The sequence below is a fragment of the Coffea eugenioides genome, chromosome 1, assembly GCF_003713205.1.
Source record: "Coffea eugenioides isolate CCC68of chromosome 1, Ceug_1.0, whole genome shotgun sequence".
Taxonomy (NCBI): domain Eukaryota; kingdom Viridiplantae; phylum Streptophyta; class Magnoliopsida; order Gentianales; family Rubiaceae; genus Coffea; species Coffea eugenioides.
Genome location: NC_040035.1, coordinates 42,991,784 through 43,055,924, shown reverse-complemented (window position 1 = coordinate 43,055,924; position 64,141 = coordinate 42,991,784). Strand labels below are relative to the sequence as shown.

General features: G+C 35.4%; 9 protein-coding genes across 12 annotated transcripts in view; 4 read left to right on the top strand and 5 right to left on the bottom strand.

The window, feature by feature from the left end:
* Window positions 1-2,932, top strand: part of LOC113782382 (superoxide dismutase [Cu-Zn], chloroplastic) — a 4,587-nt gene extending 1,655 nt beyond the window's left edge. The window contains exons 7-8 of one of the 2 annotated variants that reach the window (XM_027328276.1): window positions 2,161-2,240; window positions 2,634-2,932. In XM_027328276.1, the coding sequence (XP_027184077.1) occupies window positions 2,161-2,207 (47 nt within the window). In that variant the 3' untranslated portion in view covers window positions 2,208-2,240; window positions 2,634-2,932. The remainder of the gene's footprint in view (window positions 1-2,160; window positions 2,241-2,633) is intronic. The other variant, XM_027328280.1, reaches the window with a different exon arrangement.
* Window positions 2,933-10,990: 8,058 nt separating this feature from the next.
* Window positions 10,991-12,236, top strand: LOC113780755 (zinc finger protein ZAT5). The gene has a single exon (XM_027326532.1). The coding sequence runs from the start codon at window positions 11,090-11,092 to the stop codon at window positions 12,134-12,136; it is 1,047 nt and encodes a 348-aa protein (XP_027182333.1). The 5' UTR covers window positions 10,991-11,089; the 3' UTR covers window positions 12,137-12,236.
* Window positions 12,237-18,196: 5,960 nt separating this feature from the next.
* On the bottom strand, window positions 18,197-21,253 carry LOC113762624 (50S ribosomal protein L9, chloroplastic). Its single transcript, XM_027306161.1, has 6 exons — window positions 21,037-21,253; window positions 20,766-20,893; window positions 19,567-19,612; window positions 18,929-19,026; window positions 18,809-18,856; window positions 18,197-18,635 (listed from the first exon to the last, which is right to left on the bottom strand). The coding sequence occupies exons 1-6, from the start codon at window positions 21,190-21,192 to the stop codon at window positions 18,515-18,517; spliced, it is 597 nt and encodes a 198-aa protein (XP_027161962.1). The 5' UTR covers window positions 21,193-21,253; the 3' UTR covers window positions 18,197-18,514.
* A 7,116-nt stretch (window positions 21,254-28,369) lies between these two features.
* LOC113773131 (protein SENSITIVE TO PROTON RHIZOTOXICITY 2) lies at window positions 28,370-29,686 on the top strand. Its single transcript, XM_027317681.1, has 2 exons — window positions 28,370-28,832; window positions 28,911-29,686. The coding sequence occupies exons 1-2, from the start codon at window positions 28,370-28,372 to the stop codon at window positions 29,684-29,686; spliced, it is 1,239 nt and encodes a 412-aa protein (XP_027173482.1).
* A 6,651-nt stretch (window positions 29,687-36,337) lies between these two features.
* Window positions 36,338-36,993, top strand: LOC113764527 (histone H2B.3-like). Its single transcript, XM_027308451.1, has one exon. It carries the CDS (start codon window positions 36,370-36,372, stop codon window positions 36,808-36,810), a length of 441 nt encoding a protein of 146 aa, XP_027164252.1. The 5' UTR covers window positions 36,338-36,369; the 3' UTR covers window positions 36,811-36,993.
* Window positions 36,994-37,320: 327 nt separating this feature from the next.
* Window positions 37,321-42,576, bottom strand: LOC113759251 (pheophorbide a oxygenase, chloroplastic). Its single transcript, XM_027301820.1, has 7 exons — window positions 41,889-42,576; window positions 41,546-41,781; window positions 41,189-41,315; window positions 39,966-40,102; window positions 39,363-39,522; window positions 38,131-38,409; window positions 37,321-37,798 (listed from the first exon to the last, which is right to left on the bottom strand). Exons 1-7 carry the CDS (start codon window positions 42,327-42,329, stop codon window positions 37,544-37,546), a joined length of 1,635 nt encoding a protein of 544 aa, XP_027157621.1. The 5' UTR covers window positions 42,330-42,576; the 3' UTR covers window positions 37,321-37,543.
* A 2,276-nt stretch (window positions 42,577-44,852) lies between these two features.
* Window positions 44,853-47,194, bottom strand: LOC113777262. 3 transcript variants are annotated; one of them, XM_027322312.1, is made up of 4 exons: window positions 47,007-47,194; window positions 45,698-45,819; window positions 45,392-45,502; window positions 44,853-45,256 (listed from the first exon to the last, which is right to left on the bottom strand). In XM_027322312.1, the coding sequence occupies exons 3-4, from the start codon at window positions 45,472-45,474 to the stop codon at window positions 45,121-45,123; spliced, it is 219 nt and encodes a 72-aa protein (XP_027178113.1). In that variant the 5' UTR covers window positions 45,475-45,502; window positions 45,698-45,819; window positions 47,007-47,194; the 3' UTR covers window positions 44,853-45,120. The 3 variants fall into 3 exon arrangements, with proteins under 3 accessions (XP_027178113.1, XP_027178106.1, XP_027178100.1); XM_027322305.1 differs by lacking the exon at window positions 45,698-45,819 and having other exon boundaries at window positions 45,392-45,539; XM_027322299.1 differs by lacking the exon at window positions 45,698-45,819 and having other exon boundaries at window positions 47,007-47,190.
* Window positions 47,195-48,369: 1,175 nt separating this feature from the next.
* On the bottom strand, window positions 48,370-50,021 carry LOC113762320 (cyclin-dependent kinases regulatory subunit 1). Its single transcript, XM_027305717.1, has 4 exons — window positions 49,854-50,021; window positions 49,663-49,765; window positions 49,488-49,548; window positions 48,370-48,877 (listed from the first exon to the last, which is right to left on the bottom strand). The coding sequence occupies exons 2-4, from the start codon at window positions 49,713-49,715 to the stop codon at window positions 48,725-48,727; spliced, it is 267 nt and encodes an 88-aa protein (XP_027161518.1). The 5' UTR covers window positions 49,716-49,765; window positions 49,854-50,021; the 3' UTR covers window positions 48,370-48,724.
* Window positions 50,022-50,757: 736 nt separating this feature from the next.
* Window positions 50,758-58,995, bottom strand: LOC113779076. The gene is made up of 18 exons (XM_027324512.1): window positions 57,827-58,995; window positions 57,644-57,730; window positions 57,358-57,553; window positions 57,160-57,265; window positions 56,373-56,465; window positions 56,101-56,182; window positions 55,861-55,920; window positions 55,618-55,670; window positions 55,253-55,419; window positions 54,707-54,917; window positions 53,859-53,916; window positions 53,696-53,752; window positions 52,529-52,762; window positions 51,929-51,993; window positions 51,781-51,837; window positions 51,611-51,704; window positions 51,364-51,504; window positions 50,758-51,272 (listed from the first exon to the last, which is right to left on the bottom strand). The coding sequence occupies exons 1-18, from the start codon at window positions 58,772-58,774 to the stop codon at window positions 51,177-51,179; spliced, it is 2,805 nt and encodes a 934-aa protein (XP_027180313.1). The 5' UTR covers window positions 58,775-58,995; the 3' UTR covers window positions 50,758-51,176.
* Between the last annotated feature and the right edge of the window lie 5,146 nt (window positions 58,996-64,141).

Sequence of the window (64,141 nt, the reverse complement as noted above, 5' to 3'; positions counted from 1 at the left end):
CCACACTTCATTACTTTCTTATTTTAAGTTCCAGTACCTGCTTTCTTTTTTTCCTGGGGAAGCACAATGACTAAATCATGCACCTAATATTATGCCTAAGTTCCTTCCTTGACTGCCACCAGCTAGTTTATTGCTAGTTCCATTTGTGATGAATTACTTTTCAACTCTGGATAACAGTATGGAAAAAGTTTAGTTTATGGCTGTGGGGGAGGTCTTATTGCAATTCCACACTATCTATCTATGTTGCATAACCTTCACTGTTTGTTGAGGACCTTATGGAAAACATTGAAATAGTGTGGTTGTTGTTATTGTTCTTTCAGCTGAGATTCTTGTGACTTTCGTGTTGCATCATAATCTCACAGAAATTTTGCTGTTGATCCTTGTTTTTCTACATCATAACACTGCTAGTCCATTGAGTTGTAGGAGGTTGTTTTCATTTGAATTCATTTCCAATTGGTCTCTTTTGTTTTAACTGAAGTCAAATAATTAATCTGCTGGTCTTTTGTTAATGTCCTCTTTCCTTCTTCCTTTTTTTCTGTTCCCCTAAAAAAATTCTGGATAAGACATTCTGACTATGATCGTCAGTATGCCAAAGTGTTGAGTCAGTTATAGAACTCAACTTTTTGTGCCATCACGAGGTTGACCGAGTGTGTCCGTCTTTTGTGCTTCTCTTGCTTAGAAATCTTCTACAAACCCATTTTTGTTGGATGTTTTTCTCCAGCCCTGGTGGGGGGAAGGTTTGGTTGGTCCCCTTACTACATAAATTTTGGATGATGATTTACATGGTTAATGCACCATTGATCTCTTAAATCCTTAACGCATGCTTCCTTTCTGAACAAAGACATCTTGTGGAGGAGCATATTGTGGAGCATGGTTTTGGTTTTCTGCCACTAGAACCTTTGTCCTGCATCCGAGCAGTTATTCGGCCTTAGAAGTTAAGTCTTAGTTTTCTTCTCAAATAAATAGTCAAGTCTTAATTTTCTTCTCAAATAAATAGTAAAGTGATACGAAGCTTACATGCACAGTGCAAGCTAAGAAAGCATGGATTTTTTTGCATATCTACATCTTTTCATTATAAAACTTATAGAATATTTGACCAGATTGCTGTCTATGTCTCATTTTGCATAATATTATTTAGCTTTATTGCATTGCAGCTTTACTTCTCATTTCAACTGTCGTATACAGCCCATGTAGATTAATCTTTCTTGTCACATCTAGATGAATCGATTAAGGTTCTTGAGTTAGTGCAGTGTAAAAAGAATATCTAGAAAGTCCTAATGATGTACTCAGAAGTGTGTCTGAAAAGAATATTGCTAGAATTCAAGTTTTCCCCTTAATGTCCCCATTCCCGTCCAAACATTCAGCATAGCTGATATTCTGAAGTCTCACCTGTTAGGGACCTTCCCAGATGCCCTTAAAAAGATTGGGCAATAAAATTTCATTCTTGTCAGATGCCATTGGCCACAGATTGAGAGAGCAAGTAATCATCATTGCATTTCATTTATAACCACCTTTGCTTGGGGTCAAACCCAGAATATCATAAACAGAAAACATGCATAACCAAGGGTACAGGTGATGCATTTAGTAGGTGCACAAAAACAAATTATGAAGAATGGGATGATGCATTTCTTCCAGAAAGTTGTCAATTTATTAAGAATATATACACATGTTTCTGTTGCTACAATTATTGGATTTGCAAATGCGATCAGTGTATGGTTGATCAGTTGACCTTTGGTTCAAGGAATATTCAATGGCAACTTTTATCTAGATACATATTTTCTTTTCTTAAATTAAGTCATAGGACTGATGTAGAAATCAAAATCACGCCAGTGTACTTCCAAGACTTTGAATGTGCCTGTTTCCAGAGGCTTAGAGATTATAGCTTCCGTATGCCATGCTAATGTGTGGTTCTTGGGAAAAAACTTCTTACATCGCTCCATTCTGCATGTGGCTTTCTTGATCAAGTAATGCATTGTTCCAGAACTTGTTTATGTTAGTTTATTATCTTAGGACCCAAGCTGTTTAAGGGCAGTTTTTTTTTTGCATTTTTCGGGTATTAATAGTTCAACAGACACGTCATGAGCTCCTCTTTATGAAGGTTGAATCCTGGATGCTATCCTTTGTGTTTACTTTCTTTCTTCTTGTTGAAATTTTTTGAAGCAAGTTGGTTAATATGCCTCAAGGAGATCCTTCCAGTCTGTAAATAGCATTCATGAGGAAAAGGTCTAGTTCACACAGAGGTACATGTACAGTTCCTGTACAAACAACTTTGTTATTCCTCCGTATCTAGTGATGCCACAACTTTTTCCTCCTGTATGATGTTTTCAAGACTAGGCATGTACATATAGTAGATAAAATTCCACAGTGCATGATAACATGCCTCTGGTGTAATGATGCTTTAGAAACTACTAATAGTTCGATTAGGATGTGATTGGTTCTTGATCTCAACAAAGGGCTCTAGAAAAGGCTTCTCATGATGGGATGCAAAATATTGGTATACCTGGACGATCTAAATTCTTTCATATTTATGTGCCTTATCCATGATTTGTTGGTGGTTTCACTTTCACCTGCTATGCTTGATCCTGTTTTATTTAAGATAGCTGGCATACTTTATCATCTGATCTTGTCTGCAGGTGTTGTCGGTTTGACTCCCATATAAGTAGCTAGCTTGGACCTAAAGATCACATCGGTAAACACTTGTGGTGTTTAAAGTTTGATATGGAGTTGAATGGAGAGGATGTCCAATTGGAAGAGCAACTGATTGTTGTCTTGTGAAGATGCAGCTAAATGCTGTATGAACGAATTTGCATACTATTTGTTTATGCTTAAATGAAGTGAATAAATTTCAATGCTTGGACTTAGATTTGTGGATATTTTTCTAAACTCTCAGTATTGTTCTTCCTGAATGACTTCGGTTATCATTTTGGCTTTACTAGCGCATTAGCCTGATCTTGATGATTAACACCAGTGTTTGAATTCCTCCCCTCTCCCCTCTCACGGCTCCATGCTTGACAGCAAAAACCTTAACAATAAGAAGATCCACCTTCTTGCACTGCCTTCCTAGCTGTTTCTTTTACGGCCTTTGCTTGACCTCTGATGTTAAGGGCTTTTTCTCCAACCATAATACGATCCACTGCCTTGGTTAAAGCTTCTGCTTTGATGATTTCAGTCGTGATTCTGCTCCATTCCTGAGCCCCGACGCCAACAGACATCTGTCAACAATTTTTCATTGAAAAACTGCTCTGCAAACAAGGGCCATGCAACCATTGGCACACCACAACATACGCCCTCTAGAGTTGAATTCCATCCACAATGAGTCACGAATGCTTCCACAACTGCATGCTCAATAACGGTAGAATTTGAAGCAAAAGGCATTCAAAGAGATGCAACTGAAACTAATGCCCAGACATGAAACTGTTATTAACTTCTTCCACTAATGTTCTGGCAAACCACATGTTCTCCAAACCTTAATTGGAAACTAAGGAGTTTTAAGTAATTACACCAACAAAAGGCTATTATTAGCACTTGTACCAATTGCTTGAACGGTCACTACAACAAAATGACATTCCCAAAATACCCATCCCCAATTAATTCATGACACTAATTGTCAACAAACCACTCTCTCCTGAGTTTAATTACTAACTAAGAACGTTTACATAAATTCAGTGAAACAACTGTTGTTGTTACTTGTACCCACTGCTAAAAATACAATTAAAATAATGGTACATTCCTACAATACCCGTTTCTTTTGCAAACAACACTTTATGGGCATTCACCACACAGAAGACCATATATGCCAAAGCTAAAAACAAAAGTTGTACCAACAATTATACTCTGCGCTATAACAACACTCCAAACAACCTCACAATCCCAAAAAATGCCCCTACCCTTGCGGTTGAAATTCAAAAGTCATTTTGTCCTAAGTTCGTTCTTATACAGTATAAAGAAACGCATCGTTAGAGGTTGAAGATCTATCAGCTCCACGCGTTCTGCTGCCTCCACTTCAAAAGATTCCAAAAACACATTTAACATCACTACAATGCCGCCATCGGTTGGTGCAGTTTAGGTACAAAAGAAACATCATGTTTAGGACTTGGGATGTCGAGGAAATGCTAAATAAATAATAGATGCAAAAATTTGCATGACAACTGATAAATCTAATCAAGCTTTTTATAAGGTAAAGATACTTGATAGTAAAACCTTTAGTAAATCCAAAAGGCATCTTGGCAACTTTGTCTTCCTTTTCTTTAGTAAGAAAAAACTTTGCTGGTTTCAACTCCAGTCATTACAATGGTCAGGATAAGTTTTTGGGAAAATAAGTAGATTATCTACTAACATATATAATTTTTACATAAACTAGCAAAATTTAGGTGAAAAAGTTACCTATTCTTACTAATTGATCCTACATGTGTAACAATTGTGTCTACAAATGATGCTATAACCATACATACAGATCTTTATCTTCCCCCAACACTCCCCCGCCCCAACTAAAGTATGCGGATCAGCCAAAAAGGGTTCAAGGATTACTGAAATACATATTCCAAGATTGATGGGAAATTTACACTTGATCAAGACATGTCATTAGATTGTGATTTATCAGAGCAGTGGTGTCACCATATCGGGCCTCTAATTAACTCAAACCATCAGTCGCTGTTGTTCATATTTGATCCAAGAACCTACTAGTCAAGTGGAATAAAAGATTTCCGAGTAAAAGGACTTTTAGGGTGTTTCAGTCCACCAGTCACCAGATGAGCCAATTGCACCAATGAAATTTAGCAATTTTTTCTAACAATAAATGTTACATGATTACTCTACTGTTTCTCGATCTATTATTCTATTCATTGAATAGTAAATGATCAATATTTGGTACTGTGTGAGTGCGTGTGTTGTGAGGGAGTGGGATACCATGCAACCAAACCAGAGGGAACAGCGTAACAGTGGCGTTGTTGCACTGCGTCGCCTTACTACCATACGTGCTTCTCACACCAAGCCATCCCTTATTTATTTGTTACGCCAAGAATCTCCCCACCCCATCCAAATCTCATTCTTGACTTTTTCGCTTCTTAATTCCTTTAATCTTTTAAAATTTAATGGGCACCATGCCATCCATTTGAAGTTTCTCATCGCCGGTTTGGATTATTAAATCATCTCTCCCGAGGGTTAGTTTCTTTTATCTAATGGCCTCCATTTTCTTGCTGATTGCAGTTTTTTCCTACATTCTTCACGCATGTTGAACTCCATTTTTCTTGCTGATTGCAGTTTATCCTACATTCTTCATGCATGTTGGATTAGATGAAGCCTAAATCATGTCTAACTCATTCCTATTTCCCCGAGTCCGAGTGCAGTTCGTTCAACTCCTTCATTAGTTAATTCACTTTCTTAATATGTATAAATTTCTACTTGGCTCTAGCGATTGGCTTTTCCAGTTTAACAACCTCTCTATGATTTACTTCTTTCATTCATCTCTTGTTATGAAAGTTCGAAATTGAGATTAATCTCAATCACTATTTGTAAATGAATGAAAGAATATTTAATTAGCTGAGGTTTTATTGTGTTAATTTCCATCGACGCGTGGTTTTCTGAATTGATTTTCGCATCACATAATAGTCAGACATGGCTTTTCCTATGACTTGATGCCTCGCAGATCAAGTTATCAGGAAATTTTACTATACAATAATGTAAAATTAAATGTCATGCCTTCCTTCTCACTTTGTGATGCGGATTACTTGACATCAGTTGTTTGACTATGATATAAACTAGAGTTTCATCGTCTCTTGAGAACGTAAACCTAATTTTCGATAAGGTTAATTTTAGTGTTTTGGAGAAAAGCTAATTGGATTGTCTAAGATTAACATTGTATATAAATGGGAACCATAAAAGTTATACTGGTTGAAAGCTCAAAATTTATGCAGCAACGAGTCTTGTGCTAATGTAATTAGAGATTGGCAGAGAAGCAGTGCTCATACAAATTTTCATTGGCTGAATCTCACACGAAATAGAAAAACTAAGGATGATAAAGCAATTCTGGTTGAACCTAAGCTAGCTTCTGAGATTATAGCAATTCTTTTGAGGGAAATTAATTTAAGAGTGTAATTTAATATCTGTGGATATAAACTGATTATTGGGACTTGCAAAGATACAATCAAGTAGGCTATTCTTTTAGGCGAGCGATGTATAATCAAATCGTGTTGGACGATTTCCATAAATCCATTAATCAAACATGCTTTGTATATATATAAATATATATATATATATATATATATATATATATAAAGTAGGCTATTTAGTAGTGACATTTATTTATTTATTTTTTAAATTCTGGCTGCCCAACTATAGGTACCTACTCTCACCTTTAAGAAATGGAAGTTGAACATTTATATAACAAGAGATTAGCACAATACTTCTTACAGTAATAGCATTTTTTTGGCCAACTAAGATCAAAATTAAGAGCATTAATTAATAACTTCTTTTAAATTGTTTCACGAGCCTTATCTTCGTCCCAAGTTATCCCGATTGCTCGGATGAAAATTGAATAGAATCCGAGACTGCAACCATAAGCAGTAAAAGCTTCGGCATATGGTACCTAAAAAACCAAACACTAGAAGCCTAATAGAAGGTATGCCATTCGAAATCTTTAAATACACGAATAAAAGTTGATGTTCAGACACATCTGTACAATATTTATTCATGTAGACAATTCATAAGTAATTCTATCAGCAGTTTTTTTTTTTTTTTTTTTAATTAAGCAGCCAACCCATCTGACTACCACATCGGCTGCTGTAGTTCACTTAGAGGAGGACCACTCACATGCAGCAGAAAAGAATATTGTTATTTGAAATCAACAAACTTTAATTATCAGATAAATTAATGTAAGTAGCATGTTACTGTCATATGTATAAAGATTAGGTGTCATCTTGGGATTTTGGGGCTCAGTAAATAGCAATCAAAAGGAGGGGATTTTTTTTATTTGGGTAGAAAAAAATTTGAGCGGGTTCGTCTCCGATCACCACCACATGTCAGAGCATATCTCGAAACTATAGGTCAGGAGTTCTTATAAATTATCCACCAACACTGCTCTTAAAAGTCATATCGGTAGCAGAATTCGAATACACGATCTTTCATGAAAAGTTGGTCCGTCCTTATTAATTGAGCCAACATAAGCGGATAAGAAATGGATCAAATTATTTGTAAGACACAAATTTTAATAAGTAACAATATTGATTGGATTAATCTTATATACACTGTCAGTGTATAAACTATATCACCGTTAAATATATGATACATGTGCAAAATTTGCTCATGTGTCATCCATCCAACCGTGTTAGTGTATATACTGACAGTGTATATTAAATTTACTCATATTGATTGTACTTTTGCACATTAATATTTTAGTGTTTATATTTATTGTCATAATAATTACATCTATTTTATAGTACGTTATATGGTTCACATAAAATTGATAATTGCAGAGGTCACAAAAAAAAAAAAAAACCGGTGTCATTGTTAACGGTTATGAATAAAGAAAATAAGTAATAGACTTTTGATGCTTAATTACCCAAGCCGAAGAAAATGTCCACTTGGGTAGAAACCAAGTTGTTCTTGATTTGCGATTAGTACACGATTTGGCAACCAAACCCATGAGCATTTTGCTTAATAAAAAAAAACGACGTAAGAGCATGGTCCTTGAACATATGCTTTTTAAGTTCGACCACTAACCACACCGTTCATTATGGCCTCCACGTGGATGATTTTACTCTAATCCATCCTTTTTAGTTCTTGAATACTGTCTTAGTCCTAAATTAGTATAAAAGTGTAATAGATGTGCCTAATTTACTTGAAGTAGAAAAATTATTTTGGGGGAACCACAAAAAGAGAGTTGGTATGCTTCCTTCAACAGCCATCTTGATCGAACTGCTTGGCATTTTTTGAAAAAGAATTATGTAGAGAATCTGAGTAATGTTGTTGGCCCTCAACAACTAAATCAAGAGAGAGTAAAATAACAAGAAAACTTATCACTTTGGACCAATTTTTTAGGTTTCATTTCCAGCCTTTCATCATTAATTGTGATGGTCAACTAATCTACGCAATAATTGATATGAAATTATTAATGGGCCGACTTTGCTAAAATGCCAAATCAAAATGCTTAATCAATTTTTAATGGTAATATAATTGCGAAACCTTGCATATATTAGATTAAAATCAGCTTATTAGTTAACCACCTCGAAATATTCATTTAGTTTTAGATTCTGTTGAAGATAAAAATACCTTTCAAATCTTTTTGTAACAAGTTGGCAAACTGTTGCAAAATTGACGTAGCCAAATGTAGATTTTTACATTGGGCAACAACTTCTTAGATATCAATACTAGTGGAGTATTAATTTGTCATTTTTTTTTGGACAACTCATTCCGATAATGTATTGGAGCAATTGATTTTTCTTCTCGTAAACAGCACCTAACAGGTTTTGCAGTTCCTGTAATCTTCTCTTGTTATAATGTCTGTATAGTTTAATCCATCATAAACTATTAAAGGAACTTCTCTTCCAAAAAAGAACCGGAAAAGCTATAGAACAGAAAGGTATATATGAAAGGCCAATTGGATGCTGTTTTTCTCTTTTTCTTTCTTTAATTTTCCTTATGTAAGACATGGCCAGGCATTTCATACTTTCTGTTTCACTTTGTGTGTGTGTGTTTTTTTTGTTTTCTGTTTCTCTTTGTGGGTTTAGCTAATGTAGTTGTCATCCAGCCCATAAATACCTCCAATTCATTTTCTATATTTGAGATTTAAATCATGAGAAATGAAGCAGGAAACTAATCAAATTAAAAGGTGTTGAGTATCAAATTCGCAAGTTCAATTTTTTGAGTCATATAGTCTCATGATATTATTTCTTGATCTACTTTATAGACAGACACAGTTAGATACCTGATTGTGGTGCGAGTCCTCTTCAATTGTCAGAATTAAAGATTAATTAGCTGAAAAATCCTCACTTAATTAATCATGGCTCAATTGGACCTGGAATATGATAGACAAAATTGTTTTTCTTAATTATCATCATCATCATCGGAGAGATGTCAGTTCAGTGTTAGGTTCCATCAACCCTATCCTGTGAACATGTGGTGCCCAAGTCGTATAATAGTGAACTGTTTTAGCTGATCCAGCAATAATTAATTAGTCCGTCCACCACCATGATTCACACTTGAAATTAGATGATTAAATCCAAAAAACAATTAACGCAATAAATTGCTGGCTGTTAATTTTTGGCATCACATTCAAATTCCATTGCTTCGTGCTTGTGGGATCATTGTTCCATCTATGATACCGGTCGCTTTAAATTCTCTGTTCCGAAATTATTTTTTGTCTCATCTATCCTGTGCTTATACAACAGCCACGTGTAATGATGCACTGATAACACACAAGCAAACTCATAATACTTCACAGTTCACTCTACTGACAGTTGCTGGATAATACTGAATGCACTATTTTGCAAAATAAGCAGCAAAAATGGTGAATTCCCAATTGGTTGATGTCTAATTCTATGGTTCTAACCGAAACTTTGAAGGGTTATAGTTTTATTTGCGACTCTAAAGTCGATCTCAACTCCAATCGCTTCTTTATTTAATGTTTGTGAAGGTTTTGTTCAGCTAATTAAGAGGACCTTCTTAGTATCGACCCCCAATTTCACATATAATGATGTGTAACGCATCTAAACTTTCTCAATGAAGAAATTTACACTCGTACCAGTCCTTAGATAAAAAGTGAGCGACGACCCAAGAAAGATACCCCTATGGCGCAAACTGCAAACTACAAAGTGGGCAGCATGTATAGAGAGAGCCTCAGAAACCAATAGGCAGTTAGCCAGCCAACTTTGATCTCATATATATGGGCATGCACAAGCTAGTGTGTGCGAGTGTCCCTACTCAAGCTGCTTTGCTTACACCTCCCACCAGCTTTGGACGAGAGAATGGGAAGAAAAGATAGAGACAGATAAAAGGAAGTATACTACCAATTTTATCAATGAAGAGAATAGTTGCTGAAAAGGCAGTTGTGGTGGGTTTGCTTGAAAGCCAAACGAATCTCGTTATTTTGCCTCCCTCATATGCTTGAGCTTGAATCCCTCTCTCTTTCACGCACACACGTACACGTAGTTAGGTTACTTATGAGTGTGTTTTAATTAGTGTGTATTCGGAAAAAAATAGGACTTACTTAGTATAGTGGCACTTTTTTCTTGATCAGTTTAAGAAGACATGGAGGGAGTGAGGTGGAGCATGCTTTTAACGTGCAATTTCTTAGCTTTAATGGCTGTATTTATTCGTGACTTTCGCTGGCAAAACAATGTGTACAAAGAAAGTGTGAAACCGACTTAATTAATTAAAACGCTGTTAATAACTTTCCCTTCATCTACTTTTACCCTAATCTTGTGTCTCATCTTTGTTGATCAGTTACAACTGGACTTCCCCATAATTCTCTTCTGTCAGGATTCTAGCCAGTTAGTGTAACATATATGTATGTTTTCTATATGTAATTGCAAGTGTATAAGTTCCACTTGACACAGTGTTTTAATTCTTGAGCCTCTAATTAAGAAGCGTATTAACTATACTAATCTTTTTTTCTTGGTTGTCATTTTAGGAGTTTAATTGACGTACTTTTTTTAAAAGGGTACATCACTTCCCATAAATTAATGCCTAAAACAAACTCTATGCAATACTGACCCTCCAAAGAGGGGATTAGTTAATTGTACCTAAGATGTTTGACATGTTAGGAGTACCTTTTAGAGTGAGTGTAGTTAATAAGGAAAAACACTTTTTTCTTTTCCAAGTTGGAAATGAAAGGAAAGATTGGTGGCTACAAACTAACACATAGAAAATGTTCACGAGGCTGGCTTTTGACTCCAAACACTTCCTTACCATTCACTGTCCTCGGTGCGTGTATGTATATATATATATATGTATATATATATATAAACCACAACAAAAGCCCACTATCACTCCTATTTCTCACATCACTCTTCACTTGGCTAGTTACTTCACTTCTCATTTTCCCCTCTATTACTCAATTTCTTCAACACACTATTTCTTGAAACCAGTTTTTGGTATGGAATTCATGGATGCCTTGGAAGAATTCTCAGGCTCAAATGATCATTCTATTGTTATCAAAGGCAAGCGCACCAAGCGTCGCCAAAGGCCTCTATCTCCGGTTGGTAGAGCGGCTGTGGTCACTTCTTCTTCATCAAGTGGTGGTGGTGGTGGTGGGGGAGATGATCAGGGTGGTGGGAAAGATGGAGAAGTGTTGGGCTATATTTATTCTCTAATTCCATCTTGTAACACTTCTACTAGTGACATATCAATATCCGCCACCAGTACTGGTCAAGAAGATGAAGATATGGCCAACTGTTTGATTCTTTTGGCACAAGGAGAAAGCTGTAGAAAGCAAGTTGATCAGGATCGTGAGAGTAAGATGGAAAAGTTCACTAGTAGAAGGTTCAATGAAATGGATACTACAACAACAGGTGGAAAAGTCGGCTTCTTTGTTTACGAGTGCAAAACTTGTAACAGAACTTTTCCATCATTTCAAGCTTTAGGTGGCCACAGGGCAAGTCACAAGAAGCCTAAGATTAATATAGAAGACAACAAAGCCACAATTGTTACACCTTCCAATGATCATCATCATCATCATCAAGAAGAAGAAGAAGAAGAAAAGGAATCTGCAGGAGAAGAACAGGCTGCAGGCCAACTGATCGGTAGGCAAAGCCCACCTCTTTCTATTCAATCAACCAACAAACCTTGCTCTACTGCTGCAAGCAACAAGGCCTCAAAGAGTCATGAGTGTTCGATATGCGGAGCAGAGTTTGCATCAGGACAAGCTCTGGGAGGTCATATGAGAAGACACAGGAATTCTATGACAGCTAGTACTTCTAAAGTTGCCACGATTCTTGAAACAAGCCCAAGTATTGATCATCACACTGACTCATCATCCCATGATCATCATGTCCAAAAGCCCAGGAATATTTTTCCTTTGGATCTTAACCTACCAGCTCCATCTGAAGATGATGTCCACAGGGACTTGAAGTTTCAGTTTTCAGCCAATCAACAACCACATCTTGTGTTCTCAGCCCCTGCCTTGGTGGATTGCCATTACTGAGGGGGGAAAAAATAAGAGAAAAGAAAAGTTGTTGATAGCTACTTGAATTATATCCAATATGAATTATGACAATTAGCTGTTATTATTTGAATCAATAATAATATTTAACAAATGATTCTTTGAATTGTTTTTTAGTTCTTCTTTTTTGAGTACTTTATATGTTTCCAATGCTGATCATCTACTTGTGTTGAAGCTGAATACTTTGAGTAAGTGGTTAGTGTACAAGGTTGCCTTTCATTCACGAAATGTGACTGAGAGAAGGCATCTTTTTGTTTTTTGTTCCTTTTTTTTTTTTGGTGATAAATACTTAAGTATGTAATTTTGTTCTTACTTGAGAGGGAAGAACGATGTATGACACTGCTAAAGTGAGCGGAGTACTTGGGGGGCATGGCTAGGTTTTGGCATAACCAGAACCACAACCAAAAGTCGTGGATTAGGTTCTTTTTGTTTCCTTCAGAATAAAGCTGAATTGCCTAACTGAAATAAGAAAAAAAAGAGAAGGAAAGAAAAAAAAAAGAAGAAGAAAAAAGCCTCCCTTTCTATCTGTTCCATTAAATGACAAAAGAATAAATGGATAGGAAAGATAGGTTGGTAACAGCCAGGTATACTCCTATCCTATGTATGCGTAATCTTTCATACATGTATGTATATCTTCAACAATTCATCCACTTTAGACCAAATGATGTTTTATTAGTTGGAAACTATTAAACATTGTATTTAATTCTCAGTTTATGATGGATTACTTCATTTGTAGCTCTCATCCCACCAATCACACCTAATTATTTAACTTTGCCATCCCTTACTCTCCAAGATGATTTCTTAACTAACCAAAACTAACTGAAGCATTGTCCATCGACAGACACCAGAAATAGGTACTGCTACCTCACGTCACATATATGGTTGGGTCCGAGAAGCCCACATGTCCCCTCTCTAATTTTGGTTCTATTAGCTCACTGAAAAATGAGGTTGAATTAGGCCTATTGCTTAGTTTTTGCATAATTTACTCTTTAAGGACAATTAGTCAGGTGGTGTACCATGGGTGAAGGGCTTCTGGTTATTTGTTTAATTCAATTGTTGAGATTGAGTTCAGTAGCCAACTTCCAAATTATATAAAAATATCATTCTTTTGCAATTAAGCGTGTGTGTATGTGTGTCTATAGATATATATATATATATAATCATGATGTACATACCTTTTACGTAGTAATTGTAGAGGTCTCTCTCTTTCTTTTTCTTTTTTTTTTTTTTGTAATAAAAAGTTCGGGTAGATTCAGTTCTGATTTACAAATTGTTCGCTAGTATAGCCTTCACATCAACAGGACCTTTTTGTGAGGAAATAACTATCCTTACTAATCAATCAAAGTATCAAACCAACTTATATTGGCATTGTAGGAGTCTCTAATCTGTGTACCACTACTTCATAATAAGTTTACACCTAAATGGAAGAATCTGTCTTGCTTGCCTTGTGGATATGACTAGACCTTTCTAATCAACACGCACGGGAAGGATTTCCAAATGATCGTAAATCAGTGTCACTGCTTTGAGTCAGTGACGTTTAGGGTTAATTAGCCGATGAAACTAATTAGTCAGGCAACCATATTCCATAGATCTAAGTGGAGAAGATGGAGTTGATGAACTTAATTTGTTTTTAGGAGGGTGGGGGAAGTTTGGCTGAACCGATCAATACTCTTGAATCTGCTCCAAGTAGTGCCTATTACGTGCACGTTTAATTTGGTGAATTGTGGTAAGGAATCATGTGGACACATAGCGTGAGAGATGCCCAAACAATGTGTTTGGGTAGAGTATTATTTGAAATAATTATTGTAACACTTTTTGTGATGTAATGTATGCGAGATAAAAAAGTAATTAGAAATATAATAAGGTGGATTAAAAATGTATTTATAATACAAGTGAAATATTAATATTTGGGATAATTCAGCAATCTAAACACAAAGATTAAGATGAAATTTGCACATGGTAGTGGCCAATCACACACTACCCTCTAATCCATAACCTCCACATAAAATGTCATCCAGCAATTAAAAAAATACTAGTACGTCTATTCCATTTAACCTCTTTATAAAATTTTCCATATAATAAAATTGACGAATATTGGAAAAGAACCCTAGCAAGCCCTCAAGCCCTCTTTTTGGCAGCAAAATATGAGGAAAAGTCAAGTAAAAAATAAAATAAAATATGTATAGTCAATTACTACAATTTTAATTAGTAGTGGAGAATCACTTACAAAAAGTCAATGGAGGTTCTCTCAATTTACTTTACTATGACTAGCATGCACAATAATCCTTTACAAAATCAACAAAAACAATATGCAACCACCCATAGTGTGCTGGTGACGGTGCTGTAGCGAAGCATAGGCGTACGTGGTCATGTGTCTACAACTTTGTTCATTAGCACAATCATGTGAACAACTAAGCAAATGTAGCTAAGGTGGCGTCCTTTCCACCTAGACAGCTGGTTGGTTGTGAAAATTGCAGGCATTCTGGTTTTAAAATAAAGAACTCTGTCCAACAAATTTGGGATGTGGTGGGCTTGTACTGTATGTAAATCTAGATGTACAGCAAAATGTGGCCACAAATTGATGTCAAGGCATCCTCTTTTTTGGTATCTTCGACACTCAACTATATATCCTATGTTTAGATGTGTGTCTAATGAAGCAGAAGTCATCATCGAATGATGAAAGGTGTTAATAACCTGTTATTTGTCCTTTCTCTGATGCCATCTCGGAGAATGCCATTTGCCAGCCATTGTATAAGTAGAGGAATTGCAATTAATGGTATGAAAAAATGCTACCTCTTTCATATTCTTGAAATTTTCTCTTCTTGACCCGTTTAGCTACAACCACTGAGTGGCCACCAAAGAGAAATTTAAGTCCCTCTTTGGATTGCAGGTGAAGATTTAAACCCCTATTTGCAGCAAAACAAATTTAAAAATAGTATCAAAACATCTTTTTGATTTAGTTAAGTTTATATACTTACTAGTCTCTAATACACAAACCTCTTTAGACTCTCCCTCAATAGAATAGGTTATACAATTGTTATCGTTACTGGAAAAAAAAAAAAGACTCGTCTAGCTATGTTTTATTTATACGTTTGGTGCCTGCCTCTACAATTTTTGAGTGTGCCTTACCTGCCTTTTCTTTTTTCTTTTTGTCTTGTGGGAGTGAAAAAAGTTATTGTTGAACAGTTCAACATTAAATAATAATTAGAGAAGATTTTGTTATAATAGTTTAGCATTTATAAGGGATAATGATGAATATTTAGATGTTCTTGCACTAATAATTCTGGACATTGATCGAATTTGGAACCCTTTGTTCATTAGTTACGAAGTGAGGATAGATCCGTACGTTCTAGGCTTTGTCTTGAAAGTAACCAGACACAGGAAATCAAATATGGTACTTCAGAGTTCAGACATTGGGAATTCTCAGTATCCTAATAATTTGACATTTTCTGCAAGTTGTACCGAGATGCCGTTTTGGGAAAAATAAAAAACCACTAGGTACGAAGTGCATAAGTGCATTACGAAAGTAACTCAAGCTCGCATTACATCACGTAGACAAGTATGATAATTCAATTCAACACTTAAAATTAATTGATTCACATTTTAATACGTTGAAATGTGTTTGATAATAAAAAATTGAAATATGAATTAATTGATTGATATTGAATTTTTTAAGCAAAACTAGCTCCCAAACATATATGATAGGATATTCACTTATCATTTAATGTAATATATACTCAAATGTATTAGATTTAATATTTAATAATTCAATAAATTAATAAGTTTAGATTTCATATTTCAATTTTCAAATTTCAGTTTTATCAAATGCACTTTAAGTACATTTACATTCCTTGACTTTTTGTCATAGATTTTTTTTTCATCTCAAGAGGATGAGAGGACATTCCTTCGTGCAGAAAATTTGTTCCTAGAAATCTTTTTTGTTATTGTTATATGTTACTCCCTTCATCTGATTTTGATAGTATTGTTTTTCTTTTGCATCCGTCCCAAATTGTAGTCCACTTTCTAATTGAAAAATATAGTTAATTTTTTATTTCTCTAAAATATCCTTATTTAATATATTTTGTTATCGATAAATACTCTTATTCCACCAACAATTGCTTTGATATATGTCTTGAATGGTGCAATATACCATCATTATGGTTATTGTAGTGATACTTCTAATATTAATGTAAGGTTATTTTAGCAAAACATTAGGTTAGACTTACTTTTTTAATAAAGTTAACTAATTTTTTTTAAACTGTGTGAGAAAAAGACCAAAATTATCAAAATAGAACGGAGGGAATACTACTTTTTGCATGTATATATGTATTTTAGAAGTTCTAATATATATATATATATAAAATATGTATATACGTATACTAAATAGATGCCAGTATACAAACTTAATGAATAAATGGATAAACAAATTTTACGCTCAAAGATCAGTCAATTGTGTGTTCAACTTTCAGTTGTTACATTACATTGGAATCTTGAATCCTTGCCCGTTTGGATTGCTATTTTGTAGAGTTTTTGTAGAAAAATATGCTGTAATAATTTGATATATATATGAAGTAGAAAGATAATTTAAAAAATGTGTTTATGTAAAACATTTTAAAAATTTTTTTTAAAAAATTGCTTTCCAAACAAGGCAGTGGACCTAAAATTCACCTTATCAACTACCAAGTACATGGACCAAAAAAATAAGGAAAAGAAATGCTCTAATGACTAAAAGGCTCCTGAGAACAAGAAGAAAGGCAAATCTCACTCCAAGACAAAACCAGCTTCTCAGTTAAGCAATATTCATATCTATGGAATAAGCAAAGTTTCTCTTTTAACTCTGTGTCTGATACTCAATATCAACCACAACCACAATGTATACTCCAGACAAGATTTTAGGATTGGGTTTAACCACCTTGCTACATCTTCCAAGTCTGAGTGTGACTCCTCAGGCAACTAACCATATCACTCTCAGCAACACCTAATATTGATGCTTCACATCTGACCAATTGAAGCCTAGTACTCCAAACTATTCAAGTGCTTCTCCTTTTTTATCCAATAGAAAGATTCTGAAAAGGATCCAACTCAAAATTCATAAAACCTAGTTGCCTAAACTTCATAATTAGATCCAGTGAACTATTCCATATGTATGTGTTCAAAGTACACGTTTCCATCATCTAGGAAATTAAATCCAATGAACTATTCCATATGAATCCACTGCAGGGTGACAGAAGTTAGACACAAGCAAACAGTTTTGAGTAGTATAACAAAGCTTAGTTTACTCAGCAAAAAAGATTGCCACTGGACAGAACAGTAATTGCCTTTCAAATTTCACAGCCTGTGCTCAACATTTATTTAAGTGTTGAGCTAACTCTTTCCTTTTGTATTCTATTTTCTTTTTTCAAAAGAAGACTCAAAAACTTACCAGTAAAACCGAGAAAATTAAAGATTTAAAAGTCAAGCTAGACACCTCACCCTCTTGTTTGCTTGGCCAATGTTATGACTAATTAAGCTAGGTATTAAGACTTGAATTAATCTTTCCTATACTGTCAGTGTATACACTGCCAGAATTGGATGAATGCCAAATCATCTAAATTTGTATTTAAACATCAAATTTTATATATATGACATGCATCTAGACCCACTAGTGTATATAGCGTCAGTATATAAAAAATTTACCCTTAAAACTTATGCTAGTCTTATTTAACAATTCAAACAATTTGACATTTTTTACTATCCCAATCAAATATCAGCTAACCCATGAGCTACAACTGGTTTCATCTGTTCTTTTCCAGTTGGAGTCATTGTCTGTACCAACTCTTGCAAAAGCAATGAGAACCAATAGTAGTCAGGTCAGGTCGACAGACAAACAAGTGAACAATTAAATTTGGGCCATATCTTAGCTGGGCAAACAAATAAAGGGCACATATTTCAGCTCTTAAGTATGTATCATGGTGTTTATAACAAGAAAGGAGTGAGATTTTGCCCAGCACACAAGACCTTGTTATGAACGATTTTGCACATAATGCTATCACTTTTATAATATAGCAAATAGTTAATTATCTAGAATTAATGGAGATGTGCAAAAGTACACCTTGAAAAGTTGATGCAATGTCAAAGTTTGTTACAAAGAAATGTTTGGTTGCCGAAGAAATTAAACGCTCCAATCACCTTCCCAAGTCGAATATGACATCACATCTCTTCTTCCCGTTGTTTTTTCCCATATTCTTTTTCAGGAGGGGGAGTAATCTTCCAAAAATGAATCCAATCATTGAATGATCATGTACATTAAAGGAACCAGTCCAATCCAATAAAAGAGCAAAGTCTATAGCTTGATTCTACTCTCTTGAAAGGTGCCTTTCCTCAGTTGGCATACACAATCAACCTTACTCTAGCAGTAACTTCAGGATGAAGCTTCAATTCTGCAATGTATTCCCCTGTTTCCCGGATCTCTGGAACGGATACTATCCTTTTGTCCACATCCCTGTTGAAATATTTAGATGAATATCAGACTTGCGTCGGGGGTTACGACATGCAGTTAGAAGTCATTAACAGAGTGAGGAAAAAGGATGGGGGTAAACAAATCAGCACAGAACATGTTAAATATCTCTTAAAACTTCAAAGCTACATGAATCCGTAGCGACTGTAAGCGAGTACCTCTGTGTCTGCGCCTTGATTATGTCAACAAGATCCTGTGCAGTAACGCTGCAAGGATAAATAGTTGGTAAGTTATGAAGATAGACAAATAAAAGGATATCATTATACACCTTCACTCACCTTCCAAAAATTTGTTTTCCCTTGCCACCTTTTCGCTTTACTTTGAAAGCTCCAACAGTTTCAAAAATTAGAGCAAGCTGTTGTGCCTCTTCTCTCACCTGAATGAAAGGGGCTTTTAAATATGTAAAAAGACCAGCTCCAATGTAAGAAGAAATGGTAAAACCACGAAACCACTCCCTCTCCATGGAACTCAGAGATAGAAAAGTCACCCAGACTCTTCATTTAATTATCTTGTTTCCACCACTTTTCAAATGGACATTGCTATGATCCTTCAAGATAGATCAGTAACTTACTAAACTTGAATGACCGTGTCAGAAACATAACAATAATGACAGCTTACTACAGGAATTCAGTTAGCATAGCCCCTCTTGCAACACAAGAACATACCCAGACAACACTCTTAACTAAAAAGTGTGAATAATCCAGATTCTCCCAAGCTGCCACTAGTTTCAATACACTGAAGGTTAAAGTGATAGCAATTTTTCACAAACCAAAATGCATGGGAATACACCTTGGACTTGATTGAATCAGTAACCTTTCAAGTGAAATTTCCACAATAAAAATTTCTTTTTTTTTCACAAAAAAAATTCTTTTATTAAGTCTTTCAAAGACAATAACATCATATGGTGCTTCAGTACCCTCTTTTTCTCAGCCTCAATTCTCTCCTCTTCCATCTTCATTTCCCTGAAAGAAGATAAGAGCAAAGAAATTAACAATTTATTTTGATATCAGCCATTTATTCACCATGATTCTAATATATGCATTTAGCACTTGTTATCCACCAGCAGCCTAAAAACAAGTGTAAATGCCGTCAGACGTAATCTCTTTTAAGAAAATATATGCACATCGCTATCTACCCTTGTAGTCACTTTCAAGATCAATCTAAATTTAAGATCTTGCACTACAATGGAATCGTCTTTAAAAATAGGTGCCAGAGTTAGTCGCAAATATGAATCTCAAAACTGCTCAAAAAACATCAACTGCAAAAGGGTCGTTAGGGCTAACTTGCAATCTTAAAGGGTAGTATACATAACCATAACCTCTGAGACGAGTCAATTTGTTGTGCGCACACTTCTGAGACCCTCCTTGGTACTCTTGTTGCAACTAGCAAGTAGAGCTATGGCCTCTTAGCTGTTAAGGGAAGTAGGCCTTCACAGATTTAATCATCTTCAGAACTTAATTTCTGTGATCACCATACCAGGACTACTGAACTAATGAACCCTTACCCTCAAAAGGCAATAAATTAAGTGATCTTATAACAGGTCTCCAATTAACAAGATCTTATTAGTGATACAGAAGCAATTCCTTTTGCAATATCAAAAAACAAAAAAAATTGAAGGTCCATTTCCTTCAATAGAATGGAGACTTCAGAGTTTTGGTTAAGTGCTAGCAAAAGTTACAGGAAAACTCAGAGAAAAAGGCTTCAACAAATACAGCATCCCGGAAGGACTAACTGTACACAAACACGCGTTAAAAGGTAGAGAAGATTGTTCTGCCAACCAAATTACGATTCTCAGAATGATAATCACGAATTCCTCAACCCCTCCCCCGCCTCCCCAAGAAAAAACTAAAATCAATCATTTTCTTCCATTTGGTGACACTGCGACAACTGAACACACACAAACACAGACACAGTGGTGTGTGGAGTTGCACCTGATCATGTCCCAAGAATTCTATCAACTTATACATATTTCTCAAGTCTATCCCATCATGTTTGTAACATTTACAACGGGGATCCCCAATATAATGCTAAACAAGAATCAAACAAACAGGTAGTAAAGAAAAACAAGTGGTTTTGCATCTTCTAAATAAAATTCCAACAGTAAACATTTCTTACTTGAGAAGTAGGGGTGTCACAATTTGAGCCTTGCCCAATGGGAACAAATAATTTCTATAAAAACCAGCTTTAACATCCATAAGCTGACCCTTTTTGCCTAAGTCTGCTACATCCTCTTTCAGTATAATCTGCATATCAACCAAAAATCCCATCAGCTATTTCTTCAAATAACATAAATTCCCATGAATTGTCTAGCATAAAAATGTATAAAGCACCAATCTTTAGCAAAAATAAGATAATCCCATTTTATTTGAGGAAGCATATACCAAACCTTTCTGGTTTTCTTGGCTTTTTTTTGAGCCACCACCATTAAAATTGAAGTTTTCTCAGGCAATTTTGTGGCTTCAGGTCTCATGCATTGGGTTAAGCAGTGACTGCTGAACCAAGAGGATGAACCCCATGACAGACTTGCTGCTGCTGATGCCATTGATAGTTTACTATTCTACTTCCACTCTTTCGTCGAAATATTTTGAGTCTTATCTTTGCATTCAGTTGTTGCTCCGCTGATGAGGATCAGAAACCGCGACAAGAGGCTGTCACATTTTTGGGCCAAATGATCGGATTGTGATCCCATGATGGTACAGGGAACAATTGTGGGCTATCACACTCACAAAAGCTAATTTCATCACCATCTCTTTCTTTTGTCTTTTTTATTCAAGGCCCAAAAGACTATAGTGTTAAGCTAGTATTTTGAGCTTTCGGCAAGGAAGATGGACCAAGGAACATCAAAGTAAACAAACAAAAAAAAAAAAAAAATCAAAGAGAAGAATAATAATTTTTCTTTGCCATTTATTTTTGCCATTAGATACTTAAATTATCTTAATTTTTTTTCCATGGTTTCTTTTGCGATTGACGGATTTCCTTGAGTAGTAGCGTGCAACTAAAGCAGGCAAAACGTGATTAGAATTAGTGTGAGAAAAAATGTTAGAGATAAATGTCATTTTGAGATAAAAATAACAAGTAACAACAAGTACATAAATGCGATGGTAGCTAAAATAAAAATATTAGTGGGATAATGAGCTTAAAATAAAAGAAATAAAACAACATTTGCTACATATAATACTAAAAATTTCCTTTTATTCTGGCTAAATAGGTATATTATTAGCAGAGATGGAGCAAATAAAATTTGAGCAAAAAATTAATAGGTGAAAATAGTAAACAGGCTATAATTGATAGTTTAGTGGCGCGTCCCCACAATATATATCGTGCTGATAACTTAATAGGAAGAATTCTGTAATTAACCCAAAATTTTGTTCAAGTACATATCTTAATGAAGAATTGAAATTAATCTCCACAAAAAAAATTTTTTTTATCTCCACAAAGCTTTAATGTTTAGAATATGAGATGATATTATTGGTAGAAGGGTATCTCATAAGAAATCCCAAAAATTTGTTAAGAAGTGTGACTTTGTTTGTTTCATAGGATGAATTTCTTTTCTTTTTAAATACTGATGACAAGACGTTGACGTGTAATGAGAAATAAATATGCAAGTGATGTGGAGTAATCTTACATATCCTCAAGCGATGCAAATAACTTCTTCAACTTTCCTCATCACGAAAAGTATTTTATTTCTTTGAGTCCATTCCCAAAAGTTGGATAGACTATTTTACCACAGCTCTTACTACAGCCCCCTTTTTTTTTTGGATCAACTTTTAGACCATTTCAAACAAGGGGAAAAAAACAGGGGGAAGAAAATCAAAGCTAACAGAAATAAGAAGCTTGAGAGAAATGGACATATAAGCAATTGCAACCTGAAAATAACCTTCCCTAAAGTACAAAGCAAGAGTTGGGGAAAAAAATCTTAGCAGAAACTTTCGTTTTGTTTCCTCCTACTATAAGCCAAAGCTCTTTTTTCTTTCTTGTTCTTCTTCTTTTAGATATAGTATTTGGTTATTTAATTTTTTTCAAGTTGGATTTACTCCATGCTCTCTTTTCTTTTCTTTTCTTTTTTAATGTTGCACCATGTTCAACAATTGTGCTGGAACTCTTTTTTTATTTTGGAAAAATGTCTTAGGTCCCATTAGAGATAGCAATTTCTGACATGATATAAAAACACAATACGAATCTAGCACGAAATTGATAGATTTGGGTTGAGACTTTACGAGTTGGAGTCAAAATCGAGTCGAACCTGATAAACCCGAAAAGCAAACAAGTAGAATTCAGATTACTCATGAGTTGACCCGATAACCCGTCTATGAATTAAGAATAATTTAATAAATATAAAAAATATTTTATCTAATTAGACTAACTTACTCTTTTCTTCCCAAAGGCATTAAGTCATTAGCAACTTACCCCTAAATCCTTATTGATGGTTTCTTCACCCTCCTCTAAACCGCAGTACCTCACGCTGTCCCAATGGCACCAAGTCATTAGCAACTTAACCTGGTGGTTTGTTTGGATTGTAAGTTATTTGAGATATTTTTACTGTAGTATTTTTTGTGATGTGATGTATATGAGATGAAAAGGTAATTGAGAAGGTAAAAAGGTGTATTGAAAATTGTAACGATGATGTAAGCAAATATATTTGGGAAAATAAAGGCCAATCCAAACAAACCACTTAAATCCTTATTGATGGTTTCTTCACCCTCCTCTAAACCTCAGTACCTCACGCTGTCGCCAACCTTCATCTATTACTAACAAACGCTGGCCAGCAGCAAGGTGGAACATCGGACGACCATTCTTCTTCGAGTTTAAGCTTAGCTACTGCCTTTTGATTTTCGAACTTGTGTGCCTCCTTCGAAGAAATCAGATTTCAGATTGATTACTAAATTTGTTTGGCTTATGTGAAATTGGAATTGTTATGTTTGGACAGATGACGTATTACATTATTCTTTATTTTTATGGTGTCTTAATTTACTTCAACTCTAATTTGGGATTGTTTTATTAGGGTTTTTATTACTTGATTATGTAATTAGCCTTGTACGAAATTGGTTCTAGTAGGAACAACAGCGAAAATTTAGTAAATTGAAGTTATGTTTCAGGTCATATTAGGTTATTTAAGTGACCCGCCAATCAGAAAATATTGTGTTCATGTCAGGCATCCTGACCTATCATAGATTAGCGGGTCGTGTCCGGATCAAATGAGTTTCTATTATATTTTGGTCTCAACTCGACCCGTCAACCCATCACTGTCTTGATTGCCACCCTTTGTTGTAGTGGTTTAAAAAGAAACATTTGTAAAGCGCCTATAAGTTTTTTTTTTTTTGAGGAATCGCTTTTAAGTTATTAAAAGTTAAATTCCTTAAATTATAACAAAAATTAATTACCAAATATTTTAAAAAATACTTTTAATACTTAGAAGCGCTTTATTTGTAAATGCATCGCAACCCCTAAAAGGGCCTTAGACAGTGTGGGAACGTTGGCTGTTTTTTCATTAGGGAGAATGCGTCAAATGAAAAAAAGGAAACAAAAAAAGGCAAAAATAACTGCGTTATCAAACTTTGAGTGGAGCCCACGTAGAGTGTGCTCGACATGAAAACCGTAACTTCGAAGTTCTAAATTAAATTTCTTTGTACAAGGACTAGGGAATTTTAATACTTATTAATTTGCTTTCTATCAAATATGACCCAAAACAAAAAAAGAAAAAAACCATAGCTAAACATATTCTTGATTATGCCATTTAGCTTTATAATAGTAGTATCAAAACCAATCCCCTTGATTAGAATGATTGGGCCCACTCTAAGAGACCCTAGGTGTGACAATTTTGACATTTTTTTGTGAATTTTTTTTTTTCCCCAACACGATTTGCATTCATTGAACTCATCCAAAGTCTCGTCAACTTCTTGCAGTCGAAGGCATCATTGCGGAGTGTTTCACGAATAATTGCAAGTTCTTTAATGCAATTTGCTTCTTTTTCTAATACCTAAATGCGTAATTGATGGTTTAAACACGAGACTTGGGGGGGGGGGCCCGAATACCTATTGTTTTACTGCCATGGAGAAGTGGAAATCAGTAGTGATAAAAACTATCCTTAGAGGCCAAAAATGAATGAAATTTGACTTTCCAGGTTCTAACTTCTAACCAAGGGGCTAAAGAGAAAGCTGGTGCGTTTACGTAGTTATATATGTAAATAGTATATATAAAAGTTCTACTGCATATGGCCTCGGTCTTGTTGCATCTATTGGCTGTCGTTAACCGCATTTTTGAGGAAACAACCAATTAAGTCATTCTTTAAATATTTGAATGCACATGCTTACTAATATTTAGACACTTAGCCAATTCAATTTGGTTATTTCAAAAATTAACATTTGAAGCTTATCTTAACTAAACAATGATTGAATGAAGACTTTTTCTTTACCAAGTCATTCAAAGTCTACGGAATATTATTATTGTTCGAGTCCAAATTATGCGGAAATGGCTTGAATTACTCGAGAGTAAGAATGTTAATGAGTCGAGTTTTATCCAAACTTATCATGTTTTAGGTGAGTCTAGTCTAATTTTTTTGAAATTCGGACTCTTACTGACCCTGGTTCTATGAGAGAATCATGAATTTTGAGTGGAATTTGAATTTCATATGTCGCCTGATCCAAACCTAAATATGAGTTAATTTCAAACGAGCAAATTGTGGATAATAATATCTCATGATTTCAGTTCACAATTTTTGCGGTCCTTGAAAATTTTCTTACTTGAAAATAGTAATTAGATTATATTCATGTTATCTTTGAAATCCGTATTTTATATTATTTTTAGCAGTTAAATTGCACATTATAAGAATATTTATGAATACCTAGTGTTACCAAAATCCATGAGAGTTGGTTTTGGTCTTTTTTTCAAGCTCATAAAGGTTTGGATTTACTTATGAGCATTTATTGAGTCGAGTATGGATGTAGCGGATATATTACAAATCATTATCCTATTGATTGACGTGCAGAGTTTTGGCTGTGGATGTTCTCATCCAATTGCTTATTATCCTTATCTCGTGATTTATTCAGTGCTTATACGCAGCTGGACAAAGCATGTATGTTGAACAATTTTATACTTCTTGACGTTATTCATGACCGCCCATTCAATTGTATAGTGTATGACCCCCAACTAAGGCTAGAAATAATCCGACCAAAAGTTGCTTTTGCATTTTTTTTCTTTTCTAATTATGATTTGCATATTCATATGATCCCTTTATTCCCTTTCCTAAGCTTTGCATAATTCGAAAAAATTTTGCATGATGTGTATGAACTCTATCAAAGATGTTCCTAGCATATAGTAATTAAGTTTGTATGAATCAATGTTGGAAGTTCTTGTTACGTAGGCCCTGTTTGACAAGTGAATTTTTTGGGTGTTTATCTAAAACTTTACTGTAACTTGCTGTAGAAGTTGTAGAAAATTTTTTTGAAATATGTAAATTTTTGAATATTTTGAAATGTATAGTTTAAAATTTTTTTAAAATTTTTTGAAGTTACTTTAACTAAAGTTATTAAAAAACTTGATTGCCAAACAAGGCATAGATACAAGCTAGCAGTTGTTTACACTGGCAGAGCTACTCTTTGACCTTGTCCTCAATGGCCAAATAAGTACGTCATTTTTTGGGTAGGAAAATTGTGAAAGAATCCATTTTCACCCACAAATAAGTAATTGTGCCCCCACTAGCCAGATAAAAATATTCCTTTTAGGTATATAATTTTTAAAAGAATATATTTTTGTTCCTAATAATTTGTAAAGAGTCAATTGATACATGTAATCACAAATAATTTGATAATAATTCTTAACAAAAAAATAATTAGTAACCCAATTAACCTATCATTTTGATGACGACTATACGTACGAGCCTAGTATTTTAAGAAATTTGGACCTCCGAGTGTTTCTATGCACAAAAATTCATACTTGGATTGTAATTACATCATTTTTGTTACATTTGCTTATAGATACTACTCCTTTTTATGCAATCGCTATTATTTTCTGCCTCTATTGTAATGCAGTAAAATAACTATCCATATTTGTGCCCCCATTGCAAATATATTCTAGCTTTGCCACTAGTTGTTTATGACACAAGTCTACCTATATATAAAGATCATGCAGTAAAATCTTTAGTAACATTTAGCAATTTTTGGGTGCATGATCACCTGTAAATAAAACCGAGTTTAATACGGAAAAATTTCATTGAATCAAGTAAGTTGCAAGACTATAAAAGAGAAACTAAAGAAAACCAGAGAAGAGAATCGAGAAATTAATATTTCAGGTTGAAACAACAAGAAGTGTACATTAATTATAATTTGATTTAACTGCCGTAGGTTTGCCTTGTTGCCTACGTAGGGTTACATGCTCAAGTTTCGGCGCATTTGGAGTTAACCGGCCTCAGTTGAAGCCTCGTATGTTTTGGCATGGCAGGAAAGGAGAACTTCAATGCAGCAGTCTAGATTAGCCTTTCCCACTGGTTATAACCATGCAGTTGCTTCGTTGACATTCATTTCTGGTGACCAGCAGAAGATTATCTCATTCAAGCCGCCTTGGAATCAAAATAAACAAATGTTTGCTTCCAGAGAAAAGGATTAGAAAGAATAGGACAACTAAATCTTTTTGACATTATCTAGTATCTAACGTAAAATTTTCTGTGCACGAGGTTCAAGAAGTACTTAAGAGTAGTTCACGTTGTTTATAAGGTAGTATATAGAAGTACGAAGACGAAAATCCTATAACTCTTCTAAAATAGTGACAACTGGTCCATCGTTCAAGAAAATTAGTCCATAAATCTGTGAACCTTCAACCTTTTAAGGTTACATTTGATCCACCTTATCAATTCACTTTGTCTTCATCATTAAAGCCACATTAATTTGTTTCTCTCACTCTTCTCTGTCGTCAGGTCCAGCATTCGAATCATATACCTGACAGTTAGGAGTGAAAACAAATAAACATGTTCCAGTATGCATGATACAAACATTAAACCCATAATTTCTTAAACAATGAGCTAAATGACAATTCTTCGTCGTCTCTGCTTGTTAACTCCATAAATGGTGAATTTGAATCTTCAATAGATGTTCATACTAATCCGAACTTTTGCACGCGAGCCGTTTTTGTTTGGCCACAATTTTGCTGTTGCTGGATTTTCAACGTAACGAAGATATGGCAAGTAAAAGCTATAGAATCAGAACCTATGGGTTGTAGTTATTTTGTGCTGGTAATTTTAATTGACTGCTTCAACTCAACAAAACTCATGCGTGGTGGTTGACGCAAGATTAGATGTAGTTTTTTTTTTCAAATAGATAAATAATTAAAGAATTGCAATTCATCAACACAGATGATGTACAGCATTGAGCCAAATTAATAATTAAATCCTTGTCTACCATTTTTTTTTTACATCTATTAATCGTTGAAGACTCTGTCTAGCAAATTTTTTGTGTGTCAAATGCGAGAAAGGTAGGATTTGAGGGAGGTGTCAAGTGGTGATGAATTTAGCCTCGAAAGTTGACTTCAGGACCTCTCCTCATCTCTCTCCAGAGTATAGACGTCACCTTTGGAGTTTGGAGGCTGGAATTGCATATTTCATCGAATTTCTTAATGCTTTTCTATATAATCAATCACATACAACTAGAAACAGTCAAGATGATCATCCAAAACCACAAGACATCTTGTGCTAGGTTAGGCATCTTTGGAGGGGGACAAGACCACAAGACATGCATAACTCTCCCAGGATGATCATCCAAGGGTCCTCCAATTCTTGTTTTCGCAGTGGGCCACAAGGGATATCAATTTATGGTGTTTCTGATCAAGATGTTGTTTCTTCTTCTTCTATTCAAGCTGCTACTTCAGCCCCGGATACTCATTCCAGTTCTTTCTTATATAATCTGTCAATTCTCAAAGACAAGGTTCATCAGGTGCAATCTTTGGCTAGCACGTTCATTTCCTCTGATCATAATCAACCTCCCGAGTCAACGCCCATAGCTGTAGCTAGCATGGGTACGTTGATTCAAGAAATTATTATTACTGCATCCTCTATGATGTTCGCTTGTCAACAGGTGTCTCTTGGAGCTGGAGGGCCTTCAGGAAATAATAATAGGACTAGTTCAAATGAATTGTACCACCACCACCACAGCCAGAGCCACGGCCACGGCCATGGACACGGACACCACCACCAGCGTGTTAAGGTCCCCGAGTTGCCGGTGGCTCAACAAAATTGTGGAGGCAATCGCGTTACGCATTTTGGAGAAGATAGAGGTCAGGGTTTTTATGCAAATGATGCGCTTGATAATTGGTATGGTGACAGCTATAATACTAATAATTGTAGCACAAATTATACTAATACTAGAACAAGTAGTGTTACGGTTAGCAACCATAATAATGAAGTTGGAGTTGGAAGAAGGGAACTACTGTCTCAAAAAGGTGAAGCTAGCGGAGAATTAGAGAAGCTTTCACCAAAAAGCTATGATATTGTGGAATTGGATGCTGCTGATTTATTAGCAAAGTATACACACTATTGCCAAGTTTGTGGTAAAGGGTTCAAAAGGGATGCCAATTTGAGAATGCATATGAGGGCTCATGGGGATGAATACAAGTCTACCGCTGCTTTGAGCAACCCTCTAAAGAACAACTTGGGTGCTAATGGAAAAGATCAAGAAGGCTTGCCAAAATTGCCTAGGAAATATTCATGCCCCCATGAAGGCTGCAGATGGAATAAGAAACATGCCAAGTTTCAGCCCTTGAAGTCCATGATTTGTGTGAAGAATCATTACAAGAGAAGCCACTGTCCCAAGATGTATGTTTGCAAACGTTGCAGCAGGAAGCAATTCTCGGTGTTGTCCGACCTGAGAACTCATGAGAAGCACTGTGGGGATCTCAAATGGCAGTGCTCTTGTGGCACCACATTTTCCAGGAAAGATAAGCTCATGGGACATGTTGCTTTGTTCGTGGGACATACTCCGGCTATTAGTTCTTTGGCAAAGATGGGGAAAGCTGATCAGAATGCTGCACAAATGCAACTAGATGATAGGTAATGTTGTAATAAAAAATTTGCCCTCTCCTTTTCTTATTTTTTCTTCCTTTTCCTTGTAAATTTTTTAATCGTTGATGTATTGATAGATGAAGCGGCTACATATGATGTCGATGTTTCAGAGGTAGTTACAGATAAATCGTTGCCTTCATACATATACTGTTCAAGTGGCCAGGACCTCTTCTTATATTGTTTAATGGAATCTTGGCCATGATGATCGATACAGCTACTGGGGAGCAGAACTCCAGAAATATTCAGGAATCAACAGAAATAAGTTCCTGCCATGCAGGCCAGAATCATTACTAGATTAAACTGTAGTTATTTCAATCTATATCGACATTGAGTCGGAATAAAAATCGAACGTGACTAACTTTTTCTTGATCATCGGAGAAGGGAATTCAACATTTTTATATCTTGTTCCCTAGCGTCATCGACTAAGAATTGGGTGAGAAATTTACATCAAAATCCAAAAGCAGTCATGTTTCTGAAGCTTCACACATATGCTGGGATTTTTTTTTATTTTTTTATTTTTTTGGGGTCAGCTAGGTGAAATGTCAATTAATCCCTACCTGCAAGTAGTCGTTTCACGGGCAGTTGATATCTTAGTTCCTGAAGGGTCAATAACTTGTAAAAACAGCATTATCATAAACTGCGTACTAGCAGGTGTTTATCTCATCAAAAATCTAGTCTATAATTTCTTCACATGTTGACAGTTATGTCTATTGACGGTTACTGCTGGCTTAGTACTTCGTATGCAGGCAACATTTCAAGAATGACCTTTTAAATTTGCTGAGTAATTATGAATGTTCTGTAGTACTATATAGTAATATAATTTGGAATTCATTAACTCCGGTTCAGGATTAATCGTTTTTTTTTTTTTTTTGTTTGGATGCAATACCGAAGAACTAGTCCTACTAAACTATAAACAGTGTGGTGAAAATTGTTATCTCTTTCAAGATTTGCTGGATTTGGCTTCTCAAGATTGTCGCCCTTTTGGTTGCATTTCCACATCATCTTTCATCAATTATGTACTGCTGCTGCTACTACTATTCGTTAACTAAATCTTATAGTAATCAAACATAACAGTCACACACTTTTGGATTGGAATTTCTCCTCAAAAATATTTTATGATTTTGTTGAACATGTTTTCAAATCACTTTTTTATTTCATAAATTTCAAATCGCTACAGTTTATTTTTCTACAAAATTTTAGAAAATAACAATTCAAATGGGTTCTTAATTTTGGAAAGGAGAGAATATTTATGTCTCCAACTCTTTTTTCTCTCTTATTGATACTTGTAATATGCAAGCTAGTGATTTTAATTGCACCTCCCTATATATTTAAGTTTGTGAAGATTAAATACGATCTCTATGTGAATATGAAGCTATCTGATCTCAGGCTAGTTGAACTCAGATATACACTCCCCACATAGGAAGCTCACCATTACTTTATTAACTTAAAAAGATGGATAGAGACTATACCTGGCAATTGGGCGGGTTGGGCGGGTTTTGGGCGGGTTAATATTGGGTTTTCACTTAAATGGGTTATACCCAATCCGCCCAACTTTAAATTGGGTTGATTTTGGGTTGGGTCATATTGGGTTATCTCAAACCCATGACCCAAATATGACCCAACAAATTAATTAATACATTTTAATGCATAAACTTTTTCACATACATTTTAACACACAAAAAAGATTTCTTTCACATATATAAACACATTTTCACATACATAAATGTATTTTCACACACGCAAACACACACTCACTTCTTAAGTCCTTGGAAACACATCATAAATAGAATAATATTTTATATTGCTTGTATTGTGAATTTTAGATAATAAGTTATACATTTAAATAGATTAGCTAAAAAAATTGTTTACTTTGTACTTTTTTAATATTACTAATTGATTGAAACTTATTTTTGTCATAACTTATTAACACTTTTACTATTCATATCTGTTTTATTGTAAATTGTAATATTCTATGTATATAAATTATTGAATGCTAGATTATATTATACTTGAAAATGTAAGTAAGAGACATATAATTTGTTGTATAATAATTTTGAAATTATAGAAAATAAGTTTGTACTTTAGTCCTTATATTCTCAAAAATTTTGATTCGAAGTTGATTCTGCAAGTTGAGTCCTAACTTTACCCATTGATTCAATTAATTTTGTTGAAATTGCCTCTTCCATTAAGTTTAGTTACTTGTGCACACACTTGTTAGAAAACAGGATTTTGTGTCGGAATTTGTTTAGCTAGTGTAGTAATCTAGGTTTGAAGTGGATTCTTCCTCTTCTTGTTCCCTTGTGTCTCCATTGGATCCTTCCCTTTCCCATAGCCACTTTTCCTTTACCACAAAAATTTTTTAAAAAAATACTTAAACAAATGATAGCCAACTATATTGATTCGAAGTTAATATCATGATCTATATACATATAATATATATTAGAAGATATTTTTTATTGATTTGATACAGTTAGATAATTCATCACCTAATTAATTAGAATCATCTAGGATCATACATGATGCTATGGTCATATTAATATTTTAGAATTACCACAGTTCTAATATAAAGCATAAATTATTATATACTTGTAAAAAGTACTGGTATTGGTTCCCAAAAAATTATTAAGGAAAATCCCAAACTTTTTAAGAAATAAATGAGAGGAAAATTCATGAACTATTGACATTTTTACCACAAAAAAAAAGAAAAAAAAAAGAGGAGGAAAACAACATACTCTTAAAAGGCATTATAAATTATTATAGAAGTTGAGCAAGTTTAACTACTGTTATAAAAGTAAAATAAGCATGAGTTTTTATTTCAAATTTATTTTTTATTTTAAATAAAAATTAAAAATGTGATTGAATATATATATATGAGAATTTTGAATACAAATTAATTAATGAATTATTAACACATGCCCAAATGTAAATAGTTGGGCATATGTGTATTAAATTTTGTATTTATTATTTTGAATTACTTTTAAACAAGTTGGGTATTGGGTACCCAAATAAAAAACCCAACCCGCCCAATGAATAAGTTGGGTTGTTCTTACCCAACCCAATAAAACCCATAACCCAATTGACCCAACCCATCCTTTAAAATTAATGGGCGGGTTGGGCGGGTTGTTGGGTTTTGGGCTTTTTTGCCAGCTCTAATAGAGACCAATAGGGCTTCTTAGTCATAGAAGAAAGACCAACATACGAAATGAGCACTGTGTTAGTGAGTGACATGTAATAATGTCTATATAAGTCACTTATAGTTTCGAAGACATGTTCTGATCCATTATCGTGAACGAAATCAAACCCACCTAAATTTTTTTTACCAAAAAAAAAAGGGTAATGTTATTTGCACTTCTCATATGTTATTTGCACTCTCATTATCCTATTTTTATTTTGATAAAACCATATTATCCCCTCTCTAATTTCTTCTCCTTGCCTATGAGTTAACTTTATTAAAATTTCTCCTACATTCTAAAATCAATTAATTATTCCATTACACATTATAATGGCTAATTTAAAATTATTACTAATATTTATTATGTATTTTTCTACAAAACTTTATGAAATTATATGATGCCAAATATCAATCTAGTAATGCAATATGAACAGATTCCAAACTTCAAGTTCAAAAAAATAAATAAATGAAAAATTCCAAACTTCAAAGATGACAGAAAAACAGTATAACTCATGTTTCATAAATAGGATACTAATACTTCAAAAATTCAAACCGTCGCTGCACTGGAAAAGCAGAACTCATTAACGTTCGAGAGAAGAAAATCACCTTGAAACTTGATCCTTCACGCTTTTCATAGGTCCTGCTCTTTTACTTCCTACAGAAGAAGATAAAGCAAGTCTACAGACGAGTTTGTTCAAATATTTGACCTCTTTTTTGATGACAGATTTATCAAATATCAATTCCAATTTCCAAGTTGTAGAAATTTCAAGTGTGTTTGGACAGTAAATTATTTAGAATAAATTTTTTAAAAAATATACTATTATACTTAACACTTCTTTGATTTGATATAATGTGTGTGAGATAAAAAAATAACTAAAAAATGTGTTAATCATACAAAAAAAAATAAACTTTTACAAATAATCCATTATCTAAACAAATCAGTGGCATTAATGTATTTCTGGCCACTTGGACTTGATTTTTGAGGCTTCAGTAAAATTGTTTAAAAATCGAAAATGTTTACTTATAAAGCATATGCTATTTGGGAAAGATTTTCCTTTTTATTTTAACGGATTTTTTTATTTTTTTTTTGGTTTTTGTAATCCATCTAGGTGATAGGAGGAGCTTCACCATACATTTGCTTTTTCATAGAATATTTCATCATAATTTCTACTTTGAAGGATAATCGCCAATTTAGTCCCTAAACATTTTCACTAACGCCAATTTGGTCACTTAAAGTTTTTTACTATGAAATTAGTCCTCAAAGTAAAATATATACGCCAATTAAGGACCTACGTCGTAGCGCCGCCGCAAACTTGTCTCTTATTGAAGTAGACGGCGGTCCATTCAGGGGCTTTTTGGACACTTCATGCCATGAATTCTTAGAAGCTTGAGAAGAAGCCATGGGAAGTCATATGAGTAAGAAGCCTGGTGAAATTGTGAAATTTGGGCTTGAGAAGCTCGGTGAAATTTGGGCAACTGGATATTCAAGAGGAATTGGAGTTGTTTTCAGAAGAATTCTTTGGACTGGGATTTGAGTTTCCTTAGAAATCTGATTTTTCTGTCTGATCCTGAAGCTTTGGAGGTTAGTGATGGTATTGGAAATTTGATTTTCGTGGATTTTCTTGTATGAATCTTTGGCAATTTAAGCTTGTCTTTTTTGGCTGAATTTTGTTCGACAGGGGAGATAGCAGGAATTTTTAAGTCGGAAGATCAGTTTCTGGGTTGGTGAAGATCGGATTTGGAATTCTTTTTTTTTTTTGTTTAATATGGTAAATCACATATCACCATAGATTCATATATCTAGGTATAATCAAAGGCGTATTTACATCTCCAAGTTCTTAAAAAACAAAGAAATCAGAAGATCAACATTTGATAATCACAGCCGATGACGATGATATTTATGATCTTCAGTCGTCGTTCTTAATAGGATCTTCATAGTTGGGATCATTTACGTCGACAGCTTCTTTGTCGATCCGTCCTAGCTCAGCATCGGAGTAACCATCACCGGACCACGTGAACTTGCCGCCATGGCCACCTTTCTTCGGCGATCCATTCATGCCTGTACCCGATTTCCTGTCTCTCCTGATCTCCTGACCGTTGCTGGCCTTCGCATTTGTCTTGGAGCTTTTGCCGGAATTCCTCATTTGTCTCTCTCCGCCCGTGGGTCTTCTGTAGGTACTCTATCAATTACTTGAAACAGTTCCTAATTCTGAGGACTAAAGACGATCAAAACCATTGTTGATTCTCGGTTGTTGATATGAGTTTTCAGATGGAAGCTTTTTTTTTTCTTTTGGGATTTTTCCCCGCCTTTTATGTTTACAATCCAATTGAATTACTCAGAGATTTGTTCCAATGAACTTACCCTGTTATGAAAGGTAAAAAAATCTTCTTCATATGCTGTTTCTCCCAGAAAAATTTCAGTTTCTATTTTTTCAAGAGAAACAACTGGATTAGAAGCTTAGTCTTTCAAATTTGGTGACTAATCTAGTTGCCCAGTTGCCCAAATATGGGGAAGTTTGCCCAACTGGATATGCCCAGTTGCCCAGTTGCCCAAAAATTAGAAGCCATGGCCTTTAATCCAGTTGTCAAGCCTGGTGAAATTTCCCATGCCCAAATTCTGATGCTTGAGAAGCTGCAAATGCGAAAGACTAAGCTTGATAAAAAGCTTAAGTACATGATGTACATCCATGCTTGGAGAAAATTGTCGACCATTATCTTTGTTGCCGCATTTGCTGCTGTTCTTATATGTTCACTCATGGCTGCTGCTATGGCTGCTCCTCCTGTTGCGGCCGCCCTTGCTGCTGCTACTTCCATCCCTCTGGGATCAATGGGGAAGTGGATTGATTCTCTTCTGCAGAGCTATGAAAATGCTGTCAAAGGACAGAAGGAGATCATGAGCTCAATTCAAGATAGAAAATTGGTTTGCGTCCAACATATGCCAAAATTAGGAAAGCTTCTGAGAGAGTGCATGAAATGCCCAAAAAGCCCCTGAATGGACTGCCGTCTACTTCAATAAGAGACAAGTTTGAGGCGGCGCTGCGACGCAGGTCCTTAATTGACGTATATATTTTACTTTGAGGACTAATTTCATAGTAAAAAACTTTAAGGGACCAAATTGGCATTAGTGAAAATGTTTAGGGATCAAATTGGCGATTTTCCCTTTGTACAATTCAGCATTTGTCGATTGTTCTTCGCGATGAATTTCAATTGTTACGTCGTAGAATAAAGCAAATCTCCTCCCTCTATTCCTCCCATCACGAACGGTCCAGATCCGCAATCCCCGCAACCACCAATGAAAGACGAGCACGTGGAACGTGGAGGAACATGGCAGGTCAATCTCAACCGTCAATATCCATCTTTTAATCAACGGTTGTAATTTAGAATCCCTGTCAATTCCTATCCACCAATCAAATCCCACCTCCCCATTTCTATATAAAGGCACAGCCACTCCTTTCCCCAAGCCAGTCGAAATCCAAATTCAAAACCAAAAGTCCCTCCAAAAAATGGCCCCAAAGGCAGAGAAGAAACCCGCCGAGAAAAAGCCAGCAGCAGCGGAGAAGTCTCCGGCGGCAGAAAAGAAGCCAAAAGCAGGCAAAAAGCTCCCAAAAGATGCAGGAGCAGCCGCAGCCGGAGACAAGAAGAAGAAGAGGGCAAAGAAGGGTACCGAGACATACAAGATATATATCTTTAAGGTGCTGAAGCAAGTTCATCCGGATATCGGGATCTCGAGCAAGGCAATGGGGATAATGAATAGCTTCATCAACGATATCTTTGAGAAGTTGGCTCAGGAGTCTTCGAGGCTGGCGAGGTATAACAAGAAGCCGACCATCACGTCGAGGGAGATTCAGACGGCGGTGAGGTTGGTTTTGCCCGGGGAGTTGGCCAAGCATGCTGTTTCTGAAGGGACTAAGGCTGTTACCAAGTTTACTACAAGTAGTTCATGATTTAGGTTCGGGTTTTAGAATTTAGGGTTGTATTCGTGGCTGTAAGGAAAGTAAACTCCATTCAACTACTAGTAGTTCTTGATCTAGGCAATGGGTTTTTGATTGTACGTAATGGGCTGTTTTTGGATCTGCTTAATGAATGAAGATGACCAAGTTCTTGTATCTCAGTTCTTTCATGGTTAATTATCATCGTCTAAAGTTTAGTGATAGTGTCTTGTTTTGATGATTCTTAATATTTGTGTTTGATTTCGGGTAAGATTGTAGTTAAATCGTGTAGGTAAAATTAACTTTCTGAAAATTTAGATTAAAAGATTTTCTAAACCAATAGCTATACCCATTCAACTATATGTATTCTGAGAGACTACATCCAAATTTTAAAGATGCCCTTGAAATTCGATGTTAGAGATTCTAAGAGCCCATCCAAGTAGAAGAAAAGGAAATCAGAAAATGGAAACTCAAATGAATCGAGCATAATAGAGTACAATAGGATCATTGCCAGGGAAAAAGAACAGAAACAGGAAAGAGGGGACCCTTTGATATTTTATTGTCATAAAGCAGGAAAAACTTGAATATATGCATTAATCACTACATTTCCTAATGCGTAGTTCTGTTCCAACTTCCAAAAGTCTTTGGTTCAGGATCTAATTGCCATCCAAGGCTCTGTAATTGCAAACTGTAGTTTAATTACCTATACAACTGTCTATGATACCATCCTAACGTGTACTGTAGCAGTTTAGTCAATATTTGCATGTACATAATCAACAAAAACAAAATTCTTCTGCAGCTCATTCAGCGCATACACCAATCCGGCACTTAAAATCGCAAGTCCACCCAAAACAACTCGTAGTTTCATGTCCGGAGGGATCCCGGCTGTCGAACAGAAGATAACAGCAAGGCCAACGAAAACCTTCTGCAAAGTTTGGAATGTGTCGTGGGCTCGCTTACAAGATGAACATTTCAAGGTGTGCTGCTCGTATCTGTCCAACATCTGAGACACAAAATCCAGCACAAGAGAAAGTAACTTGAGATGAGCAACAACACAGGTTGCATGGAAATCTGAATGGAGCTCACAGCCACATAAAAGACCTAATCTATCAGATGAAAGGCGTCACACGCCAATCAAGCCTAATTCCATTCCTTCTATTAACAACACGCCGCAGACCAGATGCATCAAGGTATCACAAGCAGAAAACATGTCCTTGCAACCCCAACTTAACAGAAATCCACCTTACCGCTATAACGCCATCCCAGATAAGCGAAGGCGTCTATCTCCTGTACAAATTCACAACATATAGATATTCCAAAGATTAATTCCAGTACCTGGTGTTTGGATAAGACAGTGGATGGTAATGGTTGCTGGTCAGTGGCACCAAACCACTCAGGTTGGCTGTTTCCATGCCGTCTCAACCAATTCCGAAATGCTAAGACAAAACGATCAGCTTGTGTAGGAGTAAATGTGAATTTTGAGTATTCCCTGTTAATATCAGCAGAACCTTCCTTGGACTTCGAAAGAAAGATCTTTTCTTGACCCTGAAGTACAATCATATCTCCATCATACACCTTATTTGATGTCCAATGCTCATGCCATCTGGGAACCACCTGTTTTTGCAGGTCAGAAATGAAGCAAGCTCAATATCCAAGAAGATAGAGGAATGCATCACTTGAGAAATTCACCAAGATAGCTCTAATAGTTACAGTAGGAATGTTGAAGGTGTAATATACTAGGAAGTGTCAAAGTTGTGGATGATCTTTAACGCATCAATAGGAAACACAAAGAGGAGAGGAGATGCTCATATTACTCAACACCAAAAATTTCCAACAATATAATATTCAGCGTTGAATAAGATAGCATGACCAAATATTTGCATGCAACAATCTAAAGGATTCTCAGTTTGTTCTTGACTTGTCTTAGATTCAGGTAGCCAATGTAGTCCAAGTTTCTGAACATGATTTACAGAACGTCATTTCCTCAAACTTGGTCTTTACCATTTGCAACACTTCCATGTCAGTCCCATTCTTTGGCAGAATATTGTAGTTTTGCCCTCTTAGTAGTCTTTTTACATGGTCTATTGTGGCCACTCTCTCTCTCTCCCTCTCTCTCTCTCTCTCTCTCTAAAGTTCCATCACACCCCTCCCCTTGTCCCCAGTCTGATACTAGAGCTTTTTAGAGGGAAAGGAAGGAAGAAAATGGAGAAATAGAACAGAAAGATCTTTCCTTTACCTTTGGCTTGGGAGACTAAATTGGGAAAAGGAAAACAATTTAGTGCTTTAGCATTTCAATAAAGAATGGCCCAAGATGAATGCTAATATGTTTCTTCAAAACTAACAGTCTTCGTAAACATGTCCCTTCTGTCTCTGAATGCTAATTCATCTTCTTAACTGCCAGCTACCTCTATCTTCTATAATTGTATAGAGATTAATTAATTTAGTGATAAACAATGCATGGAGGTATTATATGAAGACAATGCACACGCTTGAGTAAAACTTTTATGCCTATGCTACAGCTGTGATTCTAGAACTCTGGTTTAAAAAGAACAGGTAAGCATCATTACCTGCCACCAGGCAGGCCCTGGTACTGTGAACTGGAAAAAGTTTCGAGCACTACAAACAATTGACCGGGTCTTCCCAGGAGCCATTGGTACATTGAAGGAACAAATCCATATTACCCATTTTTTATCACCCACAATTGGAAGCCTGGTGTCAATCTCAATTCTGGAAAATGACAGCAGAAGAACAGATAAATGGCAGCTGAAAATAATGAGCTTTCATATCCTCATACCAGCAGTAACATGCACAAGGGCCACGCACGACCAAATACAAATTGCAGTAACACTAAGTGCTGTGGTGATAACGAGTTCGTAGTGCCTCATCTGAATAATTTTTTGACATTTCAGGTAACCGAGAAATCCTAGCGCCTCAGTGGCAGATTGGCGGATAGGCACTCATATGAGAAAACCTTTGTTACCTAAGACACACACCTAATTCTGAAATCTCAGCCTAAAAGGATTTTCAACGTGTGGAAATTCATATTCTCCTGATAGTCATGAGCTTAACCTATTGACAACCAATGAAACAGATTCTATGTGTAGGGGACCCAAAAATCAGTTAGGCTGCATATGAAAGTTCAGCTATTTAGACGAAAGTCATGAGCTTACTTATTCACATAGTAACAGGGTGCAACAAATTGAGCACTGATTATGGGATTATCATCATTTGCACCAGCAAAACCCCAAGGTCCAGAAGACTTCATCTTGAATGGCAAGGGTTTGGCTCTGTCCCTCCTCCCAGTAACCTGAAAAATGATTTCAGCACATAGGGTGATAGAGATTCTCGTGATATGTTACAAGTAATGCCAGAAAATGTTTGTTAGTGAAGTGGTTCTGAAAGTAGTATAGAATGACAAGCATATATATATATTTGTCTACAGTAACATTCACCAAACGTATCACTGAAAATGCTTCTTAATTAGTGATCATCCATCAAAATGTTTAAGCAATCAACAACAAGAGGCACCAATTTCGGTGCACGGATCCTCTACCTACCATTCTACTTAGATATACTTATTATGTCAAAGATGCTCAGGACAATATGAATAATGACCTCAAAAATTTGTCAACAAATGAAGAACTGTAACACAGCTATGATAAATTGAAAATCAAAGCATCGTATTGCAACTAAAGGTCCAATAAGAAAAAAAAAATACTTTGACATCTTTAAAAACTAGCTCATAGTTTGACATTTCTCTAGACCATGAGAGTAGATGTTGATGACAGATATGAATGACATTTAACATCAGAAAAATGCTTGCAGGGTTCAATATTTTTACTAAACTCCAAGGTAAGTTCTTCATAGCCATGCATTAAGAAGAAATTAGACTCATTATAAACGTTGCTGATGAAGCCTGAAACTAAGGCAGTGACATGTTATGGATTGCAATTTCCGTTTCCTTGAGAAATAAATACATCAATATGTCAATAGGATCCTATATCGAGCTACATGACTTTGACTGACGAGTGTTTCAAGTAAGATTCAGTCATGCAACACCGAAATCTGTAAGGGTGCAAGATGGGTGCTTAGATACTGTTGTTTTTGCTGAGAAGAGTGAAAACCATACACTGACACTGATACTTGTTGGATGTCTGTGCATCTGCTACATTGAACTAAAGAGAATCATCTTAAGATGCCACTAATTTGGTTTAGCATAGTCAGAAGGCCATTTAAGCACGGTATGTAGGAAACTAGTTAGTCAAACTAGGGCTTCATCTTATAAACATCAGTGAAGCTCCTGTGAGTATTTCTTAGCTGACAAATGAATCCGTCAGTTCTCTGATATTACTCATAAGTTAAAGAAATAATTGCTGAAGTCAACGATAAGCACCTTATGGTGTGCAAAATCAATGTGGGAAGGATCAGAAACATTCTCCATGAGAGTATCATAGCCATAGAACAAATCTCGCTGAATTGTCACCGTTGCAAACTCAGGTTTTTCAAAATCAGCCGGCAACCTATACAAACCATGACCAATTAAAAAATGAGAACACTGAATAAATTATGCAAACTCTAATCCACGACGTACCCAGCAAACTGCAGTACACAAATTTTATTGTATTAGTCAATCCATGTGGCTATTCGTTAGAATATTTAATAACCTTTAATTTTTGACAAAAATCTAATAACCTCAACAAACGTATACTGCTAATATGCACATAAATGCAGTGTCAAGACAGGGCCTTACATGGGGGGCTTAGTGGCACTAGCTCTTTCCCACCCATTCTCATCAGGCCAAACGAAGAGAAGTCCTTGAGAGACCAAAGTAGGGAACCTAGTAGCACAAGCTTTAGGAGACTTCACTGCCCGAGCCTCAGGTCCCTCTGATGCAGCCTGAGGGATCCTAGTACATGACCCGCAACCATCAAAGGACCATCCATGATAGGAGCACTGCAAGTGCCCATTCTCATCTAACCTCCCTTCCTACAACCAAACAAACAAAATCCTTAAGTACTCAAACATCATAAAAATCTAAACTTTCGCCACAATTGATCCTCAAAAAGCTGACTTTTCATAAAATTTCAACTTACAGATAGAGGGGCTAGGCGATGTGGGCATTTGTCATCAAAAGCAACCCACTGGGTATTGGATTGATCGAACCAGAGCACAAGGTCACGATTGAGGAGTTGAAATGGAGTAGGCACACCTGAGTCGAGGTCCTCCACAAGAGAGACAGGGTACCAGTGGTCTCTCCAGGAGAATTTTGTAGAAGAATCCTCTTCTGAATCTTGGGTTTCAAGTCCAATTCCGGTTTCTTGACCCCGGGCTTCTTCTATTTCGTCTTCTTGGGGAGACGTTATTGTGGGGTTTGGTGGAGCTGCAACTTTTAAAGGTGGAAGAAACCTCCTCTTTTTACCATGAAACACAGGCTTATTTAGGATTGGACATAAAGATGTACGGGAAGCTTGACAGCTCCTGGTGGCAGAAGGAACCGTGGAAAATGGTGCTGGGGAAAGGAGTAAAGAATCCATTCTTTATTCTGGTTGGTTAATTAACTTGCTCAAACAGTTCTAAATACAGAAAATTTGTATGCGGGTTTGGAAATGGTTGAAAGCACTGCCCAGTGTGCTACGGGGGCCGACTAAGAAAGGCCAAGGAAGGAGCCTTTGCGTGCAAGGCTTTTTTTTCATCAGTGACGATGAGTATTCTAGAACCATATGCTTTTTCTCCAGAAGGAGAATTACAAAATGTGGTTTACAGAGATGGCATTGATTCAACTGTTTCAACGGTTTTACACATGCACCGCAGAATTCACTGCCAACCCCTCCTAACTCGGTAATTGTTTTTGGTCATTTTCAAACACGCGTGATTTTGGTGAATTAGGTGTATGATGTGAAAAGGGCCAGAGTTGCATCCGGAAGCAGCCATCTCGACCCAGGATTTACGCATCTGTGAGTTCGAATTGTCCTTTTCCCTCGTGGTTTCATAAATTTTATCCTTCTCTTGTTATTAAAAAATAATAATAATAAAAGCATCTGGTATGAGTAACTGTGTCAATTTTTTTTTGTTTCGACGCAGGTAGGCAGGGGTGTAAATTGACCCAGTTATTCGTCTTGTATTTGCGAGTAACTGGTCAAAAGGTTGATTTAAATGCTGAATTGATCGAGTTCAATTAATTTGATAAAATAATCGAGTCGAGTTCGAATAAAAAAAATTGAAGTATTCTTTCCATGATATTATTTTTAACCATTTATTATAAAATTACGAAATTTAGTAAAACTCAAAATATCGATTGAGCTCATTTTTGTCGAACCCATCTTGAACTCAAGTTTAAAAAACTCCGGCTCAACCTTTAACATTTTTATTGGAATAGTAAAATTTGAAAAGTGTATTACTCGACGCAATTGGAGAGCAGCCTTACTCCGGCCTAGATATTTTTAAGACATTGTAGCAAAACCAAACAAACCATCTTCATCAAGTTCCCATTTCTAGTTCTCAGCTCTCATGCTCTATTTTACTCGGATTTATCTTCAAATCAAAACTAGGGTTGTCAACAGGTCGGTTTCGAGTCGAAATTAAAAATTCCGAATCCGAATCCAAATCCATTTTTATATAGTAGATCTAGACCCAACCAGTATATTCGACTGATTTTGACCTTAAAGCCCCCAAAATTGGGTCTGACGGGTCTCGGGTTGGGTCCAGGTCTACCTGGAAAGAAAAAATATAAATTTAAATATTCCAAAATTAAATCCAAAATCAATCTCAAATCCAATCTCCAAATTTAAACAAATCAAATTTCAAAATTAAATCACAAACAACTCGCAATAGTCAATCCAAAACTAACCACAAATCAATCTACAAAGTCATTACTAAATTGTTAATTTGGTAAAAGAATGTATTTAGGAATATTTATATTTTATAATAATTATTAATATATTGTTCGGGTCTGGATTGGATACAGGTCAGAATCATATATTCCGTATTCGACCCGTTTTTTGTTAAAGTAAACAGGTCTAAATCCGGATCCTGATATCGGAATTATTTTTCAATTCAAACCCATGAAAATTTATTAAATTTGGGTCGGGTCGGTACCGTTGCCGACCCCTGGTCAAAACCATGGGCAGTCACAGTAAAATAGAGAGAGGCCAATGGGCTTACCGCTTAGTTCATTTGAAAACGTGACATGGTATGGTTTTGATGGGCCATTGGCCTTACCGTTGCGAGAATACCCACCACTTCCTTCAATGTCGTACTGGTGGGATTCATGTAACCCGGAGCAAGCTGCAGAGAACCAAGCCAATCCTTAAAAGAATCGGTGCATCCGGTTTGAGAAATCTTAGTGTGAAAATAACTTATTTGTGGTAAAAAAATTTAAAGGGGTATACTTTTACTAGAAGGTTTTATCAAAAATGCTAGAAAATATCAAGAAAACAATAAATGTTTTTCTGCTTTTAACGCTATGATATAGAAGGACGAGGAGAGGACCCTATAGAAATATTTTAAATTTAAAATGGATCAGTCAATCTGATCTAAAATTTTATTTTAACTCTCAACTAATTTCGCGAATTTTAGGTGGGATGAGGATTGTAAGTACTTCTACCTCTCGGGAAATAATGACAGACCGAGAGTCTCATCAATAATGTTAAACTGACCTAGTAAGAAGTAAATAAAATTATCAAATTTGTACTTTTATCTTTATAGTAAACTATATATGTTAATTTTTGTATGATTTTTTTTCTTTGTAGCTGTGGTGATAAAAACATGTTTTATCACGTATGCTTTGTTTACAATCATTAGACTGTAGCAATTGTATAGCAATTGGCCACAAATTTGTCACATCAGTGTGTTTAAGGACTTAGTTTTATCATAATTTGCTCACCTTCATAAAGTCTGATTATATTATAAAGCTAAAGGCATTACAAATTTTTTTCATTTTTTGAAAATTTTTTAAATCTTCCGGGCAAAGACAAATTGGTTGGACCTTATTTTAAAAAATGATCTTTTTTATTAGTTTTAGTCTAAAAATTTTAAATTATGTTAGTAAACACTAAATATTAAATACTCACCAATCACCATTTTATTACAAGATCGTACAAGTAAATCTAAAGGCGACAAATAATTATCAACAGAATCCATAATGTGGTCAATTTGCTCCCCACTTCCAAGATTCTGGTAACACACAGACAGAAGAAGGGCCCCTAAATAAATGTATACTTCTTGCAAAAATGCAAATACATTTCTCCATCAATGGAAGAAGTAGCCTTTTCATCACCTGAAAATAACAGCTTTCTACTCGAAATAGTAAAAGGCCCACAAAACATATTATTTCTTCGGGTAAGATTGATGATCAGGTCCAATGTCGCGCGATCCGGTGTTGATATACGGTCCACGGAAGGTTGCCTGAGGTGGTAGAGGCTTTGATGAATCAATAACAGGTTTCATCTTCGATGATCTAGATCTGGGTATGAAACAGGAATACAGGTCAACCAGCAAATCAGCAGCACAATTAGCTAGTATTACTCATACTGCAAAAGCGATTTTCTTGGTATTTACAACATGTTAATTTTCTTATATAGGCAATGATATTTCTTACGCCATGAAAAAGGGAAATGCTAATCCTGCAGCAGCAAAAACCACTAGGCCTGTAGCAACAATGGCATTTCGCTTCCGGGACATCAAGGTTGCAGAAGTGAAAAAGAACAACCTGCAAAGAAACAAGAAAATACCAAAGCAATAACGAACTTTGGTAAGGTTCTAAAAAGTGAGAAACATACATAAACAGGTCAACTAGCAAATCCCGTCCTCAATGAATTGCATAAAACCTTCAGAAATTTCAGGGTATAAAGTTTGTGCCGCAAATCTAGAGGCAAATTGATAAACCAAAACTTGAGGATCTGACCTAGGGGTACAACATCTTTCGAGTCACCGTGGTTATTTTTGCTTTCTGTCCTAGAATATTTGAAGCTACTAGCAAAAGAACACTAACAAAGCAAATTGCTCCCAGACTGAAATTAAAAAGATCTGCAGTTCAAAGAAAGTAGCTGTAAGATGAACAAGAAAGTTTAGGTCATGTCAATGCAAAGATATTTCAGGAACTCTACTGCAGTCTATATATGTAAGGGGAATAAGAAAGTTAAGATGCTATATCAATGCAAAGATGTTACCATGATGCCATTATTCCATTGAAATGGAGACTCTATGGCGTACTTCAACATGATTGTCAAACAAATACAGTACAGAACTCCATCAAATGGCAGTTTGTACACATAACTATTTGCACTTGACCAGACAAGCACAAGGGAATAACAGAGACAAAAGCAAAAAAGAGGCAAAACATAAGAAAAGGGCACCCCAGAAAACTCTGACTCTGATTTCTGTAAATCTAGCAAACTTAAAAGAGTATTCGTGGTTAAGCAGATGATAACTCGTGAACCTTAGTATCAAATTCTCCAAGTAAAAATTAATGCTCGATATTATCTACGATCATCCAAGTACACATACCAACAGAATTGACAGATAATGCACACAAAAAAAGGCAACTCAAATGGTATTTCCACCTAGCAAACATCCCTTAAAAGGGTACATGACAAAAATAGTGTACTAAATGTAAGCAAAAGAACAGACTGCCATCTTTCATCAGATATGCTTGTTGCCTATAACTAGCATTATTTGCAATCTTATTGGAGAGAGCAAAATAACTAGCGGAACCTAGTTATCAGGAAATGTCAGATCACGTCCGATCAAAGCTGCATGTATCCAACATAAAGTAGCTAGAAACACGGATTGACGCTACAAGCAAGGGAAAAACCATGATCCCAACAACAACCATCATCAGATGCAGCAACAGACAATAAAAATTTTCTATCCAGAAACCATCTGTCTCCTTCAGCAAGACCCTCGTTCTAGTGTCCACATTTAAACATCTTCAATAAGTCTAATGTCTTAAGGTTCTAATAGTAATCGACATCATGTTGGGAGGAACTACTAGTTCCCTTAGCAACAGTCCAAAACCACCCACTGAAAACGAAAAACAAACGGGAAAAGCCAAACAGGAGCTAGCTAGCTATTCAAGAAATCCCTGTATCCCTAATTTCAATTATTGCCTTCAACAATTTCGTTAGGATCAACTAGAAGAAATCATTACATTCAATTACGCTATGACAAATCCAGATTTTCGATATATTTTGTGTTTGCAAAGATTAATTTACCTGGAAACTTAATTGGAGTTAGAATCGAAGGTGTTGAATGACGTCGTTTCGCCGGTGACGGTCGCTAGGACTCAGCCGCTGTCAAAATCTTGAATCCACATACCTTATTGTTAATTGTTTGGGGCCCGATTAACAAGAATTGCTCCCTCGCCTCTTTGACCCGACCCACCCAAATATTCCAACGTTTTCCCTTTTCCTCGCCTCCTTTTGCCAGCCTTTTATTTACTTGTTTTTTTCCTCTGGCTTTTGCTAACCGCATTTAACAAATTTGTAGGCGTCAGCTCGTTAAAGAGTTCTAATTAATAAAGGACAAAATTTTCTTGTTTTATTGTAGTTCCTTTGCTTGATTTTGTTGCAATCTGAATAATCATAATGACTGAATTTCATGATAAATATTCCATTTAAGTTCTGAACTTCTCGTGTTAAAAATATTTGTTTTTAATTACTATCTGGCCTAAGGTTGTGAAAAATGCATCTGTTGTACTTTGTCTATTAAAAAGTGTATTTTGTAAAAGAGATCGCATGAAAAAATGAATCTGATATTTTTTGCAGCAATTGACTTCCTCCCTTAGTCTCGACTTTATTTAGCATCTTTTTTTTTGTTTCCTCTTTTTTGGGGAAAACTGGCACCTAATTGTTTCGCAATCTATTACCATTCCGAAAAATGGCACTTACCGTATGTTTTGCCATAAACATACCCAGGCATATCAGTTGATTCCATCCAGCAGAAATAAGGTAAAACCAACCACCGATTCTACACAAGAAATCACAATAGTCTACCCAAAGTAAAGGAATCCCAATCCTATATATTTTCGGGTTAAAAACAAATTAAAAGAATTCCAATCCGATGTGTTTGCGGGTTAAAAATAGCTCATTCGGACATCGAGTGTATTCAACATTCCTTTGCATCAGCAACCAAACAGACTAAGAAAAGCACAACAAAAGCAGAGTAAGACAACAAGAGCAAATGAAGGTATAACAACTATCGTATTGCAGGAAAAGTATCCAACTGCAGCTTCTTGCTAGAGCACTTTCTTAACGCCTATGGAATTCAGAAAAATCTATCAGGCCTGTTTTTTGTGTAATCACCATCGAAGTGGATACATTACAAGTCTCTTCAACAAAGAATTCTAATAGTTCTCCGTGAAGATTTTTGGACCCAAACCCCAAAAATGTAAGTGCTAATGTAGGGTAAATAGTAATAGAGAACCTTCTGGACCTATCCATCTGTGCACACAAATGAATTTACACTCAAAGGAGAAAAAAATTCAACTGACCAAAAAGACAAAGCATGTTATGATAGATCAACAGAGGAACAACACCAGAAAACACAAAAACACGACAAAGCAACAACGCACCACAATTCAGCGAAGCCCAATGGGTTTGTGGTGACTGGTGTCATCCAAAGTACGCAAACCAGTACATTTGGAATCAAACTTCAGTACAACATCCAAATACCAGTATTAAGTACTTTCCAACTACTAAAGATGTTAACCAAAAAAAGAAAGACGTTAAAGACATTAAAACGAGGTTTCAACATCCAAGAACCCACATTTAAGAGTATAAAGTAATACTACTAGAGTTTACATTTCCAACATGTCTAAACAACTTCTGGAACAACACAGTAAGATGATAGCATTTTATATAGCCATAGGCTCATTTCTAGAGGAAATGAAAGCAAGTATTCAACGATGCAAAGGAACAACAGCAGCAGTTGTTCACTTAGCAATCACACCCTGCTGAGCCTGATTCTCCTGCTGCTGCTGATAGTTGAGTGGCCTCCTGAAGAGCATGATGTGTGGCTCTGGTCGGTGAATCGCGTAATGGACCCACCCTCGGCTCTGCTGGACCCCAATTGCCCTCCATTCATTCTAGTAGCAACACGAAATGGGGAAAAAAAGAAAGGAATTAGATACTAATCTTGATTGAAGTCCAGAAACCGTAAAGCCATTCAATTTCATACAAGCAATATAGAGACCAATAACAACAGAAACAACTGTATTAATGTCATTTGAGTAAAGCATAATTCTAAGACAGACTGCAACTTAACATCATCATTCATCAGGAAAACCAACTCCTCCAAATTCTGGGCTTTCATCAGCGAGTGTAAGCTCAGAAATGTAAATAGAATTTCCCAGTGTACAGCTGAATTGAGATTTGCATAATTGCATAGAAGCTTAGAGAGACGATTTTCAAATTCTCGTTATATACTGAATTAAAATTAGAAAAAATATCATACTTCGATCTATCATTAGGAGAACCTAGATTTTCATCTCTGAAGTACAATCATTTTTCCCCACACCAAAAAGTTCACATAATTCAATTCGATAGATCGATTATTAATTTAAAAAACAAAAAAGAGCACCTAATTTATCGCAAGTGACTAACAGGGAAAATATGTAAAATTTTAGGGGGGAAAAGTAAACACCAAAACCCTAAGTTAATGAGTAAATTTAGAAGGTAAACATAAAAACTTCATACTTCAGAGAGAAGCCGATTCTTGGGAAGCAACTTCGCCACTTCAGGAGGAAGAACCACATGCCTGAATTATCATCACAATAAAAAAAAAAATCAATTCAGAAACTTCATTCATTTCTGAAAAAAAAAAAATGGAACACATATAACCGATAATAATTACTTAAAAATGATTCTTCACCTGTACTCGTATGTATCATCGAAGTACTTCTCGGAATATTGGATCTGTCCCATTTTTCACTTTCCGATCGTCGGAAAACACAAAATCAACTGCTTAAATTGATCTATAAACCACAAAACAATTACTGAAGGCGGAAAAAGCGAAAAAAAAAGAGATAAATATGAAGCATAATTGGTTCAAATCGAGCATACCTTCCCGGGCGAGCGAGAACCAGAAATAAAGAGAGGGAGAAAATGGATACGAAAATAGTGGGAAATAAGGAAAGTGTAGTAGAGACTAGAGAGTGAGAGACTGGATAGGTTTCTGCCTTTCTGATGGGTTGAGACTGGGAGGGCGGAATTGGGAATTAACGGATTAAGCAAATATATACTATTAATTTTTTTTGACACTATTTCCGGTAGGAAGAAAATTACAGAATATGATTTTGGAATTTGAATTTCAAATCTTAAAATGCTTTTCCCGCTCTGGTGCGTGCTTTTTGTGTGTGGTTTGTGTGCTTGTTACAGTGCTGAATAAACCAACCCCCACGACAAGAGACAAGAATGACGGCGAAGGCAATCGTTTCGGGAGGTTGATGGTCAAGATTTGATTAAAAAATATATATAAGATTCAGATTTTATCTTGTACATTATTTTTCATATTACGTGTTGGTTTTACAAAATTTTGTTCTATAATTACACTTTGTGCAAAGTGAATTACATCATATGTAAATTGAGTTACATCTTGTGCATTTTACACAAAATCGCTCATATGTAAATTGAGTTACATCTTGTGCATTTTACACAAAATCGCTCCGAACAATTTTTCTGATGACTGTTTGGACCCCTTGTTCCCACGACAACGTTTTAGCAGTAATTAGTGTCTTATAATTATAACAATTTCCTCAATTTGCTGCAACACTTGTTTGATTTCTAGCATTTTTTTCGAAGAAGATATTGGTAGTAGTAGTAGCATAACATTTGTTTCCTACAAAACAATACAACTTGCACAATCAATAATAGTTTTTACATCTATTATGGTATAAGCTCAAATCAGAACAAATTATGTCATACCCAAAATCTGTTCAAGCATTATGCAGATATTGCATCAAAAGAATTGACCGACAGGAACAAAAATCATATGATATATACAACTCCAGAGGTTTGGCAAAATTGGAGCTGATACAGCATGATCAAATGACTGTCAAAATTCTGAACTATTTGAAATCTTTCTCTGTTTCTCAATTTAAATATAAAGATTCCATAATCTAAACCTATAAACTATGTGCCCATCGACTATAGACATCATCACTGAAGTTTTTTTTTTTTTTTTCCAACCCTGTTCGATTCTATACCAAAAAGTTTGCTAACGCAAATACAAACTACAGTTTCTGTATAGGAGCAGACTTGATACTGCTCCATTCTGTACATCTACCAAAATCAACTTTGAACTATTTACACTATCAAGCGTCTGGCGCAAACCCAGAAAAGGGCCCTGATAAACTAAAACTGTCTTTACACAAAATCATACATTCTTCAGTCTGGAGAAATCCCAACCCTGGCCACGCTCCTCTGCAGGACTGTCGTTCCTTGGAATATCATCATCTGATAGTCCTTTTTGAATTGCTTCAGCTGGAAGGCAAAAGATTACACAGTTAAATGAAATTTGAAACTTTCTTTAACCAAAAGGAAAATAATAGAACAACAGCAGAAGAAGACATACCTGCTCCGCCGTTATCTTCTGAAAGCCAAATTTGTTCTTCCAAATGCATTCTGCTTCAGGGGCAGCGGGAAGCACCAGGTCCCTTACATTCAGAGATGCCAGCAGGTTTTCAATACAAAAAAATAGCGACTGAAAGTATCCCTGAAGAGACAAAAATTGAATTTATATCAATAGATCCACAAAAAAGACTTCAACGAAGTCAGCAGGCTATATGTGTAAAATTCACTAAAGACTTCACTGAACTTGCCTTGCCTTGAAAGGCAGTACTCGTTGCAACTAGTGGGATTTCTGCCACGTCCTGTCCAAATACACGAAAGATTCCAGCAGACACCACTGTAGAGCTGCACAATCAAAAAACATTAGCGTAGGAATTAAATAAGACGTGCGAGAGAAATAGTCTTTTAGAAAGAAACATACTTCACTGTTAGCACAGCACAGTACATCCCTGCAAAATCTTGATCTCTATTGCTTCTCCTGCACAGCACCATAAGTAGCAAAAACTTATCTCCAACTTACAGCACCAAAAAAGACACCATAATTATGTATTAAAGCAATTGTTACTTACCCATAGACCATGACAGGGATGAGATCACGGCCTTTGTTGGAATCTCCAATGGGATCAAAACGGTCCTATAGCACAATGCAAGATTGAAAATGTAACATAAGATTGTCTGAAATCCACACAGGATCATCAGCATATACAGTTAAAAACACATAACAACTTCAGCAGACAAAATGGTATCCTCAATGATGCATCAGTTTTAGATGTCAACATCAAAGATGCTTGGAAGATACTACTTTCTGAAAGGATTAAATTTTCAAGACATTGATTTAACACAGATTTACGACGCTCTTTAACAGAACAAATTCTTTTTACGAGAATATCTGCTGCAATCCAAGTTTATAAACAAATAGTGGTCATGGGACTCTTGCTTAAAAAGAATAGACTGATATGGCAAAGTCCTCTTTAAGGCTCCTGGTTTTGGATATTTTTACTGGTAAGTAGTGTATACATTCTCTTAGAGGAAGTTATTTGATGATAGCTTTGCCAGAGTCATGATTATCTATCACTAGAAATGAAAATGAGCCTAAAAGAGAAAAACAAAATAAATTTCACATCTGTAAACTATGTCAATTATCAAATACCAGGGATATCTGTACTCACATGAAAAACTGAAACAGCACCAGACAACCACTTCCTATTTTCTTCAGAAGCTGCTTTCCCTAGAAGAAGTCTCCATGAAATTTTATCCTCTGCACCCTGATCTTCACATTTCTGCTGTATCATACTTAACAGAAAATAAGGAAGCTCCTTATCGCCATCACTAATGAGCTGCTGAAGCGCAGAATGAATACTGCTGCATTCTTTGGAACAGAACCAATTCTCGTTAGGCAACTCCTGTAACATGCGGGAAAACTGTCAGTGCAAAGCAATCATGAAATATGCAAACATTTAGCACCACACCCAGTAAATAACTTATATCTCTTTCCAGTTCCCAAATGTACTTGAAAAGGTTATTTTGCACAACTAGAACTTAATGATCACATAGTAGTCTATATTGCACGAGCATAACAGGTAGTAATAAGTTTACTCTCGTTTCATCTTAATTTCTACTACATTTATTTATCATGAAAAGTTCATTCCACTGTCAGGTATACTAACTTATATTGTGCAAATTGCTTTCTACACTCTTTTTGGTTTTAAATTTAAGATTCCCACAATTTAACGTTTGAAGAAAAGAAAAAGGAAACCTTTAACCATGGTACAGTAATAAAGTGAAGACAACAAGACTCGAGACAATCTTCTGAACTTGAAAATTATGCACAGTAATACTAACTTGAATGATAAGTAAAAATGATATTCCCCATGCTGTGCTAGTAAATAAAGCAGTTAATGATAGTCTTATTTATCAAGACAGATATACAAGCATAAAATGCAATAATATGCATAGAACTATTTAGATAAATATGTTCACATAAATATATGTCCTGGCATGTATAAAAATTACTTTGTACAAAAATGTCAGATGAAAATTAAGCAGCTTTATTGACTTAGTTTGCAAAAATTATTTGCATATTTATCGACCTAGGAGATATGGAAGGACAAAAGAAGGAATAGTTAGACTACAAACATCACAGAATTTGCACAAGTTTGGCAGAGAATATGGAATTGCAGAGAAACTGAAATTTTTGAGATATGTTATGTTGCTTTAAAGGAGGCAAGGCACATTTTTGGCAGCCTATCATGAGAAGATTATTGCTGTAAAGCATATATAGATGCCAAAAAAACAAACTAGATTATTGCTGTAAAGATGACAAATAATCTGCAAACCTTTAGGTCATCCAGTCCATGCTCCTTCAAACATCCAACATGGTACTCCTTTTCACACTGAAAAAAGAAATAGCAGTCATCAGTTGTTGGCATATAAAAGTATTGATATATGATATAAACAATAAAGGAAAAAATATTATAAAAGAAAATAGGCTACAGGTACCTGATCGCAGAGAATAACTGTACGAGGACCGAAATCTGAACTGCTGAAATCATGACCCCTGCATGCACCAATGAGCAAATAATATCATCTTCATTTATGTTGGGGAAAGAGGAGTATGATTGGAGGTGTTTATTTTTCTATTTAAAATTTTTGGGCAGGACGATAAGGGAATCAGAAGAGTGGAAGGCTGATGATAGTTGATTATCTATATTAACAGTGCATTAGGGGCACAGGACTGCCCGTTTCTTTTACCCTTTTTTCCAAAAATCCAAAAAAAAAAAAAAAAATCTTTCACAATTTTCTGGGGAGCCAAAGATAAATGCCTTACATAACCAGCCTTTGGAAGTCTTTAAGCAGAATCATTTTGCAACTTTACAAGAAAGAATCTAAATAAATTCCTAAAATCAGCAGAAAAGGCAAATTCACATTGCACACATGACAATTTTATGTCCTTGATTTCAATCAACAATTCAAAGACATCATGAGTAAGAAATCCAGCATCTGCAATGTCAGTCTAATGTATACATATCCAATTCACTTGATAGTTAGAACACAAGCAAGTTAGTCGATGAGCATTAAGGACCAGTCTGGCAGAGTGCTCTCCAAAGTCAGTAGTTCAGGTTTTTCAGAACTGAAAATGCAAAGAGCGAGCTTCACAACCAACAAGATGTATTATTTTTGGTTATCCATCAAACTAATCCAGTTTTAGTTTAGGCCCTCGACAACCAGGAAACAAAATTTTTTAGCCCAAACCCTTTAGAGACACAAAAGTTAAATGGAAAGATACAGTAATACTTTGCAGTTTAAAACACTGTTTTTGACTAAAAAAGAAAAGACGCAGTGAAAACCTGCAAAGGACGCATCCACCAACTTCTGGCTCCAAAACTCCAACAATACGGACACATCGCTTTTTTACTTCCTCCACTGGATCGATCCCAGCAACCCTTCCAGCAGCTACTGCATTGGCATTGTGCTCCACAAATTTCTCCTTTTCAATCATATTCAAACAATATCTACAGTACCAATTATCCTTGGGGATGCTTGGAAGATTAACACACTCTGCAACAGAAACCAAAGAAACAAATGAATAACTTATCTAGTGAAAAAGAGAATACAGATGCTAGTTATTAAGACAACCATGGAGTGTGTGCCTAAGAGGAGGGGAATGGGAGGTATGTTCATCTTGAGTTAAGATTATCTTTACAATGTCAAAATATGATAACAGATCAAAACTTCTGTCAGGCTTTGTACATTTAGCCAGTTTATTCCATCTAACCAAGGAAAAAAGGGAAAGAGGCTCAAAATGATTGAACTAACTTGATCAGAAAGATATATTAGCTAAAAGAAAAGTGCAGGAGGGAAAAAATCTTTGCATACTGGAACTAGATGTTCACCTTTGTGAAAAGCTCTAGGGCACATGTCACAGCACAAAAGCTCCCCCATGCCTTGGCAAATTGAACAGACATCATCACTGTCATCTGTAGATAACTGTATGTTTTTTTTAATTGCTAGAGACCACTCGTGGAGGGATACCCCATCAGGTGTGTAAATTTGGAGGTAACTGCCAGATACATGATAACTCAAGTTAACAAGGATTTTTCCTTTTCGAAATTCAAGAGAAAAGATGATGATCAGCCAATTCAATCATGTAATATTGTAAAAAAAATTGTAAAAAGTCAATCCAATGAAGCAACATAAATTGCAGTGGCAAAATGTCCAGCTAGACAAGCTTACGGCGAGAAATGTATTAAGCACTCACGGCTTACGGCGAGAAGCACAACCAGCATGAGCCTCAAACTGTGAAGGACTGACCTGTTCATGATGATTGAAATGTAAATATTCCTAAAACATAAAATATAAAATATGGAAGATGAGAAATAAACTTCCCACTTGATTGGGGGGAGGGATGGGTTGGGTGGAATGGGGGGAGAGAGTGTAAGTGAGAGGTCCAGGGTTCAAGACCTCCCACTTACACTTTATTTAAAAAAAAAAAATCACTTACCACTCGATTGCAACAGTAGCAGAAGATCCCACTTCCTGACTTATAGCCTGAACCCAGAAGCTGTCCAACAAGAACTAAGTCAGAAAAAATCAATATTTAAACAGAAAGTAGTCAAATTGTTCTCCAAAAATTTGTGAAAGTGCAAAATATGTGCATGATAAATCTCTAGAAACAACACAATTAATTTTTTTCCACTAAACTAAATTACTCAATGAAATGCTAACTGATAGTTGCATATACCTTCCCCTTCGCATAGTAGCTTAATGGAGTACCATCAGCAGGACCAGCTTGCCCAAAGACCAACTTGTGCAGTCGCAAATCCCTATGCAGGAAGAATGAGAAAGAAAATGAAAATACAAAAGAACTAAAGAACACACCAAAATGGGGGAATAAAGGACGTGTGTACCACAAACCATCTTCCAAATTTTTTAACAAAATAGTTAGCAATTATGCTACAATATACCAGAGTGAAATTATTATAAAAATTAAAAATTAAAAAAAAAGACACTTACTTTCTAGTGAGTCTTCCTTGGGTCGTATTTCGAGGACGACCACTTGAGGATGTTTTAGAAGCTGACTTTGTATTGGAGACAGGTAATGAGGGCCTGAAATAACAGAGAGAAAAATGCCAACTATCATATCATAAGAAAATGAGGAGTGAAACTGATTCTGTCTAGTTTACTATGCAGCCTAGAAATTAACCATGTAGTATGTAGGACAAAACTTAATTTATTTTGCTTTCATGCTGTGTCATCTGACATGAAAAATAACCACATGCACAACTTCAAGAATACCACATGCATCTACTGACTGTCAAATTTCTGACATGGAAAAACAACAAACTTGCCATACACCACTATCACACAGCAGGGTAACACTAGCTTATTGTCCTCAAGTGTAACCTAAGAAGGTTTTCCAGCTATACACATAAAATTGCCACCATAAGAGGCTATGCAGAACATGGCGTTTCTGTCATTCTGTTTCTCTTGTTCGTTAGCTGGTTAAAGCCATCCAACTGATGCAGCCAGCTTATTTATTTACATCTTACCAAGTATGTTGACTTCCTGTCCTGGTAATAATGTATTGAGCAAAAAATGGTTTGTTTGTTAGCAAATGTTTGACCAAATAATAAAGCACCAAACTCTATAATTCTCAACCATTGAAATACAGGTGGCATAACAGTAGACAAAAGTTCAAGCAAAAATATCAACGAGTAGAATTTCAAGGACATGCAGATTGCAGAAATGTAAGAAAACAAATCTGTTCACCAGCCAAAAACGCAAAAGTTTACAAGAATACCTGGAATTTGTATCAGTTAACTCAGTGGTCTTGTTTTCTGATACTCTCAAAGCAACGCAAGATGCACAAAGCATAGGTCCATCAGGGGCAGCTTGATGCATAAATGCTGGAACGTGTTATAAGAGAACAACACATTAAAATTTCCTGAAAATGATGCAGCAAAAACTGATGTTTATGAATAAACTGTACTCCAATCACCTTTGCAGCCCAGGCAAAAGGTAGGTCTCGCCTGACCAATTGCACTCTGAACGGCGAGCTCCAAGGATTCAGCAGGTGCGTCCTTGCAGATATTCAGTATGTCTCGAAGGGATTTCCCATTCTCCAAGTATATGTACTCTGGCGGGCGCTTATTTCCACTTCCGGCATGCAACTCAAATTGATTAGGCGTCACAACCTACAATTTCAAAGAAAACCAGTAATTAAATATATGCATCATTTCAGATCACCAGATCACCTCAATACCCATCGCAATCAAAACACTTACTTGGCTCCCATTGCAGTCTCGACAGTAGCACAACACTCCAGACCGCTTAATAACACCGCCAAGACATGTTCCACCCGCTTTACTCCCCTGAAAGTTAAAAGGAGAACAAAATTCAGTTAAGTATCAATCCATCATTGTACTGCAAATTGCAAGTAAATTTAAAAGGAGTTCTATGAAAATTACCCTTGAGCCACGGATGTAACGCACACGTAATCCCTCTAGGAAACCGGTCTCAAGAAGCTCTTTCAGTTTCGTTGGCGTCTTCTTAGACATCTTAATTTCGAGCTTGGACGTGGTAGGCAGAACATTTTCTGTCGGCTTCTCTGCCTCCACTTGCGGTGGCTCCACAACCTCCAGAGCCTCTTCCACCCTCGGGGCCATAGGCCCCTCCTCCGTCTTCGGGCCAAGAGCCTCCGCCTTCGGTTTCAATCCCGACTTAGTGAACCGCCTGAAATAAGTCTTTGCCACAGGTGCTGCCATTTTGGCTGCAGCTCCAGTTTGGACATCCATCGCAATGCCGACTACTTCAGCAGCATAAGGGGAATCCGCCTTGACTGCAGCTTCAGTTTCGACATCCATTGCAATGCCAACTACTTCAGCAGCACAAGAGGAATCCACCTTGACATTTTCCTCCTCTGCTATCTCCACCGAGTCTTCATTCACAGATTCCACGGTCCCATCCTTAGGTTCCTTAGTCATAGCACCCTCATTCTCCCCTTCCTCACCCAAGACTTTTCCCATATCACTCCCTTCTTTCTCCAATTCATCCTGTACCATGTTCTTTTTCTTCTCGTCATCACTGTTTCCATCCAGAATATCACTTTTAACCTCCTCTTCCTCAACGACTACCAACTCCACCTTCTTCTCCTCTTCAGCTACTTCCTTTTTTTCCTCTTTCTTATTCTTCTTGTTGATATTATGCTTATCAATGTTCCCGTCTGACTTGCTAATCAAAGGGCTATTCTGAGACCTGGTAACTCTTCTCTTCCCCAGAATAATCCCGCATTCAGCTTGTGCCTTCATCATCATGGCAAACTCCCTTTTCATTCCAGCCCTGATGGAAGACACCACAGTTTCACCGCTCTCAATCCCATTCGCATTCCCATCACCATTGCCATTCCCGTTCGCCATTGCAGCAGCAATACCTGATGTCTCCCACCAATTAATTTAGTCACCAAATCAAATCAAAACCACCACAGACAAGTAACATGGTCAGAATCAAAAGACAACCCTCTTCAACTTTCATAAATTGCAGCAAAACCCAGAAAACCGTTCAGAAAACGTATTCAAAAAACAAATTTTCTTAACTTCCAAGCTTCGGATTCAATTTCGATACAGAAGAGGTATCTATTTCTTACATACTTCCTTAATATTATCAAACATATGAAGTGTACTTCAGAATAAAATTTAAAAAAAATGGATTTAAGAAAGGATAGACAAGGATTGAAGAGTTTAGGGTTTTTTAAGGAATTGAAACGAGGAAAAATACTCCAATCAAATACGTTGAGATTGAATTGGAGATTTTACAGACAGAGAGGAGAGAGAAGCAGAAGAGTCACCCACACATAAATAACTTTTGGTTTTGTAATATTCCATAAATACCCCTGTGGGGAAATTCTTGGAGAATTTAACATACAGTCCCTTATGTTTGGTTAACGCCGGAAGTGGATCTAGGTCTATTTTTCTTCTTTTGACAATGGATTTTAATATTTGTTTTATTAGGGTTCTTGTATCATTTTTTTAGTTATTTTTTTGGAGATTCCAAACATATTTGTGTCATGGACCCAATAAAATGTTTGTGTCTATATCAATCATAACAAGTATCAATGAATCAAACCACCAGCCTTTAGGTTTATGGCCACCACTAAACCATTTAAGATTTGGTGGAACCCTTGCCTCTGACCAATTGCCATATTAAGTGGCTTCTTAAAAAATTCAAATGGGTGCGTAGTATACCCATCTGGTTTGGTGGTGGTTCAGTTCCCACCGGCCCCCCTAGATCCAATTGGATCTCCCCTGTAGATTAGAATAGTGTAGGATACTATAGATAAAATGACGATTGACAAAAAAAAAGTATCAATAAATCAATTTTTAATTTTGTGAAATTTGAAAATATAGGATAGATATCACTTGAAAATCCAATAGTTTCATAAGTTTTAACAGAAATATTATTATATTAATTTTCAACATAAGACATGCATATAATTATATTTCTTTACTTTAAAGTTTTTTAATATTAAATAAACAATTGTTCTCATGAAAAAGGGAATAAACTAATTTCCTTGTATTTATTCGATATTTAATAAATAACCAAAGTTATTAGATCAAAGTTAGTTTAAAAAATAGTTTTAAGAGAAATTCTTCATATAAAAGTTATACAAAGTTAAAGAATACCTCAATTTAAAATAATAATAATAATGACGTTTGCCTATTCATTACTCTTGATAAAATATAGGGAAAAAAACTCATTTTCCTAATTTTTCAACCTAATCGAATTAACATGAAGACTAGCACTTGTAATAAATCAATTAAGAATATATAATTGATCTATAAACCGTTTTTACAAATTTTTCAAACATACATGCATTTATATACAAATAAGATTTACACACTTATATATCTATGAAAATGCATACATACATCATTATATAAGTAAGTGTGTATGCATGCGTGTACGTGTTATGTATGCCTGTGCTCTATTTAAAAATTGAAAATTACATAGCAAATCATATTTAAATAATTTATTTGATAAAATTCTTTTGATCACAAATTTAAAAAAAACAGAATTTTAATAATTTTTACCAAATAAATGTTCTCAAATTTCTTATTAGGGTCATAAATATCTAAGAAATTACAACTAACTAATATTCATCTAACATTTTAAAAAAAATCTCTATGTCTAAAAATAGCCAAGGTAATAGATCTAATAAATCAAAACATAAGAAATTAAATTAAAGTTAGATTTTTCTATATCTAACTTGTAGATTTGCCTCTATATGCAATTTCCTATACCCAAATAGTCAAATCTTGCAAATTAAATAGAAATCAAACCTAAAAATCATTTAAAACTACAAATCAAAAGTAAGATTAGATTATCTAAACTTCTTCGTTGTTCAAAAATAACGTTTGACTGATCAGACCCAAATAGACAAATCTTGCAAATTAAATAGAAATCAAACCCAAAAATCATTTAAAACTACAAATCAATTGTAAGTTTGGGTTACCTAAAATTCTTCGTTGATGCTTGGCAGATCAGAGAAAAATATTATTACAACCTTTGATCTCGAAATAAATAGTATATAAAAATGAAAATCCTGCAAAATAAGGTATAGAATTAAACAAGATTTCAACCAAATCTTCTATCGTTGATTTTGAAATGAAAATTATTATTATTTTTAGTTGAAACTCACCTAAACAGGTAGGAAATGCTGGGATAAAGAGAAAGCGGCGCCGGAGACAACAATTGACCGAGCAGAGAAATAAGATACCCTAATTAAGTATATATATAAATTTAGAATTTGATTGAACCACTAGATGAATGAACCATCCGGTCTAATTATATGAATTGAAAAGTCGCTGCTACTCAAATACATCGGTTTTAACGATTAAAGGTATAATGACAAAAAACTTTTAACACTTCAAATCGCTTTATATGTGTAACGGAAGAAGAACCAATCAAGTTTTTTGTTTTTACTTTCAGAGTTTAATTTTATTGTCAGAATTTCTTAGCCTTAGTAACTTTTAGGTGCATATGATGATCAAGCTATCGCTATTCAAATACATTAGTTTTAATGATTAAAGATATAATGAGAAAAAACTTTTGACACTTGAAATCGCTTTATATATGTAAGGGAAAGAGAACCAATCAAGTTTTTTACTTTTATTTTCAAAGTATAATTTTCTTGTCATAAATTTTTTGACCTTAGTAACTTTTAGGTGCATATGATGATCTATACAAGAGTAAAAATTTGCATAATACCAAATTTAATTAGTGAAAAGTTTAAAAGTATGATTAAGTTAAGTGGTAAAACCCAAATAATTACAATTAAGCATTTCAATGTGTCGAGTCTTATCCAAATCCAACCCCGACTCAATATACTTAGGTAGGATTTAAGTTTAATTTATCAAACCTAAGCCCAAACCCTATAATAGACTTCTGAATTTAGGTAAGATCTGATTTTCTATGATCCATACCTAAATCCATATCCAAATTAGGACCCATCCAGATTGACCTTTAGATTAAATATAATAAAACTTCACGACTGTGAGGACTTGCAAAATTCTCCATATTTTCTTAAAATTCTCTTTTATTTTAAATAAATTACTTTATAATATATTTACTACTCATTTACTCCCTCAATAGTTGTAATAAATAATAGAATTAAGAGTTTTATCCTTTGTTTTATAGTTAGAATAGAATAGGGTTTTTACGTATTTTGGTAGTGTGATTAATTGGTGAGGTGTGTGTACTAAATTTGGTGGTTAAGAGTGAGTTTTAGATAATAGAAAGTGTGTGATTATAAGTGCTATTAATAAGTTAGTGAATCATAAATTAAAACACAAGTACGCGAGAGTTGAGGAAAATAGACTTGAATTGACGTGTACCGTTTATTACCGATTGAGTACACCACTTGAACACTATTTTATTACCTTAGTCTCCTTGTTTTTAATTGAGCTAATCAGCCCCAAAATATCCCTTAAAGCAGCCGAAAATATTGACCAAAAGAAAAGGGAAAAAAGAAAAAAAATCACAAACCATCTTGTAGCGACAAGTGGCGACCATCTAAGAAGTGTTTGACCAAGCTAATTTCCTACCTTCTTATCTTTCATTTTGGCTCAATCTCCTCATTCTTTTTTCTTGGTGGCCGAGAGCAAGAGAAGGAAAAAAAAAAAGAAGAGAACTTCACTTCCAACCTTGATTCTTCCTTGTTTGATTGAAATCTCAAAAACTAAACTGATTAAATCTTCACCTTGGTGCTAAGAAAGCTTGTTGTGGAGTTGTTTGGAGAGGAAAGCTTTTGTTCTTCACTTTCTTCAAGTGTTTTATAAGGTATAAGTCTAGAACTCTCTTTTATCTTTCTTAATCTTACTAAATATGCTATAGAAGTTTTTAATCTAGGCATATGATGGACGATTTTCTAGTTTTTTGTGGTATAGTGAAAATTTCAGCTAGGATTTATATTTTTTAGCTTTGATTATTGATGTTTAATTAGCAAATGTTGTTATTGAACTTAGAAATGGAATTTGTGAAATGATTAGTAGCATGATTGTTACTTTTTAGAGTTAAAAGTTGAATTTCCAACTTTGGCAAGTAAATTTCAGCATTGGTTGTGATTGAGTAGTTGCTAGAAATGAGTTATATTTGGATGTTATTTAACCTAATGGAAGGGCTATCTTGATATACTTGCTTGTGTGTTTGAATTAGGCTGATTTGAGGAAAAAAAATGAATCCATAAATGGCTGAAAAATGGATAAATACAAAGGGCATGCGGCCCAAATTTACGCTCGAAGGATAAGCGAGTAAACTTGAATCTTGAGCGATGATTTGAGATCGAAATGAATTTGGATTGTCTATTATATTCAAGTTTCCGTTAGTAGAGGTATATAAGATGAAATTTTACCAAAATTCGTACCCTTTAAAATGTGAAAGTAGCGACCCTTATAACTATGATTTTCTCAATTTTTCATACCAAGTGCGAATTCAAAAGTTAATCGCTTCTTTATCAAAATTAAAAGAACGAATATGAATTTTCTAGAGTTCGATAAGTAACATGCATACTACTTAAACGAGTTTCATTTACTTGATTTTTTTTAAGCGAAACTCCTATGTTTCGAACTCTAATTGATTTCAAACTCTGAAATGATATTTTATCGCAAATTTGAACTCCAACCAAAGAGTTGCACCTGAGCGTGATATTGAAAAGCACTAAGTCTTTGGTGAGTGAATCCAAGTAGAGGTGGCAATATGGATAAATGGTTCATAATTGGTTTTGACTTAATAGATGGTGGATGAAATTTATCCAATCCATATAAATATAGATCCATTTAATAAATGGATCTAAATGGATGGATCTAAATGGATTAAATAAAATCCAATTATTCATTTATAATCCATTTAAATATTTTGGTTACTTTGTTTTTGTATTACTATTTCTTGTAATATGAATAGCTTTGAGAAATAGCGGGAGTATTTATAAACACAATAATCTTGGACTAGTCTAAATCGTGAATTTCTGGACGTCCTAATCATTTTTTTTCTCACCTTCATTAATTTGATGTGGATATATTCTGCAAGTTTCCGTTAATAATTCTACAGCATCTGAGATGTCAATTAACAACCACATGCCCCAAGTCTTCAGCGTGCAAAGGGCGTTGGAAATTAGTTATGTTTAAGTTGTTAAGATTTTCCCACTCAATCCTTCATTCAACAGCTGTCACATGTGGTCCTTCATTCCCAGTTGGTTCTAGTTAGAGGGATCTATCCGTTTCTTTTATTTG

Bases quoted from the DNA above. Each gene is read 5' to 3' on its own strand.
- LOC113780755 (XM_027326532.1), top strand. From the start codon at position 11,090: ATGGAATTCATGGATGCCTTGGAAGAATTCTCAGGCTCAAATGATCAT.
- LOC113762624 (XM_027306161.1), bottom strand. From the start codon at position 21,192: ATGGCATCAGCAGCAGCAAGTCTGTCATGGGGTTCATCCTCTTGGTTC. The intron at 18,857-18,928 runs GTGAGTGAAGGT...TTATCCTTGCAG, and splicing joins GGAAAACAAATTTTTGGAAG to CGTTACTGCACAGGATCTTG. The intron at 18,636-18,808 runs GTACTCGCTTAC...ATATTTCAACAG, and splicing joins ATCAAGGCGCAGACACAGAG to GGATGTGGACAAAAGGATAG.
- LOC113773131 (XM_027317681.1), top strand. From the start codon at position 28,370: ATGCATAACTCTCCCAGGATGATCATCCAAGGGTCCTCCAATTCTTGT. The intron at 28,833-28,910 runs GTGTTAAGGTCC...GAGAAGATAGAG, and splicing joins ACACGGACACCACCACCAGC to GTCAGGGTTTTTATGCAAAT.
- LOC113764527 (XM_027308451.1), top strand. From the start codon at position 36,370: ATGGCCCCAAAGGCAGAGAAGAAACCCGCCGAGAAAAAGCCAGCAGCA.
- LOC113759251 (XM_027301820.1), bottom strand. From the start codon at position 42,329: ATGGATTCTTTACTCCTTTCCCCAGCACCATTTTCCACGGTTCCTTCT. The intron at 41,316-41,545 runs GTAAGGCCCTGT...TGGTTTGTATAG, and splicing joins AGTGCCACTAAGCCCCCCAT to GTTGCCGGCTGATTTTGAAA. The intron at 39,523-39,965 runs GTAAGCTCATGA...GTCATTTTCCAG, and splicing joins CCCTGTTACTATGTGAATAA to AATTGAGATTGACACCAGGC.
- LOC113777262 (XM_027322312.1), bottom strand. From the start codon at position 45,474: ATGTCCCGGAAGCGAAATGCCATTGTTGCTACAGGCCTAGTGGTTTTT. The intron at 45,257-45,391 runs GTAAGAAATATC...TTTCATACCCAG, and splicing joins GCATTTCCCTTTTTCATGGC to ATCTAGATCATCGAAGATGA.
- LOC113762320 (XM_027305717.1), bottom strand. From the start codon at position 49,715: ATGGGACAGATCCAATATTCCGAGAAGTACTTCGATGATACATACGAG. The intron at 49,549-49,662 runs GTGAAGAATCAT...ATGATAATTCAG, and splicing joins GATGATACATACGAGTACAG to GCATGTGGTTCTTCCTCCTG. The intron at 48,878-49,487 runs GTATGAAGTTTT...TGTTGCTACTAG, and splicing joins AGAATCGGCTTCTCTCTGAA to AATGAATGGAGGGCAATTGG.
- LOC113779076 (XM_027324512.1), bottom strand. From the start codon at position 58,774: ATGGCGAACGGGAATGGCAATGGTGATGGGAATGCGAATGGGATTGAG. The intron at 53,753-53,858 runs GTACCTGTAGCC...TTCTTTTTTCAG, and splicing joins CAGTTATTCTCTGCGATCAG to TGTGAAAAGGAGTACCATGT. The intron at 51,994-52,528 runs GTGAGTACAGAT...ATTGTGCTATAG, and splicing joins GTGCTGTTTCAGTTTTTCAT to GACCGTTTTGATCCCATTGG.